The 72,089-nt window shown below is 44.8% G+C and overlaps 1 protein-coding gene across 1 annotated transcript; it reads right to left on the bottom strand.

Moving 5' to 3' along the window:
- Nucleotides 1-22,277: 22,277 nt before the first annotated feature.
- Nucleotides 22,278-67,447, bottom strand: LOC141099996 (nicotinamide N-methyltransferase-like). Its single transcript, XM_073588154.1, has 3 exons — nt 67,220-67,447; nt 37,139-37,346; nt 22,278-24,468 (listed from the first exon to the last, which is right to left on the bottom strand). Exons 1-3 carry the CDS (start codon nt 67,365-67,367, stop codon nt 24,033-24,035), a joined length of 792 nt encoding a protein of 263 aa, XP_073444255.1. The 5' UTR covers nt 67,368-67,447; the 3' UTR covers nt 22,278-24,032.
- Between the last annotated feature and the right edge of the window lie 4,642 nt (nt 67,448-72,089).

Below are 72,089 nucleotides of genomic sequence, written 5' to 3'. Positions count from 1 at the left end.
ACAGGGTCCATACCTGTAGCATCGGGTGTCTGGAAGCGCAGTCCATGGGTCCTCCTGGGGCTTGGTGTTCGTGCGGGCGCGGGCAGCATCTTCATTAGGGCCTGAAGGAAATCCGCCGTGCCTCGCGCCCCCCGAGCCGGCTCTCACTGATTCAGCATGGAGGAGCGGCCGGGGTGACTTCCGGTTGTCAGGGACGACTTCCGGGTGCTGCTGATGTCATGGGCGCCGCAAAGAATTGTGGGAGTGCACCCTGCTGACGTCAGAAAGGCGGCGAGAAAATGGAGCCCAGTGCGATGCTTGACGGCTTTTTTCTGATTGAAGGAGTGCGGTCTGGCCAATGGTCGCTGGGGGGAGGGGCATATCTCATTGAGCCAGATTGAGGCGGCCTATTTTAAGGCGGACGCTAGGGAATCAGGCTGCTGGAAAATCAGAGCAACAGCAGTCGCTATCGCCACCGCCACTACCTCCAGCACAGTCTATGGCTCATCAACAGCAGGATCGCAAAGGTGACGGTCGGTCAAGTACCAGAAGCAGCAGTCACCCCAGCCACAAATCTGGGGACTCCTTGGTGTCCAGGGAAGACGCGTTACGTGTCCCTCCACAGCCTCTGAGTTTGTTACCCTTGGTTTTCAGCGGGTGGTGAGTGATCTTCGTGAATGTTAGCTAGGTGATTAATAGGCCCCTATTGTCTGCTTGAATCTGTAGGAAAGGCCTAAGAAATCTGGGGCAAAGAAGAATAACAGAGTCTGTGTAAAATTCCCCTAGCAAGGGATTGGCAGAAGTGTTCCAACTACATCCAGAGAACTATCGCAGAGGAGACCCACAAATTTTGCAGCTAGTCTTAGGTCAGCTATTAGGTCGGAAGTGGAAGGCTCCCTTAAAACCCTACTAAAAGGGAAATAGAGGTTTGAAGACTTTCCATTTAACACAGACTCTTCCTCGGTCTCGTCTCTTGGTCAAGTGCACGCTGAATCCACTTCCTCCTCTTCCTGAGATAGTGACACATGAGGTAAACCATGTTTTCCCATAGAAAACACAGACGGTCTCCTTAAAGCCATCATGGTAACGATAGGTCTAAAGGAAGAAAAAATGGCTATGTCCCTGTAACATTTTATGTTTGGGGGATTGCAGGAGAGGAGAAAGCGAACCTTCTCAGTTAATGACAAGGTCCAAGCGCTCATTAATAAAGAGTGGAAGAAACCGGAAAAGTCAGGAGACCTGCCCTCCTCCTCTAAAAGGAGGTATCCTTTTGAGGAAAAGGATACGGAGATGTGGGACAAGGTCCCAAAAATTGATGCGGCAGTGTCCAGGTCATCCAAGAAAACGGCGTTGCCCTTAAAGGACTCAGGGGTACTCAGGGACCCACTGGATAAAAAAGCAGATTCTTACCATACATGGAAAGCTGCAGCGAGGGAATTATAACCTGCAATAGTTGGAACTTGCACGGTACGTTCCTTAATGATCTGGCTCCAGCAGCTTGAGGAACAACTCGCTTCGAAGGTGCCAAGGGAGACGATCCTGTCTGATATGCATCATTTACATGGGGCGGCAGCTTTTTTGGCAGACACATCTGCTGATTCCATGAGGCGAGCAGCTGGGTTATCGAACACCGCAAGACGCGCCTTATGGCTTAAAGGCTGTCCCAGTGATCTACAGTCCAAGGTCAAGCTGTGCTCTCTGTTGTGTGATGGCCACTTTCTGTTCGGGAAGAATCTGGATGACATCCTAGAGAAAGTGAGTAATAGGAAGAAAGACTTTCCCAGGTTCCCAGCGGATCAGAGAAGGCCGTCTTTACGGAGGAAAAAATTCAGCAGGGGCCGTCCTCCAGGAGAAAAGAGGAAATGGGAGGATAGGAGAAAAAAGGACTCCGGATTCATGTTCGGCGGGTCCGCCTCTACATTCAAGAAATCCCCGCAATGATGTCAGAATCCCGATAGGGGGGGCTATCACTTTTTTCTCAGGCTTGGTTAAACATCTCTTTCAACAGCTGGATCCTAAACATAGTGAAGGAAGGCCTGAAGATACAATTTCATCATCAGCCAAGAGCAACGTTTGTAATAACCCCCCCCCCCAATCAGGAGGGGGATAGGAGAACAATTGGCCCTACAAACAGAATTCTTGAGCCTGCTAGACAAACAGGTCTTGTCCGAGGTCCCGAACGGACAGAAGGGGAGGGGGCTCTACTCGCCCCTCTTCATAATAAAAAAAACGGACGGTTCTTTCAGGACAATCATAAATCTCAGAGGTCTCAGTCGATGGGTGGAAAATCATACCTTAAAAATGGAGTCAGTGACTACAGCCATAAAACTTCTACATCACAACTGTGTTATGGCGGTAATCGATTTAAAGGATGCCTATTATCATATTTCCATCCATCCAGCCTATCAAAAATATTTGAGGGTGGCCCTATATATCCAGGAGGGCAATCTCAGGCATTTTCAATTAAGGGCCCTTCCGTTTGGACTATCAATAGCCCCGAGGGTGTTCACCAAAGTCATAGCAGAAATGACAGCCTTCTTCCGAATCCAGAACACAATTATAGTCCTCTGTCTGGACAACTTCCTGATAGTGGGGGACTCGGAAGACCATTGTGCTATGCAGTTGGGACAGGCGACCAAAACACTGCAAGAATTGGGGTGGATGGTAAATACCCAAAAATCAAGATTGCAACCCCTGAGGTCACAGGCCTTCTTAGGGTTTATCCTGGACTCTGAACTACAAGCCTGTCTTCTACCCGAGGACAAGATAGAAAAGGTAGTGAACCTGACCTCAGCAGCTATAGAACAACCCCATACGACCCTGAGAAACGCGATGTCCCTGTAGGGGACCCTAACATCCTGTATCCCAGCAGTCAGGTGGGTCCAATTCCACACTTGACATCTACAGTTGGATATCCTATCAGCACAAAAACTGTTAAGAGGGCATTTAGAAGGAAAGGTGGAGCTTTCCTTATGGGTCATGAACTTTTTCATTTGAAGGTCAAACAGGTCAAACTTGACATAGGGGATACCTTGGAAAACACCAGTAAGCGATGTGATCCTGACAGATGCAAGTTCTCCAGGGTGGGGGGCGCACCTAAGAGGTCAGGCAATACAGGGGTCCTCGGCGCCTCAGGAGCAAGTCCCTGGAACACTTTATTCCCCTCCTTCGGGGCCGCAATGTCTGTATTATTATCAGACAACAGGGCCACAGTAGCATACATCAACCATCGGGGGGGAGACGAGATCTTTCCCCCTAATGGAGGCAACCAACAGTATTTTTCTCATAGCAGAACATTTTCTGGCCCTGTTGGCACTACACATAAAGGAGGCGAAAAACATCGAAGCAGATTTCCTGAGCCGCAACAAACTAAAACAGGGGGAATGGGCCTTAAACTGCAGAATTTTTCAGCAGATAGTACACCTGTGGGGAAAACCAGAAATAGATTTGTTTGCCAACAAGAGCAACAGGTAGGTGGAAAAGTTTTGCTCGTTAAACCCAAGAGAAATGCCATTTGCAGTAGACTCCCTGCATATTCCTTGGGACTTCAAGATGGCATACGCATTCCCTCCAGTAACTCTGATTCCGGCAGTGGTGAGGAAAGTCAGAAGGGAGCAAGCGAGAGTGATTTTGATTGCCCCATTCTGGCCAAAAAGACCTTGGTTTTCCCTGTTGCAAATAATGTTGCTATCAGAACCATGGATCCTGCCAGAGATCCCGGACCTTCTCAGTCAGGGTCCAATATTCCATGCGCAAGTGAAGGGCTTCCATCTTTCGGCATGGAATTTGAGAGGTCGCTTCTGAGTAGCAGAGGGTTCTCTCCAGTGCTAATTTCTACCTTGCTAGGGAGCAGGAAACCCATAACTACAAGAATCTATGGCAGAACATGGAGTAAATTCCTACAATTCTTAGGGAAACCGTTAGACCAAAAACCTCTGATTGGTCCCATCTTAGAGTTCCTCCAATCAGGGTTGCAATTGTGTCTGGCTGTGAATACCCTTAAAGTTCAGGTATCGGCATTAGGAGCATTATACAACTGTAATCTGGCAGCAAATAGATGGGTAGCAAGGTTTATAAAATCTTGCCATAGGTCCAAACCTATCCCAACACTGAAAAACACTCTAAGCTCCTCAGCTGACTTGACCTTTTGTAGAACGGTGCTGCAAGCGGTGGTCCCTCCCTAAGGTGTTTCGAAGTCTCCAAAAGTCTCTCAGGTGTGCAGTCATGGGTTAAGGGAAAACCACCAAGGTTACTTACCGGCAGCCGGTTTTTCCGGAACCCATGACAGCACCCGTATACTCCCTCCCCTTTTTCACCATATGGGTTTGCACGATAGTTGGGTGTATTTTTAATGTGGTGTTGGATAAATATGTGATTTACCGTGAAGTCCTCTCATACTCTGTAACCAACTGAAGCGGGGGAGAGGTACCGCCCGTTATATTTCGGTAGGTTCCTGTCCTGACAGGGCAGATCCCTCTCGGGTATGCTGTGAAGTGTTCCGGAAAAAACGGCTACCGGTAAGTAACCTTGGTGGTTTCTTCTGTATTTGTACTGCCCTGTTTTCTTTTAATAACCCCCCATAACAGCACACAGGAGGATGTCATCTCATCCTAATAGGGACAGGAAACACAACAGAGGTCAAATAGCCCCTCCTACATCCATACCCCAATGTTGTTATAAAGGACCACAATAGTATGAATGCTTAACAATATTTATTACTACTAGATCCAATAATTGAGTATAGGGGAGGATATTACCCATGCTGTTGTGGTAGGTTATTAGAAACCCAATTACCGGTCAGTCTAATTCTATTTTTACATATTTTTTATGATCTTTTTGTCATTTTTTATTAAGAATTAAAATAAAGATGTTTTTAGCCTTTTCCGAAAAGCCTGTCTTCTTTAAGTGGTTGACTTTGATGTGCTTTTATGGCTTAATAATCTAGGATTGAGGATATTGGTGTATTTATAGTTAAATAAATGGTGTCATACAAAACTACTTATCCTTATCCTGTGTCGATGCAAAAATAAAAACTTTGATGGTTTTTGGAAGAAGGAAAAAAAATGCTCATATGAGGAAGTGGTTAAAAAGGTATCATTATTTTGTTAAGCAATATGCTTGCTGATAATAAATGCCTCATAACTACCATCAATCAGTGATAAAGGAAGTTGATCTATAGTTATTACTTTTATTTTGCATGTAACAATGATCGTGTAGAGATTCGAGCAAATAATCATTCGATATCCTTTATTATAATAGTCAACTTTTGTCAAGCAATGTGCTACCAACCAACAACAGTTTTTACGCTCTGCATTTGCTTAACAATCCAGCATTTTATTGTTGGCTATGTTTACCTGTCGCAATGATTGGGATTGACTGTTTCTAAGGAAGATCATTGTTCCGTGTAAAGTTTGAATTTCGGCCTGTTTTGTATTGACTTGATGTTTATCCCCTTCCTGATATTTGACACACTGATACTTCCTATTTTGCAGTGCGTTCCCACAAACGGACATACCAGTACGTCCTAGTGGTCATGTGGGCACAGAAGCTGCGTCTGCACGATCACCGCTGGAAGCTCGGCTTAAAAGATTGCCGAGCCTCAGTTAATACTCTAAATGCTGTGCTCAACAGCGATTGCAGCATTTAGAAGGCGGGGAGAAGGAGGGGGCTCCCTCTCCTTCCGGATGGGCACCCCCTGCGACATGTATGTACAGTCACATACGGGGTGTTGCCATGTTAAGCAGAAATTGTGACATTTTGGTGACATTTTTACCTATTTTCCTGTGTGAAAATGTAATATCTGGGGCTAAAACAAAATTTTTGTGATAAAAATTATTTTTTATTCACCACCCAATGGTATAAAATTCTGTGATGCACATTTGGTGTCAACATGATAACTACACCCTTAGATGAATTCATTGAGAGGTGTAGTTTGTAAAATGGGGTCACTTTTGGTGGGTTCTGCTGTTCTGGCACCTTATGGGCTCTCCCCTGGGGGTCATGACACCTGCAAACCATAACAGCAAAGTTGGCACTGTAATATGGCTCTCTTTTCCTTCTCAGCTTTTCACTGTGCCTGAAAAGTGGTTCCTGATTACAGGCAGGGAATTGGCGCACTCAGGAGAAATTAAATGACGAGATGTAAGGTCCATTGTTTCCTATTAGCACCTATAATAATTAAAAACTTGGGGCTAAAACAATATTTTAGTGGTGAAAATGTAATTATTCTTTTTTCATCACCCAATGGTATAAAATTCTGTGAGGTACATGTGGCGTCAATATGCTGGTTGGGGATGTAGTTTGTAAAATGGGGTCACTTATGGAGAAGTTCTGTTGTTCTGGCACCCCTAGGGATCTGCCTATGTGACATGGCATCCTCAAATCATTCCAGCAAAATCTGCATTACAGTATGGCGTGTCTTCTCTTCTGAGCTTTGCACTGTGCCTCAAAAGTAGTTTTTTCAGCCACATGTAGGGTATTGGTAATTGTAACTTTTATTTTTTCCTATTATCCTTTTTGAAAATTAAAAACTTGAAGCCAAAGCAACATTTAGGCTGTGTGCCCACGTAGCGTTTTTTTAAGCGTTTTTGATGCGTTTTTGATGCGTTTTTCGGGGTCAAACCGCACCAAAAATGCTAAAAAGCAGCATCCCTTTCATTTAAATGCATTTTGGCCATTTTGTGCCAATGGATGCGTTTTTTACCGCTAAGGAAACGCTTAGCGGTAAAAAAACGCAGCATGTTCATTAATTTCTGCTTAGGTCCGCGTTTTTGGCTATTTCCTATAGTCCAAAAGACGCGCGGAACAAAACGCATCAAAAATGCGCGTTTTTTGCGCAAAAAAAACGCGGCAAAAATGCGCGTTTTCTGGGAAGGAGAACCCGTTTTCTGAGCGTTTAAAAAACGCTACGTGGGCACATAGCCTTAAAGGAGAAATTGTAATATTTATTTTACTCATCCCAATGTTATACAGTTTTGTCAATCGCCTGAGGGATAAAAATGCTCACTACACATCTAAATGAATTCCTCAAGAGGTGTAGTTTCCAAACTGGCATCACTTATATCACTTTTATCATGTTGTGGGCTCTTCAAATGTGACTGACATGGCACTTGTAAGCTATTCCAGCCAAATTGAGCTGCAGAATTCAAATGGCACTCTTTCCCTTCAGGGCACTGCCGTGTGCCCAAACGGTAGATTTCTGCCACATATGGGGTACCTGTGTACTCAGGAGAATTTGCACAACAAATTGTACTATCCATTTTCTCCTGTTAAATTTGTGAAAATTAAAAATTTGTGGAAAAAATGTATTTTTCCATTTTCATGACTCAATATTATAAAATTCTGTGTAGCACCTGCAGGTTCAAGGTGCTCACCAAGCCTCTAAATAAATTCCTTCAGAGGTGTAGCTTCTACAATTGAGTCCCTTGTGGAGGGTTTCCACTGTTTAGGCAAATCAGGGGCACTGTAAACGCAACATGATGTCCACTTTCTATTCCAGCCAATATTGCCCTCCAAAAGTCAATGGCACTCCTTCCCTTCCGATCCCCACTGTACTCCCAAACAGTAGTTTTCCACCACATGTGAGGTAGCAGTGTACTCAGGAGAATTGCAGAACAAATTCTACTGGTCATTTTCTCCCATTTACCTTGTAAACATGAAACATCTGGGGCTAAAGCAACCTTTTAGTAGGAATAATTACATTTTTCATTTTCATTTTTTTTACTTCTACATTGTTTTAATTCCTGTGAAGCACCTAAAGGGTTAATAAACTTCTTAAGTGTGGTTTTGAGCGCGTACAGGTTAAAAAAGGGAAATTGCTGATAATCTTTTACTTTCTAGCAAAAAAAATTGTTTAAAAAATAATGCTGAAGTAACGTAAACATGTGCTAAATGTTACTTATTAGCAGACAAAATTTAACACGAGCAGGAAGTACAGTACAATGTGTCGCAAAAACAATGTCCAAATCACTGTTATACAGTATGTTTAAGCATTCCAGAGTTGTTACCACATAAAATTTGGCTTGGTTTGGAAAATTTAATCAGGCTTGGAGGTTAAGGGGTTATAGGTAATCTGTGTCCACGTTTCTGATACCTCATCTCATAACTCTGCCCACACCAGGCTCTGTATATGCATTGTCTATAGACTGTTAGCTACTTATCACAGAAGGGGGCGTTGTCAGTCTAGCAAGCCCGTGCCAGCTAGTCAGGGCAACAATAATCACCAAGTGATATCTTTCTGTCATGATACCAGTGCTGGGTGACCGGCACTGCTGGGGTTAATGTTCTGACCTCAGTGCAGACTCTCACCTGCACACCTGGGACCTATTATGGTGTCCTCTCCTTGGTTCTGGGGAGGCTTCTTAAAGCCTCAGGAAGCTCCCATCCCCCGTCAGTTATACTTTCGCCCTTGCATTGTGTGGTGACCCCTGAGTGTGTTAGTGCTGTCTTCTGGTTGCATGATTCTCTGTGTATGACTCGATCTGTTCTCTGGATTTTGCTTTGGATTCTGCCTGGTACCTTCTACGTCTGTTTGGCTTTGATCTCTGCTTGGCCCTGACTATTCGTTCTGTCTCATCCCTGGTACTTTACTGATATCTTTTGTATAACCTTTGGCTTTGTCTGACCTCCCGTCTGTTTATCCCTCCTGTACCTCGCTTGCCTGTACTGTGCATGACCCCCGCTTTGGCCGACTTTGAGTTTTCTACCTTCTTTGAATGCAGGATGCTAAGCCCCGCCCCCTTGCAGTCACATGACCGTTCATATGACCATAGGTCCTGTGCCGGCTTGCTAAACTTCTACATTCAAGTCCTGTGCATCTTTATTTTCCGGCTGTTCTTGTCCCCAGGGGTCCCTACGGTGCGGGTGAGTCCCTGCTTAGCGGAGGCTGTACTCCAGCGCTGTCAGGACCCTGACATTATAACTGACCATTAAGTTTTTTTGGGGTTTTTTATGCAGAGAGTTATGGATCCCATACAGTCTCTGGCTGACCAGATGAAAAGTCTGAGTCAGATGTTTCAGGGTTTATCTCTGGAGCAGCAAGCTCTGGCTTGTTCTCAACAGCAGGTTTCTGAGACAGTGTGGGGAGCTCTAGCTGCTGGGTCTCTGGGGGCTGGGGCGAGTGATGTTGTTTTGGTGTCCCCAGAACCACCTGTTAAACTGCCTGACTTTTTTTCTGGAAACAAAAAGGAGTTCAGGGTCTTCATGGAGGGGTGCAAACTTTTTTTTAGTTTGAGACCACGTTCCTCTGGGGATGAAAGTCAGAAGGTTGGGTTCATTATGTCTCTGTTAAGAGGGTCCCCACAAGCTTGGGCTTTCTCTCTTCCTCTCACTGCCCCTGAGAGAGTGTCTGTGAATGCATTCTTTGAGGCTCTCGGGCACATTTATGATGAGCCTGACCAAGTGCGATTGGCAGAGGACATGGTGATGAGCGTTTGTCAGGGGAAACACTCAGCTGAGTGGTTTTGTACTGAATTCCACCGCTGGGCTGCAGAGGTCTCTTGGAACGACGCCGCACTCCAAGGACTCTTTCGCAGAGGCTTGTCCGAGTGGCTGCAGGATGCCTTGGCATTACATCCCCCACCTAACTCTCTCGAGGACGCCATGACCCAGGCCGTCCGGATGGACCGCAGGCTGCGGGCCAGAGGGGTGATGCAGGTGGAAACTCCATTGTTCCCCAGTGGAAAAGAGACTGCCCCCGAGCTCACGGATGTAGGCGCCCTCTCCCTGAAGGATACGGAGAGGAAACGCCGGATGGACAAGCAGTTATGCTTTTACTGTGGTAAAACGGGACATTGGAAAAGGGAGTGTCCTGATTGCCCGTCTTCAACCCGGTCGGCGGGAAACGACTAGGTCTGGGTAGTCAACGGGGAGACTACTCAGACCCTCAGGTACCCTTTTCCTCGTTTTCTAAAGTGTTACTGCATGTGGAACTGTTTGTGGACTGTAGTTCTTTTTCTTCTACAGCCTTCGTGGACTGCGGATCATCGATTAACCTCATTGACTCCCAATTGGTCACACACTGTAAGATAGGGACAGTTAGGCTCAAGGTTCCGATCAAGGTGATGGCCATTGACTCCTCTCCCCTCCCTAAGGAGGGAATTCTCTTTATGTCTGACTTGTTTTCGCTCAGAGTGGGCGCTACTCATGTGGAAAACCTAAGTTGTTTTGTTCTGGACAATCTACCTGCAGGGTTGTTGTTGGGCATGCCCTGGTTACAATGTCATAACCCAGTTATTAACTGGAAAACGGGGGAGATTGTCCAATGGGGGTTTAATGATTTTAAGTTATGTGATAAATCCGCACTGCTGGTTGAACCTGTTAAATCTGTGTCTGTATCATCTGTCCAGCTGGAAGGTATTCCGGAATGCCTAAAGGACTTCGAAGATGTATTCTCCGAAAGTGAGGTCGAGACGTTACCTCCACATAGACCCTTTGACTGCGCTATTGAGCTGGTCCCGTGGGCTAAATTACCTAAAGCACGTCTGTTTAATTTGTCCGGTCCTGAGCGCTTGGCTATGAAGGAGTACATTGCTGAAAGTCTGCGCAAAGGACACATACGTCTTCAGTCTCACCTGTAGTGGCAGGTTTCTTTTTTGTAAAGAAAAAAGATGGGTTACGTCCCTGTCTCGATTTTCGGGAGCTTAATTAGATTACGGTACGGAATACATACCCTCTTCCGTTGATTCCCGATTTGTGTAACCAACTATCAGGGGCAAAGTGGTTTTCTAAACTGGATCTTCGGGGGGCATATAATTTGATAAGGGTCCGAGAGGGGGATGAATGGAAAACCGCGTTCCTCACGACCGAGGGACTGTTTGAAAATTTAGTCATGCCGTTTGGTCTTACCAACGCCCCCGCCATATTTCAGAATTTCATCAACGTGGTATTCTCTGATCTCATTGGTCGTTTTGTCGTTATCTACTTAGATGATATTTTGATATACTCCTCCGACAAGCATTCTCATTTGGAATATGTACGAACTGTTCTCCAAAGACTGAGAGAAAATCATCTGTATGCCAAATTGGAGAAATGTGTATTCTGTGTGCAAGAATTGTCTTTTTTGGGATTAATTGTATCCGGTGAGGGTTTTCGCATGGACCCCAAGAAGGTGCAAGCCATTGCGGATTGGGTGCAACCCCGAGATCTTAAGGGTCTTCAGCGCTTCTTGGGGTTCGCCAATTATTACCGCAAATTTATCCGGGGGTTTTCGCAAGTGGTCAAACCTCTCACGGATCTAACAAGCAAAGGTGCGGATGTGAGAAATTGGTCATCACTCGCAAAAGAGGCCTTTGCGACGCTGAAAAAATGTTTTATTTCTGCTCCTGTCTTGGTACAGCCAGATCCTTCCAAACCATTTGTGGTGGAGGTGGATGCCTCCGAGGTGGGGGTGGGGGCAGTGTTATCCCAAGGGTCTGCCACTCTAACCAACCTCAGGCCATGTGCTTTGTTTTCCAGGAAGTTCTCTGCTGCTGAAAGAAATTATGATGTAGGTCAAGTTGGCGTTTGAGGAATGAAGGCACTTTTTGGAGGGGGCCAGTCACCCGGTTACTGTGATCACTGATCGCAAAAATTTGTCATACATTGAGTCTGCTAAAAGATTAATGCCCAGACAGGCCCGTTGGTCACTTTTTTTTTCTCGTTTCCAGTTTAATATTACATTTCGTCCAGGGTCAAAGAATGTCAAGGCTGACGCCTTATCTCGTAGTTTTCACCCTGTGTCTGCCCCTGAGCCACCGTCCTCCATCCTGCACCCTGGGGTTGTGTTAGCAGGGATCTCATCTGAATTGGAACGGGAAATTGAGGGGGCCCAGTCGCTGGCTCCTGCGGCCAAGCCAGGGGGCAAGTTGTTTGTCCCAGAGCAACTTCGCCTTAAACTCTTGCAAGAGTTCCACGAATCCAAGTTGTGTGCTCACCCTGGTATATCAGCCACGTGACTGGCGGTGGCTAGGATCTTCTGGTGGCCTACTCTTGGTTCTGATATAAAGAAGATCATTTCTGGTTGTGGGGTCTGCGCTTGTTCTAAAAGCTCCCATAGCCGGCCGGCGGGGGAGCTGATGCCCTTGGAAGTTCCCAAAAGACCGTGGACCCATCTGTCCATGGATTTTATTACCAATCTTCCCTCTTCCAGGGGTAATACGGTGGTATGGGTAGTGGTGGACAGATTTTCAAAGCAGGCTCATTTTGTACCCCTGTCCGCATTACCTTCTGCTGAGACCTTATCCAGATTGTTTGTGCAGCATGTGGTCCGCTTGCATGGGGTACCCCTGAATGTGGTGTCTGATCGCGGTGTGCAGTTTGTGGCTAAGTTTTGCCTTGCTTTCTGCAAAAAATTAGGGATATCTCTGACCTTTTCGTCTGCATACCATTCTGAGAGTAATGGTCAGACGGAACGCACTAATCAGTCTCTGGAACAGATCCTCAGATGTCTGACTTCTGCTAGACAGAATGACTGGTATGATATACTGCCGTTGGCTGAATTTGCATTCAATAGTCGGGTGAGTCAATCCACTGGTATGTCCCCTTTCTTGATCAACTATGGGTTCAGTCCTCATTTTGGTGAGTTTTCTCATCTGGATACGGGGTGCCCCGGGGCTGAGGACTCTGTTCAGCGGTTAAAAGATACATGGGCAGAAGTCCAGCGGCGTATATCTAGGTCTCAAGGCAGGTATAAGTTTTTCGCGGACAGGAAATCAACACCTGGTCCCATGTTTCAGGTTGGAGAGAAAGTTTGGCTCTCCACGCGAAACATTAAGTTAAAGATTCCATCAGCCAAGTTGGGCCCCAAATTCATTGTCCCGTACAAGATTGTGGAAAAAATCAACCCAGTAGCGTACAGGCTGTGCCTTCCACCCTCTTTCAAGATCCCTAACGTCTTCCATAGATCTCTACTGAAACCGTTTGAAGCAGTCCGGGGAGAATCCGAGTCCGCTGCTCCTCCGGTTTCGGTTGAGGGACATGTGGAATATGAGATTGGTCACATCGTAGATTCTAGGTTGGTATGGCGGTCAGTACAGTACCTAGTTCATTGGAAGGGGTATGGGCCGGAGGACAGGTCCTGGGTGCCGGCCCGGTTGATGCATGCGGATCATCTGGTTCGGGCTTTCCATGCTAGATACCCGGGCAAGCCTGGGGGTCTAGAGGCCCCCCACTGAGAGGGGGGTACTGTCATGATACCAGTGCTGGGTGACCGGCACTGCTGGGGTTAATGTTCTGACCTCAGTGCAGACTCTCACCTGCACACCTGGGACCTATTATGGTGGCCTCTCCTTGGTTCTGGGGAGGCTTCTTATAGCCTCAGGAAGCTCCCATCCCCCGTCAGTTATACTTTCGCCCTTGGCATTGTGTGGTGACCCCTGAGTGTGTTAGTGCTGTGTTCTGGTTGCATGATTCTCTGTGTATGACTCGGTCTGTTCTCTGGATTTTGTTTTGGATTCTGCCTGGTACCTTCTACGTCTGTTTGGTTTTGATCTCTGCTTGGCCCTGACTATCCGTTTTGTCTCATCTCTGGTACTTTACTGATATCTTGTGTATGACCTTTGACTTTGTCTGACCTCCCGTCTGTTCATCCCTCCTGTACCTCGCTTGCCTGTACTGTGCATGACCCCCGCTTTGCCCGACTTTGAGTTTTCTACCTTCTTTGAAAGCAGGATGCTAAGCCCCGCCCCCTTGCAGTCACATGATCGTTCACATGACCGTAGGTCCTGTGCCGGCTTGCTAAACTTCTACACTCAGGTCCTGTGCATCTTTATTTTCCGGCTGTTCTTGTCCCCAGGGGTCCCTACGGTGCGGGTGAGTCCCTGCTTAACGGAGGCTGTACGCCGGCGATGTCAGGACCCTGACACTTTCAATGTAAGTAAACAACAGCACAGAGTTTGATAAGTGACACATTGCTGAAATATGTGCAGTCTTCAGATTACATAGCCAAAATCTGCTGACAGATTCCCTTTAACCACTTCATAAAACATAACTAAACTTTACTTCATTCAGTGGTTGCTCAATTTTTTTTTGTAAAAGTAGCAGTTGACAAATCAGTCAATACCATTTGGATATCCAAAAGCAATGGCAGACATAAGAATAAATATAAAACAGAAGCATAAGGCACATGGAAGGGTTTTTTAAACAAAAATCCCATTAAATACAATGGCTAATCGGGCCACCAAAATACAGCATTTGTAGAAATACCCTTCTAGTTTCCATCATTTATATTTGATGATTTCCACATTCTGACTCTTTAGCATGTTACTTTTTGCCTTATTATTCTATTCATAGATCAGATCCATAATATGCCATGTGGGTGGAAAAAAGGCCATCAAATTATTTTTTGAAGGTCACCTGCCAAAGGGCTTGTCCACTATTACATAACCGCCGGGTATGTCTGCACCAACATCACTAGAACAGTGGTGCTGCGGGAGGTGAGTATCAATTATAATTATTATTATCAATTAAAAAAGACTATATGGTCTGATCTAGTCAGTCAATATTATTTCCTTTTTATTATATTAAGATAGACTGGGCCAGGCTTTGCATAAATCTGAATCCAATTGCTGTTGACTTTGAAAGCATCACAGCTTGTAAACGCTGTTTATAGCCAGCCAAGGGTCTTTCAATTCTTGTTTGAGGCATTTTCATCCATTCTTCCTTTGAAAATTCTTCCAGTTCTGTGAGATTCCTAGGTCGTCTTGCATGCACTGCTATTTTGAGGTCTAGCCATAGATTTTCAGTGATGTTCAGACCAGAGGACTGTGAGGGCCATTGTAAAGCCTTCAGCTTGTACCTTTTGAGGTAGTCTATTGTGGATTTTAACATGTGTTTAAGATCACTATGCATTTGTAGAAGCCGCCCTCTTTTTAATTTCAACTTTTTAACAAATGGTGTTATGTTTGCAGCAAGAATTTGTTGAAGTTTCATTAAGTGCATTCTTCCCTCTTCCCGTGAAATGTTCCCCATGCTATTGGCTGCAACACAACCCCAAATCATGATTTATCCATCCCTATGCTGAATGGTTAAGGAGATGTTCTTTTCCTGAAATTCTGTTCCCTTTTTTATCCACACATATGAACCTTTGATCATTATGGCCAAAGAGTTCTATTTTAACCTCATTGGTCCACAGGACTTGTTTCCAAAATGCATCAGAATGGTTTTATATGTTCTTTTGCATACATATGATGCAGAATTTCATGGTAAGGATGCAGGAGAGCTTTTCCTCTGATGACTCCTTCATGAAGGCCATATTTGTGCAGGTGTCTCTAAATAGTAGAACAATGTACCACAACTCCAGAGTCTGCTAAATCTTTCTGAATGTCTTTCGCAGTCAAGCTGGCATTCTGATTTGCCTCTAGCAATCCTACGAGCAGCTCTCACTGAAATTTTGCTTGATCTTATAGACCTTATCTCAACCTCCACTGTTCCTGTTAACTGTCATTCATTAATTACATTTTGAAACTGAGGAAAGAGCATCTTAAAATGCTTTTCTATCTTCTTATAGCCTTCTCCTGCTTTGTGGGTCTCCACCATTTTCATTTTCAGAGTGCTAGGCAGTTGCTTAGAAGAACCCATAGCTGCTGTTTTTGGCACAAGGTTACAGGAGGCTGGGTTTTTATAAAGCTGGGAAATTTGCATCACCTGGCCTTTCCTAACGATGATAGTGAACAAGTAACCCTAACAGATTAATTAAGGTCTGAAAACTTGGTCAAAGTTGTCTGAGCACACAAATCTCCAAGGGTGCCCAAACTTTAGCATCGGCCTAATTTCCTTTTTGTAGTTTTTAAAATGTAAAAAAATGAAAATATATATTTCCAGGATGTGCCTCCTCACAGCACCATCAGGAGGTCGTCAGTCATATCCTTGATAGGGACAGGAACACACAAGAGGTTTAAAGGCCCCTCCATCAACCAACCAGAAGTGTCAGGGACAGGCGCATAGAAGATATGCTCTTAGCACTGAAAATCTTACCTGTCAGTTGCACAGGAGTTCCTGACTGCCAACACAGGGTCCGGAGGCTGACACCTCACGGAACAAGGGGTCCCTCAGTCTAGGCAGTAGAGCAGAGGATCCAGGATTGACCGCTTCCCCCTAAGGGGGCTCTCCCTGCACGTGACGAGTATGTATGCTGAAGACACCGGTATGCAGAAGCATTTCTGGTTTACTAAGAGGGATGAAGCACAGACATCTAGTACCAGATGGCCATTCCAGTGTGGACCGCTCTTCCAGGATTTGGAAAAAAAGCACCAAACCTAATTAAAGGGGAAGCACCTATTGACAATTCTGCTGCAAGACATGTGAGATGGTACTATTTATTGTGCTACAACAGGGGAGCTGAGTTACTAGTGAATTTATACAGCCAGCAATGGAGTGACAAAATACTGGCCGTTCTGATACCCTACTGAATCCCTGGTACAAGTGAGTAATCTGTGCCCTTGACGTTGGGTTGCTAGCTAATCTGCTTTGGCCAAAATAGTAACTAATACCCCATATCTTTTTATGTTTTTGCACTTTTTATCATTTTTTCAGGATGCAGCTAGGCCTCTAGGTTTTTTCTGTGTGATACATGTATATAGTGCTGAGCAGCCTGCCTGCTAATACTATGGGCGTCATTAATAGGCTGCTCAGACACTTTGCACCACACTTATCTGTGTGACTGATGTCCTATGCAAGCCCTATTTGTGTGCATTCTTTCCACTAGGCGGCCAGACCCTCTTGGGTTACTGGCTGTTCTCATCAGTGGTTTGCACCTGTGCTGCCCCAGCCTTTATCAATGGAGGTCTGCTGCATCCTGCTAGTGCATTATTCAGGGTTTGGTGAGTCCACTTTTCAAATGTGTTTTTTTGCATTTTTGGGAATTTTTTCCTATTTTCTTATGTGCGCTGTTCAGATTTAGTGTTAGGGACTCACAAAATTTCGGGACCCTTGACCCTGGGTTGCGAGCTAATCTGCTTTGGCCAAAATAGTAACTAATACCCCATGTCTTTTTATCTTTTTGCAGGATGCAGCTAGGCCTCTTCATGTTGGCTTGTTTTTTTCTGTGTGATGCATGTATATAGTGCTGAGCAGCTAATACTATGGGCATCATTAATAGGCTGCTCAGACACTTTCCACCACACTTACCTGTGTGACTGATGTCCTATGCAAGCCTATTTGTGTGCATTCTTTCCACTAGGCAGACAGACCCTCTTGGGTTACTGGCTGATTTCATCAGTGGTTTGCACCTGTGCTGCCCCAGCCTTTATCAATGGAGGTCTGCTGCATCCTGCTAGTGCATTAGTCAGGCTTTGGTAAGTCCACCTTTCAAATAGGTTTTCACATGGACTAAGGTTTATGCCACCTGGCATCAATATTATATTATTGTCAGGACTCTGAATATTTTTGGTTACCTTTTGGGCATGCCTACCCTTTTTCAACTTTTGTTTCATGTGCCACTTGTCATCCTGCCTTAGAACTCCACCCCATACTCTAGTCTGTGGTAGAGTATTCTGCCTGTGCTCTGTTCCTGGTGGTTTCCTGGCTTCCTGGCTGCTCCTGCAAACCTGTGTGAATTTCCTGCTCCTTGCTCTCTGGGGTCCTGCTGTATTCATCTGTGCCAGTGTACCTCCTGCTCGTGCTGCTTCCTCGGTGCCACCGACCTTCACCTGCAAATGCTAAACAGCTGGTAGCTGCTCAGATTCTGAATTCGTTTAATTAGCTGCAAAGCTCGGGACTACTCTGCTTAATCTGATACTTCTACCCAGGCCTCCCTGGATAATCTAACGCCTTGTTTGGATATGCTTATCCGTGCATGGACTAGTCACGAACCTTTTTGTTTCCAGCAATATCAAGCATAGACTACGTTTCACAGACTGTTTCGCTGATTGCATTTCTCTCTGAGGTTTCCAAGACACTTGTTAAGTTGTATTCAGTAGTTATCCTAAAAAGATGGACAACACCGGGTCACAGGTTCTATGGCAACCACAGTGCCTCCATCTGCCTCATTATAGGAAATCTTCCGCTGGGAGTTTTGGCTGAATCACGTATTTCAGAGATTTACATAAAAACACCGGTGTAAGCTCCCAGCGCAGAGCGCAGGATAAATGTGTGCCGAGCCTTACTGGATCTTTGGGAGGTAGAATGAAAAAATCAACAGTAGGTGAAGAATTGGTTTTGTTTATTTTTTACGCCATTCCTTGTGCGGTGTAAGTGATTAGACGACTTTGTTCTTTGGATCGGTGCAATTACAGCGATACCAGATTTATATTGGGTTTTTATGTTTGGCTGCTGTCACAAACTAAAAGATGCTTTTTATTGCGAAAGATAGTTTTTGTATCACCATATTTTGAGAGCTATAATTTTTCCATATTTCGGCAGAATTATGGAAAGTCATATTATGGCTTGTTTTTTGCGAGACGAGTTGACGGTTTTACTGGTACCATTTTCGGGCACATGACATTTTTTGATCGCTTTCTTTTCTGATTTTTGAGAAACAGAATGAACAAAAACCAGCAATTCAGGAATTGCTTTTTGTTTTTGTATACCATTCCGCATGTGGTAAAATTGGTAAGGCAGTTTTATTCTTTGGGTCAGTACGATTACAGTGATACCCAATTTATACCTTTTTTTAAATTTTGGCACTTTTGCACAATAAAAAACTATTTTATAGAAAAAATAATTATTTTTGCATCCCTTTATTCTGAAAGTTATAACTTTTTCATTTTTCTGCTGATGGAGCTATATGATGGCTTGTTTTTTAGCGGGACAAGATGATGTTTTCAGTGGTACCATTTTTATTTACAATCGTCTTTTTGATTGCGTTTTTTTACACTTTTGTTCGCCGGTATGATGTTAAAGCATTGTTTTCTGCCTGTTTTTTTTTACAGCGTTCACTGATGGGGTTAACTAGTAGGATAGTTTTCTAGAGCGAGTCGTCAAGGATGCGGCGATACCAAATATGTGTACTTTTATTGCTTATTTTTTATTTACATAAATAAATGTATTTATTGGAAAAATATTTTCTTGAGATTTAAAGAAAAATATTTTTACACTTTTGAATATTTTTTTCTTAATTTTTTTTACATTTTCCCCATTGGGTACATTACTGTACATCATCATATCGCCGATCTGATGTTCTGCAATGCATCTGCACTGCAGGTCATCAGATCAGGGAATGAGGCGTCTCAGGTCCTGCTCTGAGCCGGCACTGACACGTCACCTTCCCTGAAGGACTCAGCAGCCATCTTGCGGCCGGGGGTCTCCATGGAGAGACGCGCAGGGAATGAGTTCTCCTCTATGTCGCTTTTACTACTGACAGCGGCATTGGAGGGGTTAAATGCCTGTGATCGGTGCTAGCACCGATTGTGGGCATTGCTGCGGGGTATGAGCTCTCACACAAAGCTGACACCTGCACCTGATTGCAGCAGCACTTAGCGTGGGTCGCGCGATCATGTACGGCTGTTTGCAGGTACGTAGCTCCCGTAGAGCAGTTCATGTTCGGCGCATGTCTCCATAAAAGAAGTTACATTTGTGTCAGTGTATTTTCTAAAGGGGGAGTCATGTTCATTGGATTTATGTTTTCGTATAAACAGTCATCATAGTCCTTAGTTGTATACAGTTCAATTTTGGTTACAGTTTGGAAAATCTACCAAATGGGTCTATAAACGTGCATGTGTACAATGTAAATGCTGTTGTATTAATGTTTATTAGTGTAAGATAATACACACCAATGTTACTGGCAGGGCCGGTTTTAGGCAAAGTGGGGCCCCAGGCAAAGTTTAAAATGGGGCCCCAAATGCTAACAAACTGCACATCACACAGAAGCATTTTGATTGTAGTTGCATGCGCTAAGTTCAGGCCGCTAAATAAGTGTGATCGACAATATTGAAATCGTTCAACACTTGTTTCCCGGCCTCTTTCCACCTCCTGAGAAAGAATGATGGGGACAGATCAATCACTAATGGATCACTCATATAGTATAATGCAGCCCCCATAGAATATAATGTAGCCCCCATAGAATATGATGCAGCCCCCTATAGAATAAAATGTAGCCTCCTCATATAGTATAAAGTAGCCCCCACATAGAGTATGATGCAACCACCCCCATAGAACATAATAAATATAATACAGCCCCCCCATAGAATATAATGTAGCCCCAAATAGAATATAATACAGCCCACCTCCCCATAGAATATAATGTACCCCCCATATTATATAACATAGTCTCCCCCATAGAATATAATGTAAAATGTAACCCCTATGGTATATAACAGCCACACAGTATATAACCCAGCCCCACATGGTATACAGCCCAGCACCATGGTATATGTAGCCCAGCACCACATGTTATATACCCCAGCCACACATGGTATATAGCACCCAGCACCACATGGTATATAGCCCAGCCACACTTGGTATATAGCGCCCAGCCACACATGGCATATAGCGCCCAGCACCACATGGTGTATAGCGCCCAGCTACACATGGTATATAGCGCCCAGCCACACATGGTATATACAGCCCAGCACCACATGGTATATATAGCCCAGTGCCACATGGTATATATAGCCAAGCGCCACATGGTATATAGCGCCCAGCATCACATGGTATATAGCGCCCAGCACTACATGGTATATATAGCCCATCCACACATGGTGTATATAGCCCTGCCACACATGGTATATAGCGCCCATCACCACATGGTATATAGCCCAGCCACACATGGTATATAGCACCCAGCACCACATGGTATATAGCCCTGCCACACATGGTATATAGCGCCCAGCACCACATGGTATATATAGCCCAGCCACACATGGTATATAGCGCCCATCACCATATGGTATAAAGCCCAGCCACACATGGTATATAGCACCCAGCACCACATGGTATATAGCCCAGCCAAACATGGTGTACATATAGCCCAGCCCCACTTGGTGTATATATAGCCCAGCCCCACATGGTATATATAGCCCAGCCACACATAGTATATAGCACCCATCACCACATGGTATATAGCCCAGCCACACATGGTATATATAGCCTAGCACCACATGGTATATAGCCCCCCCCCGCCGAGAGTGGCCCCACAGTCCAGCACACACAATGATATATTAATTAAAAAAAACATTATCTTCACCTTCTCCTCTTGCCCGCACTGCTACCGGCTCCTGTCTCCTGCCCTGCCTGGCACACAGTGAGAGCATGATGATGTCATCGCGCACCCGCTGTGTCAGAGGCAGAGCGGGGAATGATGGGAGAGGGAGCGTCAGCTGACGCTCTCTCCTCCATCATTGCTTTGAACTGTACCGGCGTCTGCCGATATAGTTCAATGCGGCGGCAGTGGGCGCTGGGGGGGCAGGCGGCAGTGGGGGGAGTCGGCGCTGGGGGCTGGCGGACCCCCCTGCCTCACAGGGGCCCCATAGTGGTGGCATGATATGCCGCTAGTTGGGGGCCCCTGGGGGAGCGGGGGCCCTAGGCAGCAGCCTGGTCTGCCTGCTCCTAACCCTGGCCCTGGTTACTGGAAAAAGTTTTGAAATAAGTTACCGTATGGACTGTGAAAAAATCCAGCATCCAGATCTTCATAAATTAATCTTTATTGCATCATATGTAATGATTAAGGACAGCCGTCTGAAACGCGTTTGCTTCTACTCCAGTTGGTTACTGACCTTTTAATTTTTTTCTACAACAAAGAGTGATTTTATGAAGATTTGAATACTGGAATTTTACCTATTTCTACTTTCTGGAGCACTGCAAGTTTTCGCTGCATTGATCTTTCTTTGCTATATTGGTGAGCTGACCTCTCTTTATATTTTTGTATACCATGTGGGCTGCTTCACACAGTTTGTTTCTTCCTACTGAATTGTAGTTTTACCCATAATCTTTTTTTCTGAAGCCAAAGATGTGTGAGGGCTCATTTTCTGCAGTTTTTATTAGCACCTCATTTTGGGATACATATGACTTTTTGATCACTTTTTGCTCCATTATTCTGTGAGGCTGGATGAACAAACACCAGGAATTGTAACATTATTTTCTCTATTTTTCTCTTACGATGTTCACTGTGCAGGATAATAAATGACATCGTTTTTTGGGATGGGTCCATGCAATTACTGTGATACCCAATTTTTATATTATGTTACATTATAAATCGATAACCAGATACAGACAGTACAAGGGCCAATACAAGTAAAAGGACTAGTTTACATGCATCTTTTACACATGGACTGATGATCTCAGCTATAATAAGTTGATAGGTGCATAAAAACCGGGTCACATAAAGGTTAACATCCGTATGTCAGGCATTTTTCGTGGATACATTACAAATAGGATAGAAAACTGTATATGTCTTGCATTATTTATTAAATTGTTAACGTAAAAGCAGATGACATACAGATGTACAAAATTAACACATGGTTTGCATCAAGACGTAGGAAACCGACACACAGATGGAATACGGATGGCATAAAGTATGGATGATGATTGTAATTTTTTTTCTTGACATAAAATGGATGATTTTGTATTCACTGAAACCCAGCTCAAGACTGACAATTAGAGTATAAGATCTTAAGTGGACTCTGTCGACACAGAACGCAGCTCTACAGAAGCTGTACTGTGCAATCAGCATGACATATACATCAGTATGTATATGGAGCACAAAATGCCAAGTACGTGTAAGGGTCAGGGCCTAGCCCTTTAAATGTTGATGTTGCTATCAATGTGTACATAATTGCCATATTTGAATGTGTAGTATTTACGTATCTTTGTATTACATTTAAGCTGTATATACGTGTTTATTGCTATATGTAAGCTAGGGACAGTGCAGTTAGGGAAAAGGCCACTAGATGGGGGCACTGAGTACACTGCATAGTTGTAGTACACTTTAGAGGCTAATTGTAGTAGTGTTAGCTGGGGAATAAGGTAGACAGATTTCCTGAATATAGTCAGATGGGGGTAGACCCCTCGTGTGCTCAGGTGGCCTTGGGGCCTGAGCTGCTCAGCTATCACACAATGTTCCCAAGTAGAGAAACCCAGCCATCCATAGAAAGTGGAAGTACTCAGGAAGAAGAGAAGCGCACAGTGCATGGTATCTGCAGCAGTGTAGTGAAGAAGTCAGTGAAGATGTCACAGATGAAGTTACTGAAGAAGTTTGGGTGCTGAAGTAGTAGAGTGGGCCACCAGCGAGTACATGGGCAGGATAACCCAAAGGGGGTGGACGACCTAGTAGATGATTATTTCCGTGTCTGGGCTGAAGTCGGTTCCAGGGAGATAGGTTGAAGTGCCGTTTTCACCGGGCTCCTCATCCCGTTGTAACTTTGTGGCCTATTCCAGTGAAGTAGAAAATAGAAGTAAGGGAAAGACGAAGAATAATGCATTGCTGGTACTGTGACAAGTGTACTGGAAGTGTTATGGATGTGCTGTGTACTGAAGAGAATAAATCCGTTATGTTTAAAGTTGCTTTGGACTCTGCCTCCTGTTCTTTAAGTGAACAGAAGAATGGGGAACACAGCAGGGAAGAAGCAACTGACAACACATTGAGTATGGATTGTGCTGACCGGTCGACCACTCGCCCGTGGTTTTACATACACATGATGGGAAAATACGTCAAATAGCATTAAGGGGTTAAACTGTCAGGATCAGCGTTATCTTCAATCTCATAACTTGAAACAGGAAGACTCTGCAGTCCAACAAGCTGTTGCTGTTGATTTTGTATGACACCAGAGGTCCACCTTACCAAAGTGTACGTCATGATGCTAGAACCAGAACCCTAATGTAATTTTCATTTTCATCATAGATTAGGTATATTGACCAAAGAAGAGGTCTTCCACCTACATTGTCATTAATTCTCAATTCTATAACTGTAAACTGTAAAAACTAAAAAAATAAGTGTGGTTCCTGTGTTGTCACTTTCTCTACTTGCTGATCAGTGCCAATTCACTTTTCAGATGAAGATCGGAAAATGTAAATGACTTAGAGTCATAACCATACTGGAACTGAGGCGACTGAAAAGAATGAAAAAAAACCCAGCCTCCTTCCAACCTGTGCTAATAATCAGATTAAGAAATACTTTTAAGTGGAAGCCCCTCCAAATACGCTGCTTACATATTTATTTTTTTCTGAGCAGCAATAATGTAATGACCTGCGAGATCTGCTTTGTCCTGCAAAGAATCTTCCTTCTTCAAAAACACTTGAAATTTTTCAATAATGTATCCAGCACCAGTAATCGCTTCCCTGAGAAATTCTTCATTAAGTGTTAGGCCTGAGAACCTCACTTCTCCGACCATGTAATAGGAGTTTCCTAGATCACCTGTGAGCACTAAGTATCCACCCATTTTTAATAATGTAGTTATGTTTTTAAGAGCAGTTACATATGATTCAAAATCTTTGCACGCTCCCTCCAGACACAGGCAACTCAAGACACAATCGACTTGGGGAATAATAACCGGATCTATGGGATTGGCATTGAAGACATCACACTTTAGGACTTGTCTTATGGCTTTTCTTAGTTTTTCTTCCTTTTCTTGGCAAGTTATTCTGTAACAGAAGAAAAATTGTTGCATAAAAATATTTTACCCATTGTTTAACCTAGAATTTAGAAACTTATTGTGTAATTCTTCAAATTGTCAATGCTAGAAAACGTGTAAATTTTGTCATTTTCACACCAATTTGAACCAACTTCGCTAAAATGGATGGAGCTGGAGAGGAGGAGAGATGGGATATGGCTACCACATGCCATCAAATTCTACAAAAAATCTGGCTTGGTGTACTACACCAGAAATGCTACGAGCCTCAGGCTGGAGTAGCATTTCTAGTGAGGTGTACGGAGGTGCACGCCACTGAGAAGTTGAGCCAAATTTATTTAGGTAGTAGGACAACAAAACACAAGGACCTTTTATTCTTAGAATTTTTATTTCACCAGATTTTCCAAATGTGCAAAATCATCATTATCAATACCATTAGTACACAAACAATGTAAATTACACCCAATTCAGTCACTCAATGAGGGGCGGACATATCATTGGTACAACATGTGCAGCTGCACAGGGGTCCAAGAGTTAAGGGGGCCCATTTTCACCCCCAAAACTGGTGGATTTGCACATTAACACAAGCCATTGGACTGCAAAGGGCCCATAAGTTGTCCTTGCAGAGGGGTCCTTTTCTGACTGTGTCCACCAGTGCACTCAACCGTTCATCCAGGGGTGGACACACCAGTGGTGCAACCTGTGCAGCCGCACAGGGGTGCGCAGAATAAGTTGGCCAAATTCCACTTCTACGGCAGCAAGCAGCTTACATCACATTATTTAACTGCAAAGGGCCCATGTACTTTTCTTGCACAGGGGCCCAATTCTGTCTGTGTCTGCCATTGAGTTCATCAAAAGCCGAATTTGGGTAGAAAACTCTCAAATGTTCAAGTGTTGGAACAGAAGTACTCAGGATATGTAAGAAGTCTTAGAATTTTAAGATGCACACTTATAGAGCGAATGAAGGTATAATACGGGTGTTCAAATAGCCCATTGGGGTTGAGAAGAAGTTCAGCGGCTACTGACAGTGATAATAGGAGGAAACAGAAAAGAGCCAAAGAATGACAAGTCTAAATATTGAGTGTGGAAATGAGTGTTAGATATGTGAATGAGATAACGCAAAAATGTGTACGAGTGAATGACAGGGCGTGTGGTTTAAAATAGTCTGGCTAGGAGTTCAAGCAATATTGATTAAAAAAAAACATGAAACGTGAAACTAGCTAAAAGAAATCAGACAGAAGTCTGTCTCAATTCACAAAAAAAATAAATTAGAGTTCATGCATGCACCACATTTAAAACAGTTGTTATATCTCAGATAGGCTTTGCTCAGAGGAGGGGAATCTTTTTCTGCCAAGGGCCATTAGGATATTTATACCATCCTTTGCGGGCCGTACAAATTGCAGGCTAACTCCGCCCACAAGTACATCCTGACACTGACACTGGTGACAGGACGGAATCAATCATTGCACGCGCCTCAGCGTTCTGTAGTGAATCGCTGCCAGCCGAAGCATTGTGGTCCCTGGGAATATGCCAGGGGCTGGACAAACAGCCTGTGGAACTGCCGGCGGCAGTGCCGGGTATTAAGACGCGAGACTTGTCCTAGTTTCTTGCATGTGTGATCCCGGCCTTAGCGGCAAATTGGTCCCCATTAATTTTTTTAACTAGCTGAGGAAAAGCCAACAGCTGGGGGCTGATGTTGATATTCAGCTGGTTATAAAAATGCTTCATTTCATTCTATACGTGTCAAACTGACAGTGCACTGACACAGACCACAGATCTTATTAGTACTGGTTTTCCGGTACAGGAATCACCAGGACGTGTGAAGGGGTCCTTATGGTGAGCCCTTGACACTCTAGTCCAACACTGTTTAGCAGGAAGGATAGGTTAAGAAAAAACATTGTGTGCCTAATTGCATCAACATTTGGGTATAAAGGAAGCCAACCAATGTTAAAATAGAATGTGTCTAAATCTGTATCAATTTTATCATTCAGAATGGACAGTGTATTGAATTTCAGGCATTTTTAGCTATGTTCACATTGAGTTTTTCAAACGTTCAGTTTCCACTTGGGGTTTCCGCTCAATTTCTGCTCAGTGTCTCTTCTACAAAAACTCCCCCAAAAATTCCGCATGCATGTAGCCACTGAGGAGAATCTGAGAGGATACTCACCCAAGTCCTCCTCCAAATTGCAAAACACCTCAAAAGCCTTCAGTTTCTGTTCAGTGGGTTTTTAGGAGGTTTTAGTGTAGAAACTGTGCGAAAAGTCGTCAAATTCTTCTAATTCTTCTAAAAAATGAAAAATTCCTGAAAAACTTGGAGGTTCTACTAAGTTTCCGCTCCAAAAACTCAGCAAAATTAATTTATGTGCGCATAGCTAGCTTCTGCTTCATAAACTTCTCAAAATAGTCATGTGCACGTAGCCAGTCTTTGCTCTGAAAACTCAGCAAAACTTTTCAAAGGGTTTTTGGAGCAGAAAATGGTTATTTGCACTTGGCAGATATTAGACGACAGCGCAGCCACCGGAGTATTCGCTTACAAATAGAGAGTGAAACCATCCCAAGAGTGAACATGTTACTTCTTTTAATAGCTTCAAGGTTTTCACACTAAGAAGTGGTTAAAAGAGGCAGCAAAAGACAAATGTCCACAGCAAAGTAAAAATTACATTGTTGTGCATTATGTTCATTTATTGCAGTGGCTTTTCGGCGCTTTTTCAGGCAGAATCGACCTGAAAAAAACATAGAATGTACGTGCATCATGTTAGGGACTGTCCAATCAAAAGGCTGCAAAAAAAAATTCTTCAGGAAAAAAAATGCATGAGGAAAAGAAAAACTCCCCAAAACAAGAGAGTTCCTTGAAGTGGTTTCTATTTATAAGGTTGTGTGCCAATGATGAGTTTTTTGGTGAGTTCTTGACACTGCATACTTTTTCTGAGCAAAACAGGCAGTGCCATACAGTTCCAGTAAAGTGGATGGGATTCCTAGAAATCTCATGCCAACTGTGCTTTTATTTTATTTTACTTAGTGTAAGCTAACCTGCGGTGTGTGTTTCCAATCTGCAATTTGTTAATTTCTCTTGCAGGTATGTTGAGTTTTATATGCAGATTTTTCCCATAGACTTGCATTAGATGCAGAATATCCGCAGGTAAAAAAATGCATATGGGTTTTTAGTGCATTTCCACTGCAGAAACACACTAAAAACGCATGTAAACCACGCATGATTTTTTTGTCAAAGCTAAATGCCAGGAAGTATAAAAAAGCAAAGCATCTTTAATTAAATCATGATATACAAAAAAAGGCATAAATCCTAGTGTCAAAAACGTGCTAAAAAGGCATGTAAAAATAAGAACTCAAAAACGCAATGAGAAAACACAGGCAACTTAATTTACATAACAGGTGCAGAAATGCTGGAGAAAATCTGCAACATCAAAAACTCAAATACTCATCAGGCCTAAAACTCATGATTTTTGGCCACCTCAAAAAAACTAAGTGTATACATTCCTTTTGTTAGGCGTTGGATTTTTTTTTCGCTGCACAGCAAGAATCCCAAGCCTTACTTCCGGCGGTCTCCCATTCTTCTCCAGCCACAGAGGAGCTCTGCCCAGACCAGCTCTGTGGGTTTGCTTGCTGCTGCCACCTCTGGCACAGCTATGGCAATACATGCTGCTCAGCAGCGAGATTCTCCAGGGACTAAGTCCTCATGTCGGGCCACTGAGCATGCCCGTGGTGTGATCTCCCATTGGAGATCGAAGGTCACGTGCTCAGGTCCTGCTCGTGTTCGGATTGGCCCATCCGAGAAGCCAGGAAGGTCCCGGACACTCGCGGCTATAAAACGTTCGCATGGCCGCTTGGCCATGCGCTAGGATAGCCAGTATTTTCTGACTATAAGGAGTGAGTGATGGATGCACGTATGAATGTCTCTGGTGACTGACTCATTATGAAACCCCTACCCTTGGTATGCATGTGTTGTGCAGCCTAGCCTGCTAGAGTCCAGGCTTAGGCGTAGGTAGGACAGAGTTGAATCAGATATTAGTCACTATCAGTGACTCGGCACGCCTCAGAGCAAGTGCTCCGCACTCCTTAGCCAGCGTCTATAGCGGCATTCGTGGCAGCGACGCCACGCACTCGGTGGCCTAGATGGACTGTAACCCCATGCCTTGGGGTGGAGTTCTGTGGCTGTTTGCTGTGCACTCTGTGGCCGTGCTCTGTGAACTAAACAGGCTCAAGCATTCACTTTCAAGCGGCTGTGCGGTTCTGTGAAGTAACAGAATCCGCTCCTGTTCACACTGGGTGACGAAACGCACGTGTGACTGTTTTCACGCCGCTCTTCCCTTCCGCCATTACCTAGCAGCAGTGTACCACCTCTGCACGGTGGACCCCGGGCTGCGAACGCACTCTCTACTATTTTATAATCTGGTGCGTTCCGCCAGCCCTAACACCTTTGAGGTGTGCTCACACTGAGTTTTTTTCCTGAGTTTTTGGAGTGTAAGGCTATGTTCCCATGATGAGCTTTTTGGTGAATTTTTGATGTGGCTCATTTTCTGCACAATTTCTGAATCCAGTAAATAAAATAAGTTACTTGCATTTAAAAAAAAAAAAAAAATCTGCAACATCAAAAACTCACCAAAAGATCACCATGGGAATGTAGCCTAAGTGCTCATACTCAAATGAAAGAAACTCGGTCGAGTCTCGCACGTCAATAACCGGCACTGCCGCCGGCAATCGGATTGGAGCATTCAGCTGCATAGAAATACATGGAGCTGAACGCTCTGATCCAAGTGCCGGGTATTGACGTGCGAGACTCGTCTGAGTTTCTCGCATGTGAGTATGAACACTTAGGCTTTGTCCCTACAATGAGTTTTTGGTGAGTTTTTGAAACTGCAAATTTTGCTTAAAGGGAATCTGTCACCCCATTTTTTGAGTATCAGCTGCCGACACAGCCATCAGTGTGAATTCGCTATCTGGCCTACCTCTGGTTACTACTGAAGGTAGTGGAGCTGGTCATATTCACAGAGGGATTGCGAGTTCTCTTTCTGGGCTTCCTTTGGTGGTGACTGGCGATAATGGAGCTGATCTGATTAACAGAGGCTTGCCACCTGATAATGAGGAGGATGATTGGAGATCTGAGGTTTCAGACTGGATTTAAGACAGCCGACTCCCTCTATCCCTGCTGGTGATTTTTTCCTGCGTCCTGAGGTCTTGGTTTCCAGCTCAGTCCCTGCATGCTCAGCTAAGTGTTCTTTTGCTATTGTTCACATTTGATCTGGTTTGTCTATTTCAGTTTTGTGTGGGTCAGCCAGCTCCGGCTGGGGCTGTGCTGAATCACCATCCATATGTTACTGCTTGTGCCAGTTTGTTTTTGTCCCTTATTAGATTGGCCTCTTTTTGCTCTGCTTTCAGAATATACCAGAGTGCTGATATAGTGGGCGAAGTCGTGCGACTTCAGTATTTTTTCTATCAGACGTGTTAGACCTTTTTGCAGGGTTTTTTGCGTGATTGCAGACAGTGTCTTTCCTTTCCTGTCTAGTCAGTGTGGGCCCCATCGTTTGCTCAGTCTATTTTCCTACCTGTGTTTGTGTTTTCATCTTTCATCTTGTCTCACCGACAATATATGTTTGGGGGCTATCTATTCCTTTGGGGTCTGCTCTGGGGCAGTTTAGATTTCCCCTTTCTTGCTTTAGGCTTATTTATCTCTCCGGCTGTGCCGAGGGGTCTAGGATCATCGTAGGCACGCTCCATGGCTACTGCTAGTTGTGTGGATAGGATCAGGGGTCTGCAATCCGCTTAGTTACCAACCTCTCTGGTTTTCTGTGGCTTGCTTGGTCTTGCTCTCCTCCTCGGTGACCCAATCATAACAGAATCACCAGCCTAAACCGCAGACTCTAGGGTACTCAAAAGAAGGAAAGAATTGTATAAAAAAAAAAGTCAGAATTTTTTAAATATTTTTTCCTCTTTTTCTCTGGTCCCATAGGAGGATTTTTTCTTTAATGGAGATTAAGCAATTGTCTGATTGTGTTGAGCAGCTCGCTGCTGAAGTGTGGGGAATTTCCGCCTATCTCGCTCAATCATCTGCTGTTGAACCAAAAATCCCTACTCCGGATGTGTTTTCTGGGGATCGGTCTAAATTTTTGAATTTTAAGAATAATTGTAAACTATTTCTTGCCTTGAAACCTAACTCATCGCGGAGCTCTGTGCAGCAGGTTAAAATTGTCATCTCCTTGCTGCGCGGCGATCCCCAGGATTGGGCTTTTTCTCTGACACGTGGAGATCCTATTCTGACTAATGTGGACGCATTTTTTCAAGCCTTGGGGTTGTTGTATGATGAACCTAATGCTATTGATCAAGCTGAGAAAACCTTATTGGCATTGAACCAGGGTCAGGATTCTGCAGAGTTATACTGTCAAAAATTCCAAAAGTGGGCGGTCCTTACTAAATGGAATGATGATGCCCTAGCAGCTCTCTTTCGGAAGGGTTTGGTAGAAACCGTAAAAGATGTTATGGTGGGATTTCCTGTTCCCTCTGGTCTTGACGATTCTATGTCATTAGCCATTCAAGTTGATCGGCGCTTACGTGAATGTAATACTACAAGAGAGGCGTTTCCGCCTTTTGAACGAACGTCTGAACTCATGCAATGTGATAGGGTTTTGTCTAGGGTGCAAAGTCAGGAGTTTAGAAGGCGTAATAAGCTGTGTATTTTCTGTGGAGACGCCTTTCATACTATTTCTGTCTGCCCTAAACGAGAAAAACGTTTTGCTCACACATTTGCCGTGGGCATTGTACAGCCTAAGTTTCTTTTGGCAATTACTCTGATCTGCTCCTTGTCTGCATTTTCCGCTAAGGCTTTAGTAGATTCAGGAGCAGCTTTGAATCTGATGGATTTAGACTTTGCTAAACATTGTGGTTTTCCTATGATACCCCTGTGGACTCCTATCCCTTTGAGGAGTATTGATGCTACTCCTTTGGCGGAGAATAAACCCCAGTTTTGGACCCAGGTGATAATGCGGGTCACCCCGGACCACCAAGAAAACTGTAAATTTTTGGTGTTGCACAGTTTGCATGATACTATTGTTCTGGGTTTTCCTTGGTTGCAAACTCATAATCCTGTTTTGGATTGGAAATCTGTGTCTGTGGTGAGTTGGGGTTGTCAGTGTGATCTTAGTGACACTCCTGTTTTATCCACCTCTCCCCAGTCTCATGATATTTCTGACTATTTGGCTGATTTTTCTGATGTATTTAGTGAGAGTAACTCTGTGTCTTTGCCTCCTCATAGGAGTTATGACTGTGCAATTGAGTTAATGCGCGGGTGTAAATTTCCCAAGGGTCGGCTTTTCAACTTATCGGTACCCGAACATGATGCTATGCTATCTTATATCAAGGAGTCGTTGGAGAAGGGTCATATTAGACCATCCTCTTCACCTTTAGGTGCTGTTTTTTTTGTGGCCAAGAAAGATGGTTCACTAAGGCCTTGTATTGACTATCGTTCCCTTAACAAAATCACTGTTAAATATCAGTACCCATTACCCCTGATTTCTGATTTATTTTCCAGAGTTAAAAATTCCTGTTGGTTTACCAAGCTTGACCTCAGGGGGGCGTATAATCTTATTCGCATCAAGCACGGGGATGAATGGAAGACGGCATTTAATAAACTATATTTTCCGGGACTTTGTGGATAAGTTTTCGATCATTTATCTGGATGATATTTTGATCTTTTCCACTGATTGGGATTCTCATGTGGAACATGTCCAGACTGTGTTCCGGATTTTGAGGGAAAATTCCCTGTATGTTAAGGTATCGAAGTGCCTCTTTGGTGTACAGAGGATTTAATTTTTGGGATTCATTTTGTCCCCGTCGGCTATTGAAATGGACTCGGCCAAGGTACAGGCCATTTATGATTGGGTTCAGCCCACTTCGTTGAAGGCTCTCCAGAAGTTTTTGGGTTTTGCTAATTTCTACCATAAATTTACAAGTAATTTTTCTGGTATTGTCAAACCACTGACTGATCTGACCAAAAAGGGTGCTAAAGTGGTGAATTGGTCTCCAGAGGCAGTCTCGGCATTTCAGGAGCTTAAGCGGAGATTCACTTCTGCTCCGGTTCTACGGCAACCTGATGTCTCACTCCCATTTCAGGTGAAGGTAGATGCTTCTGAGATTGGTGCAGGAGCCGTTTTGTCCCAAAAAGATCCGGTGACTTCTAAAATGAATCCCTGTGCCTTCTTTTCTCGAAAATTCTCCCAATCTGAATGTAACTATGACGTGGGGAATTGGGAATTGTTGGCCATGAAATGGGCATTTGAAGAGTGGAGACATTGGTTGGAGGGAGCTAGACATCAAGTTGTGGTCCTCACCGACCACAAGAATTTGATTTATCTTGAATCAGCCAAACGCTTGAATACTAGACAGGCTAGGTGGGCCTTGTTTTTCACGTGTTTTAATTTTTTGGTCTCTTTTCGTCCAGACACTAAGAATGTTAAGGCAGACGCCCTTTCTAGGAGTTTCTTTGCGGATTCTCTTATTGTGACCGAGCCTACTACCATTCTAAATGAGGGTGTAGTTCTTCCCGCCATCTCACCCGATTTGAGACGTGCCCTTGAGGAATTTCAGGAGGACAAACCTGAACGTTGCCCTATGGGAAAATTGTATGTTCCTGACCAGTGGAGGAAGAGAGTAATGTCTGAAATTCATTGCTCCGCATTGGCTGATCATCCAGGTATTTTTGGTACCAGAGATTTGGTGAGTTGGTCTTTTTGGTGGCCTGCCTTATCTCGGGATGTCAGGAATTTTGTGCAGTCCTGTGGCACTTGTTCTCGGTTCAAACCCTGTTCTTGTTCTAGTGGGTTGTTGATGCCCCTGCCGGTGCCCAAGAGGCCATGGACCCATATCTCAATGGATTTTGTTTCCGATCTTCCTGTCTCTCAGAGAATGACTGTTATCTGGGTGGTTGGTGATAGATTTTCTAAGATGATCCATCTTGTACCACTCCCAAAGTTGCCATCTTCTTCAGAGTTGGTGCCCTTGTTTTTACAACAGGTGGTTCGGTTGCACGGGATTTCTGAGAACATTGTGATGGACAGAGGAGTCCAGTTTGTTTCCAGATTTTGGAGAGCTTTTTGTTCCAAACTGGAAATTCAGTTATCTTTCTCCTCTGCATTTCATCCTCAGACCAATGGGCAGACTGAGAGAACAAACCAGACTTTGGAGTCCTATTTGGGATGTTTTGTATCTGCTGATCGGGATGACTGGGTCTCATTTTTTCCCTTGGCCGAATTCGCGCTAAACAATAGAGCTAGTTCTGCCACTTTGATGTCGCCCTTTTTCTGTAACTTTGGGTTTCATCCTCGATTTTCTTCAGGGCAAGTGGAATCTTTGACCTGCCCAAGTGTGGACACTATGGTAGAGAGAATGCAGCAGATTTGTGACCAAGTGGTGGATAAGTTGTCCCTCTCTCAGGAAAACCCCCAATGGTTTTCCAACCGGCATAGGACCATTGGTCCCCGGTTTAAAGTGGGTGATATGGTTTGGTTGTTGTCAAAGAATATTCCTATGAAGGTTGCGTCTCCAAAGTTCAAGCCAAGATTCATTGGACCTTATAAGATTTTGGAGATTCTTAATCCTGTTTCTTTTCGATTGGCTCTTCCAATTACGTTTAAGATCCATAACGTGTTTCATAAATCTCTGTTGAAGAGGTTTGTGGAGCCAGTAGTTCCTATGGCGGAGCCTCCTGACCCTGTATTGGTTAAAGGCAATGTGGAATATGAGGTAGAGAAAATATTGGATTCTCGTTTGGCTAGACGGAGACTCCAGTACTTGGTCAAATGGAAGGGTTATGGCCAGGAGGATAATTCTTGGGACTCTGCTTCAAACATTCATGCCGATAGATTGGTTTGTGCTTTTCACCGGGACCATCCTGATCAGCCTGGTGGCGTGGATGAGGGTTCGGTGACCCCTCCTCAAAGGGGGGGTACTGTTGTGAATTCGCTTTCTGTCCTATCTCTGGTTACTACTGAAGGTAGTGGAGCTGGTCATATTGACAGAGGGATTGCGAGTTCTCTTTCTGTGCTCCCTCTGGTGGTGACTGGAGATAATGGAGCTGATCTGATTAACAGAGGCTTGCCACCTGTTAATGAGGAGGACGATTGGAGATCTGGGGTTTCAGACTGAATTTAAGACAGCCGACTCCCTCTATCCCTGCTGGTGATTTTTTTTCTGCCTCCTGAGGTCTCAGTTTCCAGCTCAGTCCCTGCATGCTCAGCTAAGTGTTCTTTTGCTATTGTTCACATTTGATCTGGTTTGTCTATTTCAGTTTTGTGTGGGTCAGCCAGCTCCGGCTGGGGCTGTGCTGAATCACCATCCATATGTTACTGCTTGTGCCAGTTTGTTTTTGTCCCTTATTAGATTGGCCTCTTTTTGCTCTGCTTTCAGAATATACCAGAGTGCTGATATAGTGGGCGAAGTCGTGTGCCTTCAGTATTTTTTCTTTCAGACGTGTTGGACCTTTTGCATGGTTTTTTGCATGATTGCAGACATTGTCTTTCCTTTCCTGTCTTGTCTAGTCAATGTTGGCCCCATCGTTTGCTCAGTCTATTTTCCTACCTGCGTTTGTGTTTTCATCTTGTCTCACCGACAATATATGTTTGGGGGCTATCTATTCCTTTGGGGTCTGCTCTGGGGCAGTTTAGATGTCCCCTTTCTTGCTTTAGGCTTATTTATCTCTCCGGCTGGGGATAGGATCAGGGGTCTGCAATCTGCTTAGTTACTAACCTCTCTGGTTTTCTGTGGCTGGCTTGGTCTTGCTCTCCTCCTCGGTGACCCAATCATTACACATCAGGGGCTTATCTACAGTATTTTGTAATGCTGTAGATAAGCCCCCGCTTGTAATATGTGCAGGAGCAACGACAGGCAGCAAAGAAGAGGATGTCACTGTTAGAAGATGGGAGGCGCCGGACCGGACCGCAACACCCATTGGACCAAAACCGGACCCTGACCGCACCTGGGTGAGTATAATCTAACTCATTTTTCTTATTTTTCAGGTTACATCAGGGGCTTATCTACAGCATTACAGAATACTGTAGATAAGCCCCTGATGGCTGTGCCGGCAGCTGATACTCGAAAAATGGGGTGACAGATTCCCTTTAAAAAATGCAGCATCTTACTGTACCAGCAAAATGGATGGGAGTTAAAGAAGTCTCATGCTTACTGTGCCTTTTTTTTACTCAGCATAAACTGACCTGCAGTGCGTGTTTCAAATCTGCAACATGTCAATTTCTTTTGCGGGTTTACGGAGTTTTCTGTGCAGATTTTTCCCATAGACTAGATGCAGCAGAAACGCATCAAAAACGCATGTAATATGCACATGACTGTATCAATAAAGCTTTGTCAAAGCCAAATTCCAGAAAGTATCAAAAACAAAGCAGCTTTATTCAAAGCATGACACACCAACAGGAAACAAAAAAGCAGTGGCAAAGCGCGATAAAAATGCATGTAAAAACAACAGACTCAAAAATGCAATGAAAAAACGCAAGTAACCTAATTTAGATAATAGGTGTAGAAATGGTCCAGAAATTCTGCAACGTAAAAAAACTCACCAAAGTGTCAATGTAGCCTAAGGTCATGTGCACTCGTTCAGTATTTGGTCAGTATCTGTAAGCCAAAACCAGGAGTGGGTGATAAATACAGAAGTGGTGACGTGTTTCTCTTAGACTTTTTCTTTTATTGTTCCACTCCTGATTTTGGATTACAAATATTGACCAAATCGTAAAGTGAGAACATGGCATAAATTCTCCAAAATGTGACTGAAAACTTGGAGTTTCCACTCTGTCATGTGCTCATATCTAGTTTCTCCTCTAAAAACTCAGCAAAAAGACTCAGTTTTCACATAGTCTTTGGGTATAAGAAGATGATTTCTTTTTCAGATGGATTCCACATTGGAAAACACCTGCAAAACCTATCACAAAATGCTCTATATGCTCCAGAGAAAGAACATATACATTTTTATGGAAAATGATTTGAAGTTCATCTATGCAGTTTTTTAATGTCTTTTAACAATGAGATTTCCACACTTGCCAAGTGGTTAAAAGAAATGACATATCCGTTCTTCTGGTATTTTCCGCTCTGAAGATGCAATGTACTTTACAATACGAGTCAATGGGAAAGCCCACAAGGCACTTCGGCACCTTTTTATCTTTTTGAGCATTTTGCCAGACTTTTAGCTTTAAAGACCACTAGCAGTTTCTATAGAGTGAAAATAACAACAAGCGGAAAATGATAGTAATAAAGACTCACGAAAAACCACGAGAAAATCTTCCAAAAATTCATCAGCTGCCAAAATCGTCGCTAATACGCTCAGAAAACAAGTGACAAATTTATACAAAAAGACACTTTGGGGAAAAAAATGGCAGGAATTTATTGAAGTTTTTTCTTTTGAAAAACTCAGCGGGTTCTCCTGAGTTTAAAAGACATCATGTGCACAACACTTTATAGAAAAGGTATTTCAAGCATTTTTTGTGCAAGTCTTCAGGTGTTTTTTGGAGAAGACCATTTTTAGGACTGAGTATAATGCCTTTACCAGCATATCTGTCTACAAACTTTTTTTTAGAAACTTATCTTATTGTTCTCATTTCTGAGGGCTTACTCCACCTCAGCAATGTAATTTTTAAAATATATGACTTGGCATGGTATTTTTTTTTACCTACCTGTCACCTTCCAGATGGCATATATGTTTAACCGTTAGGCTCCAGTCAAATGCTTCAGGCTGATTCTTAAGCCATAAATTAAATTCCTCCCTGTTTTTGTCTGTAAAATCCGAGACAATGATGTTTTTGAAGGCTTCACAAGCTGATAAAAGCTGGTATATGCAGGGCCCCGTTCCAATGTCAATCAGCGTTTCACCTTTCACTTTTCCTTGTATGAGAGAAAAAAACATTATTACAAAGTTTGTTAATCTGAAGCTTAATATTTTACAACTGTCACATATCTGTCAACATTTGCAACACCATTCATGAGAATGTGTCATCAAAAGATAAGCTATTGTTCAAATCATATTTTTATGATAAATGTATTTTTTTTTTAAATTTGACTTTTTAATGTTGCATATTATTATTATTATTATTATTGTAGTGCTGACGAAAACTATGTCAGAGAGTGGACCCTCTGGATCGCGGATCCGGAGCCCCCGGGTCGAGCACGCCAGGTGAAGACCGACCCCTATACAGGGACCGTTTGGGGCAGGACCACAGAGGACGGAGGCGCGACAGCCGGAACCAAGAGGGACGGCTCCACAAACAAAAGGCCTAGAGAAGCAGCGGACAAATATACTAGCAGGGACAGGTGGCTCAGGGAAGGGCTAAATACGGAATGGCCAGAGGAGGAAACAAGGCGAACTGGAGACAGGGGACGGGACGTGGAATGGAGGAACCGGAGGGCCTGGACCGACTGGGGAGAGCGGGGAGGACGACACAGAGACAGGCAGGAAGAATGGGCAGAGATAGGACTAACTACACAAGAACTGTAGGGGCCAGATTGCTACACAATCATCAGGCGTCCTCCTAACAGCGAGGACGCCTGAAATATACCAGCCCCCGGAAGTGCGTGTGCCAGGCCGACCCCTCAGCGCCGCCCACCGCTGGAGACAGAGGAGGGGAGGGGGCGCGCGCGTGACAGAGAGAGGAAGCCAGGAGCCGCCGTGAGGGAGCGTGGACGACGGGCGCGAGGCCGGACGGGGGCGCGCAGGTAGAGAAACGCTGCGGTGCGCGCTGCTCTGGAAGGGACATCGGCGGGCATAGCCGCCGATGTCACAGTACCCCTCTCCTTACGTCCCTTCTTACTGAGATTAGCAAAAAACCTTTTCAGAATCCGGGGAGCATTGACATTCTCCCGGGGTTCCCAGGACCGTTCCTCGGGACCAAAACCCACCCAATCGATAAGAAAAAGGGTCTTACCCCGGACTCTTTTCATAGCCAGGATGTCTTTGACCTCGAAGACGTTGTCCGAGATAACAGGTGAAGGAGGGACGATGGAAACTGGTTGGAACCGATTCAGGACTACGGGTATCAAGAGCGAGACATGGAAGGCGTTGGGAACCCGGAGCGAAGCAGGCAACCTCAGTTTGTAAGCCACCTCATTAATGCGTCCAATTACTTCAAACGGCCCAATGTACCGAGGACTCAGCTTATAAGAGGGAACTCTCAGACGGATATGTCGAGTTGAAAGCCAGACTTTGTCACCTGGATGGTACGGAGGCACGTCCCTCCGTCTTTTGTCTGCATGCTTCTTGATTCGGTTGTTGGCACCCTTGAGCGCGTCCCTGGTCTCTCTCCAAATCTGCGAGAATTCTTTAGCAAGAGAATCGGCTGCGGGTACTCCTGTAGACGTGGAGAAAGGTAACGGAATACCTGGGTTTTGACCGGTTACCACGAAAAAAGGTGACTTGGTGGTAGATTCGCTGGGATGATTGTTGTGTGAGAATTCAGCCCAAGGTAAGAGCGCGACCCAATTGTCCTGATGGGTGTTGGCGAAATGACGTAGGTAGGTGGTTAACACCTGATTAATTAGCTCCACTTGCCCGTTGGTCTGAGGATGGTATGCGGAGGAGAAGTCGAGAGATGTTCCCATAAGCCGGCAGAGAGCCCTCCAGAAGCGGGAGGTGAACTGGACCCCCCGATCAGACAGAATCCGCTGAGGAAGACCATGCAGCCTGAAGATCTGGTGGATGAAGATCTCGGCCAACTTCGGAGCGGATGGTAGTCCCGGTAAGGGAATGAAGTGGGCCATTTTGGAAAAACGATCTGCTACGACTAAGATGGTGGTACATCCGGCTGAGCGGGGTAAATCAGTTACAAAATCCATGGCGATCTGCTGCCAGGGGGCCTCAGGAACTGGCAATGGGTGAAGAAGACCGGCGGGCAAGGTCCTAGCCACCTTGTTCTGGGCACAGGTTGTGCACGAGGCAACATAGTCCATCACATCCTGGCGAAGCGTGGACCACCAGTAATACCGAGACAGCAGTAGGAGAGTCTTTTTAGACCCAACGTGCCCTGCAATTTTGGAGGAATGCCCCCAGCCCAACACCTCCGTACGTCTGTTTTGAGGGACGAAAGTCTTACCGGGCGGAGGAATAGCAAAATTCACAGGGGCCACGGTGATCATTTTGGTGGGCTCGATAATATGGGATGGGACTTCTTCCTTCTCCGATGACTGTAATGACCTGGAAAGGGCATCGGCCTTGATGTTCCTATTACCAGGACGAAAATGAAGTTGGAAGTCAAAGCGGGAGAAGTACAGGGCCCATCTGGCCTGCCGGGCATTGAGTCTTTGGGCAGACTGCAGGTACGCCAGGTTCTTGTGGTCAGTGAGGATGGTAAAGGGATGTACAGCCCCCTCGAGTAAATACCGCCATTCAGCCAAAGCCATCTTAATGGCCAGTAATTCTCGGTCTCCAATGGAGTAGTTGCACTCCGCAGGTGAGAAGACTTTAGAAAAGAAGCCGCAAGGAACCAACCGTCCGGATGAAGCCTGCTGGGACAGGACTGCTCCAGCTCCAGTGGAGGAGGCATCCACTTCCAGGACGAAGGGCCTGCTGGTCACAGGCCGATGCAAAATGGGTGCTGACGCAAAGGAACGTTTCAAGGCTTGGAAAGCGTTTTCAGCTTCAGGGGACCAGCTGTTGGGCTTCACACCCTTGCGGGTCAAGGCCGTGATGGGTTTGGTAACCGTAGAAAAGTGAGGCACAAACTGACGGTAATAATTTGCGAACCCAAGAAATCGCTAGATGGCCTTAATCCCCACTGGACGGGGCCACTTGAGTACCGCACTGAGTTTTTCGGGATCCATCTTTAGGCCGGAATCGGTGACGACATATCCCAAGAAGGGCAGTGACGACTGCTCAAAAAGGCATTTCTCAATCTTGGCGTAGAGTTGGTTCTGTCGAAGGCGGTGCAAGACCAAGCGTACGCTTTTGCGATGGGAGGACAAGTCGGGCGAAAAAACGAGAATGTCGTCAAGATAGATGACCACACAGGAGTAGAGTAGATCCCGGAATACCTCGTTGATAAATTCTTGAAATACAGCGGGAGCGTTGCAGAGGCCGAAGGGCATAACCAGGTATTCATAATGCCCGTCACGGGTATTGAAGGCCGTTTTCCACTCATCCCCTGCACGGATCCGGACCAAATTGTAGGCTCCCCGCAGATCCAACTTCGTGAAGATCCGGGCTCCTCTCAGACGGTCAAAGAGCTCAGGAATCAACGGAAGGGGGTAACGATTTTTTACGGTGATATTGTTTAGACCCCGGTAATCAATGCAAGGCCGCAGTGATCCGTCTTTCTTCCGGACGAAGAAGAAACCTGCGCCCGCAGGAGAGGAGGATTTCCGGATAAACCCCTTGGACAGATTTTCTTGGATATATTCCGTCATGGCAGAGGTTTCGGCAGGAGAAAGAGGGTAAGTTCTACCTCTGGGGGGAACCGCTCCAGGAATCAGGTCGATGGGGCAGTCGTAGGACCGGTGCGGAGGCAGGGAATCCGCCTCCTTTTTGCAGAAAACATCAGCGTAGGCGTGGTATGGAGCAGGAAGGCCGGGGAGGTCCGTTGGCCTAAGCTGAGGATGGGAACGAACCAGGGTACGTAAACAGCTGGCATGGCAGGGGTGCCCCCAACGAAGGATCTCTCCGGAGCGCCAGTCGATGACTGGCTCATGCCGCCTAAGCCACGGAAGTCCTAAGAGAATGGCATGGGATAATTGAGGCAGGACATAGAAGGCAATCTTCTCAGAATGAAGTGCGCCAATTTGTAGCTTTACTTCAATGGTAACCGTGGTAATGAGCCCAGGAAGAGGTTTGCCATCGACGGAGGTGATTGCTCGAGGGTTACTTAGGACGACCACGGGAATCTGGAGTTTGTCAACCTCCTCCTGGCGGATGAAGTTGCCTGCTGCGCCCGAGTCCACATACGCCTCCACAGAGCCACGCCCCCGACCTGCAATAAGCAGAGCTGAAAGAGTAAGTGGGAGAGAGGGGGTCAGATTACCTAGGGGGCCCTCTCCTACCTGGCCTAGGCGGATGCGTTTCCCGGTCTCTCAGGACAAGTGCGGACGAAGTGATTGGCCCCTCCACAATATAGGCAGAGTCCCTTAGTCATCCTCTCCTTACGGCGTTGTTCGGACAGCTTGATGCGATCCACCTGCATAGGCTCGGGAACAGTGTTACTAGGAAGGGCAACGGTGCGCGGAATGGGAGCTTGGTATAACCTAAAGGACCTCCTCTCCCTGGCTGACTCTCTAGCGCGTTCCTGAAAACGCAGGTCAATACGGGTAGCCAGGGAGATGAGATCCTCCAGGGTGGTAGGAAGGTCACGCCCGGCCAACTCGTCTTTGATTTTACAAGAAAGGCCTCTCCAAAAAGCACCAACCAGGGCCTCGTTATTCCACCCCAACTCCGAGGACAGGGTCCGGAAACGGATGGCGTATTGCCCTACAGTAAGGGACCCCTGGCAGAGGTTAAAAAGGGCCTCTGTAGAGGAAGCAAGGCGTCCGGGTTCATCAAAAACCTTACGGAAAGTTTCCAAAAAACTCTGGATGTTAGTCACCACCGGGTCATCCCTCTCCCACAACGGATTCACCCAAGCCAGCGCCTCCCCCTCTAGATGGGAGATAATAAAGGCCACCTTGGCACGGTCCGTGGGGTATTGTTGGGGTAGAAGATCAAAGTGCAATCTGCACTGATTTAAAAATCCCCTACATAATTTTGGGTCCCCACAGTACCTAGGCGGCTTACCAAGACGGGGAGGAGGGAAAGAGGCAGCGTCCCGGGCTTGGTTAGAAGCGGCCGCTGAGGACTGCAAAGAAAGCAGCCGATCATCCACGGACGCCATATACCCCAAAATGTGAGATTGCGCATCGCGCTGCTGTGCGAGCTCCTGCTGGAGACTGACTAAGAGGGGTGCATGCGCTGGGTCAGCGGTTTGCAAGGCGGAGAGCCGGGTGTCCATGGACTTCATGAATGACATGATACGGGTCTGATTTTCCCTTAGGAAAAGCAGTTCCTTTTGAGTGGCCGCCGCGGCACCGGCGGGGTCCATGGCCTGATGATACTGTAGTGCTGACGAAAACTATGTCAGAGAGTGGACCCTCTGGATCGCGGATCCGGAGCCCCCGGGTCGAGCACGCCAGGTGAAGACCGACTCCTATACAGGGACCGTTTGGGGCAGGACCACAGAGGACGGAGGCGCGACAGCCGGAACCAAGAGGGACGGCTCCACAAACAAAAGGCCTAGAGAAGCAGCGGACAAATATACTAGCAGGGACAGGTGGCTCAGGGAAGGGCTAAATACGGAATGGCCAGAGGAGGAAACAAGGCGAACTGGAGACAGGGGACGGGACGTGGAATGGAGGAACCGGAGGGCCTGGACCGACTGGGGAGAGCGGGGAGGACGACACAGAGACAGGCAGGAAGAATGGGCAGAGATAGGACTAACTACAGAAGAACTGTAGGGGCCAGATTGCTACACAATCATCAGGCGTCCTCCTAACAGCGAGGACGCCTGAAATATACCAGCCCCCGGAAGTGCGTGTGCCAGGCCGACCCCTCAGCGCCGCCCACCGCTGGAGACAGAGGAGGGGAGGGGGCGCGCGCGTGACAGAGAGAGGAAGCCAGGAGCCGCCGTGAGGGAGCGTGGACGACGGGCGCGAGGCCGGACGGGGGCGCGCAGGTAGGGAAACGCTGCGGTGCGCGCTGCTCTGGAAGGGACATCGGCGGGCATAGCCGCCGATGTCACAATTATTATTATTATTATTATTATTATTTATTTTTAGTGCACTATTGATTCATTGGTGCTGTAAATGAGAAAGGATTACATACTAAATACAAATATACAGTTGTGCTCAAAAGTTTACATACCCTGGCATAATTTTTGCTTTCTTGGCCTTTTTTTCAGATAATATGTATGATAACACCAAAACTTTTTCTCCACTCATGGTTAGTGGTTGGGTGAAGCCATTTATTGTCAAACTACTGTGTTTTCTCTTTTTAAATCCTAATGACAACCCAAAACATCCAAATGACCATGATCAAAAATTTATATACCCCATTTCTTAATACCATCTATTGCTCCCTCTAACATCAATGACAGCTTGAAGTCTTTTATGGTAGTTATGAATGAGGTTCTTTACTTTCTCAGATGGTAAAGCTGCCCATTCTTCTTGGCAAAAAGCCTCTAGTTTCTGTAAATTCTTGGGCTGTCTAGCATGAACTGCTAGCTTGACATCTCCCTAGAGTGACTCAATGATATTGAGGTCAGGAGACTGAGATGGCAACTCAGAACCTTCGCTTTGTTCTGCTGTAGCCAATGACAGGTCGACTTGGCCTTGTGTTTTGGATCGCTGTCATGTTGGAACATCCAAGTACGTCCCATGCTCAGCTTCCAGGCTGATGATTGCAAAGTTGCCTCCAGTATTTGCTGATAACATGCTGCATTCATGTTTCCTTCAACTTTGACCAAGTTTCCTGTGCCTTTGTAGCTCACACATCCCCAAACATCAGTGATCCACCTCCATGCTTTACAGTAGTTACAGTGTTCCTTTTATCATAGGCCTTGTTGACCTCTCTCCAAATGTAACATTTATGGTTGTGGCCAAAAAGTTCAATTTTGGTCTCATCACTCCAAATTACCTTGTTCCAAAAGTTTTGAAGCTTGTCTCTGTGCTGTTTTGAGTTTTATAGGCGAGATACTTTGTGGCATTTGCACAGTAAAGGCTTTCTTCTGGTGACTCGACCATCCAGCCCATTTTTCCTCAAGTGCCTCCTTATTGTGCATCTTGAAACAGCCACACAGCTAGTTTTCAGAGAGTCCAGTATTTCATTTCATGTTATTTGTGGGTTTGTCTTTGCATACCGAACAATTTTCCTGGCAGTTGTGGATGAAATTTTTGTTGGTCTACCTGACTGTGGTTTTGTTTTTACAGAGCCCCTGATTTTCCAATTGTTAATTACAGTTTGAACGCTGCTGACTGGCATTATGAATTCCTGGGATATATTTTTGTATCCCTTTCCTGTGTTATACAGTTCAACTACCTTTTCCCGTAGATCCATTGACAATTCTTTTGCTTTACCCATGACTCACAATCCAGAAACGTCTGGATGCCAGAAATTCACTCAGTTTTTATGCACACACACACTGATTACAAGCAAACAGGTCACATGTGAGGATATTACCTTTAGTAGCCATTCAAACCCATTTGTATCAACTGCTGTGCATGTTATCAGGCCAAAATCACCAGGGTTTGTGAACTTTTGATCAGGGCCATTTTAATGTTTTGGGTTGTCATTATGATTTAAAAAGAGAAAACACAGTAGTTTGACAATAAATGGTTTCACCCAACCACTAACAATGAGTGGAGAAAATTTTTTGGCATTATCATTCATATTCTCTGAAAAAAAGACCAAGAAAGCAAATATTCTGCCGGGGTATGTAAGCTTTTGAGCACAACTGTAAATTATGGTGAACAAACTAACAATGATAGACTGAAACAGAAGGGAGAAGGCCCTGCCCCTGCGGGCTTAAATTCTACAGGATAATGGGGAAGGAGACAGTAGGTTAGGGGATTGTGGCAGCTTTGGTGGTGGTGAGGTGGGTTATTGCAGAGTGTAAACTTTCTTGAAGAGATGCTTTTTCATGTTCCGTCTGAAATTTCCGAATGTAATGGATAATCAGACATGCTGGGGCACAGAATTCCAGAGGATGGGAGATAATCTGGAGAAGTTTTGGAGGCAATTGGATAAGGAACACGTAAGTGTGGAGGAGAGAAGGAGGTCCTAGTAGAACCGGAGATTACATGTTGGAAGATATCGGGGGGGGGGGGATTAGTCTGGAGGTATACGAAAGAGAGAAATTATGGACTGCTTTGTAGGTCAATATTAGTAGTTTGACCTGTATACGTTGGGGAATGGGGAGTCAATGAAGGGATTTGAGGTGAAGCGGAGTAGTAGTGAGGAGAAAGGTTGATTAGTAGGGCAGCAAAGTGAAGGACAGACTTGAGAAGTGTGAGCGTGTTAGTAAGGAAGCTACAGAGGTGGATTTTGCAATAGTCGAGGGAGGAGATTATGAGGGCATGCACTAACATTTTAGTAGATTCAGGGATGAGGAAAGGATGGATTCTGGAAATATTTTTAGTTGGAGATGTTGGGAGGAAAGTTCAACTTGGACATGCTGTTCGAGGAGTTTCAAGGCAAACAGGAGCAGGGAGATTGGATGATAACTGGATGTAGAGGTTAGACTGAGGGATGGTTTCTTTGGATGGGTATGATTGTGGCATGTTTGAAAGCAGAATGGAAGGTACCAGAAGTTAATGATAGGTTGTGATGACGAGGGTTGTGAAGTAGTCTTGTTTAGCAAAGGTGAGGGTTGACTTGAATGTGAAAGTTGCTTGTTTGAATGCCGTGAACTCATCTTGTGTGTTTTCTTTCAGCACCCCTTTGCAACCCTGGACTACCACTGATGAAGTTACACTTGTTAGCAACTCGCATTGAGTCAAAGCTTCATATTGGATATACTTTTGTATATGTATGCATGTCTCTACACTTTTGGCTATTTGGATGGCATCTTTCAGGACAATGATATAATTTTCCTTACCTACTAAGGGCGTAACACTCATAGATGCATTGTCATTTCAGCTGCCTTAACCCCTTCACGACTTGCGCCGTACATGTACTGTTCATGTCATGTCCCTCCCTTTGATGTTGGTTCTGTCCCTGAGCCCACATCATTCCCAGCACATGTCAGCTGTTTTGAACAGCTGACATGTGCCTCTAACAGCCAAATGTGGAATCGCGATCCACCCGTGTCTGTTAACCCGTTAAATGCCACTGTCAATCTCTTACAGCGGCATTTAATGTGATCATGCCGGAAGCGCGTCACTAATCCCGCCCATCGGCTCCCACGTCACATGACCGTGGGTCACTGATGAGTTGGCATGACAACTTGGGATCTGCAGGAGACCCCTGTGGTTGTCATTGCTGGATTGCTATGAGCGTCGCCCAACAGTCAGCACTCATAATAAGTGAGCATTTCTGCTACACACAGGCGATCTGATCTTCGCCTGTGTGTAGCAGAGGCGGTCAGACAATTGCAGCTTCTAGTCTCCCATGGAGACTATTGAAGCAAGCAAAAAGTAAGAACAAAATGGTTTTAAAACTATAAAAAAATATAAAAGTTCAAATCACCCCCCCCCCATTCGCACCAATCAAAATAAAACAATAAAAAATACACATATTTGGCAACGCCACATTCAGAATCGCCCTATCTGCCAATCTATAAAAAGAATTAATCCAATCCGTAAACGGCGCAGCAAAAAAAAAAGTCTAACGCCAGAATGACCTTTTTTGGTCTCCGCAACATTGCATTAAAATGCAATAACTGACGATCAAAAGATTGCATCCACATCAAAATGGTATCATTAAAACTGACAGCTCGGCACGCAATAAATAAGCCCTCACCCAGCCCCAGATTACGAAAAATGGAGACGTTACGGGTCTCGGAAAATGATGCCATTTTTTTTTAACAAACTTTGGATTTTTTTTTTCACCATTTAAATAAAAAGCAACCTATACATGTTTGGTATCTACGAACTCATAATGACCTGGAGAATCATAGTGGCAGGTCCGTTTTAGTATTTGGTGAACATGGTAAAAAAAAAAATGATAAAACAGTTGTGGAATTGTACTTATTTTGAAATTTCACCCCACTTGGAATATTTTTCCCGTTTTCGAGTAGGCGATATGGTAAAACCAATGATTTCATTCAAAAGTACAACTTGTCCCACAGAAAACATGCTCTCACATGGTCATATTGATGGAAAAATAACAAAGTTATGGCTCTAGGAAGAAGGAGAGCGAAAAACAGAAGCACAAAAACAAAAAAGGGCTGAGGCGTGAAGGGGTTAATATAAATAAATTATCTTTGGGCTGCAGGGTTGATTAATAATATGAAATAATCTTCTGCATCAATAATTCTTATTGAGTGGGTATATTATGTTCATATTCTTATGGATGCCAGTTTCAACATAAATATATGATCTCTGGTCTCAAGGGTTGATTATGCACAATTGAGTATACATACCGTATATACTCGAATATAAGCCGAGATTTTCAGCCCATTTTTTTGGGCTGAAAATCCCCCTCTCGGCTTATATTCATGTCATATACGCCAGGGGTCGGAGGGGGAGGGGGGTGTCAGGTCATACTTACCCCACCGGCGCGGTCTCTGCAGCCCCCCTTCTTGTTCCACGGTCTCCCTTCCTTCCTTCAGCGGTCACATGGTACCGCTCATTAAACTCATGAATATGTGCATATTCATGAGTTTAATGAGCAGTACTATGTGACCGCTGAAGGCAGGAAGGGAGACAGTGGGAGAACAGAGCTGCAGAGACTGCGCCAGAATGGGTTAAGCATCAGCTATATTCACTTGTCCCCCGCTCCATCGCTGCTTGCTGCTGTCTGGTGTGTCCTCTGTCAGTGACATTTAGACAGCAGAGGGCGCGGTGACGTGGTTAGTGCGCACTGCGCTCTCTGCTGCCTGAACGTCACTGACAGATGATGTGACAGATGATGTGGCAGATAGCGGTGAGCAGGGATGGACGCAGGACAGGTGAATATCTCAGGTGCCAGGTCCTGAGCCAGCAGCGACACCGGCACCTGAGACCCAGCGACGGAGAGGTGAGTATATCATTTTTTTTTTATTTGCAGCAGCAGTGGCAGCATATGGGGGCATAATCTATGGAGCAGCATATGGGGGCATAATCTATGAGGCAGCATATGGGGGTATAATGTATGGAGCATCTTATGGGGGCAGCATATGGGGGCATAATCTATGGAGCAGCTTATGGGGGCATAATCCATGGAGCAGCATATGGGGGCATAATCTATGGATCATCATATGGGGGCATAATCTATGAAGCATCTTATGGGGGCAAAACCTTTATGGAGCATTATATGGGGTATATTATTCCATGGAGCATCTTATGGGGGCATTATTAACGCAGCATTATATGGGGTGCATTTTGTATGGAGCATCTTATGGGGCCCATCATGAACTGTATGGAGCATTATATGGGGCTCCTGATTCAATATGGCTATTCAAAAACATTTATCCTACTGATGTCTCAATTAATTTTACTTTTATTGGTATCTATTTTTATTTTTGAAATTCACCAGTAGCTGCTGCTTTTTCCACCTTAGGCTTATATTCGAGTCAATAAGTTTTCCCAGTTTTTTGTGGCAAAATTAGGGGGGTCGACTTATACTCGGGTCGGCTTACACTCGAGTATATATGGTAATTTATTTTAGCAATATTTTGTTGAGTAGGTATATTTATATTATTATATTTGTATTCTTCACAGTACATGTGACATTTGATATTTCCAAAGTTTATTGTATTGTCATCAAACCACTTTCCCTGCAGTATCCATTTGAGACTGCATATGCATTAATTATTGAATTGTCATATACCTGAATGATGGGATGTGTGTGTATATATATACATATATATATATATATATATATATATGCATTCCATCACTCAGATTTAGAATATCATCAAAAAGTTAATTTAGTTAAGGCCTTCAATACACAAAGTGAAACTCATATATTATATAGAGTCATTACAGAGTGTTCTATTTCAAGTGTTTATTTCTGCTAACGTTGATTATTATGGTCTACAGTCAATGAAAACCCAAAAGTCATTATCTCAGTAAATTAACAAAAAACACCTGTAAAGGCTTCCTAAGCATTTAAAAAGGTCCCTTAGTCTGTTTCAGTAGGCTCCACAATCATGGGGAAGACTGCTGACTTGACAGAAGTCCAGAAGGTTGTCACTGACGCACTCCACAAGGAGGGTAAGCAACAAAAGGTCATTGTTAAAGAAGCTGGCTGTACACAGAGTGTTGTATCCAAGCATATTAATGGAAAGTTGACTGGAAGGAAATAGTGTGGTAGAAAAAGTTGCACAAGCAACCAGGAAAACCACAGCCTTGAAAGGATTGTTAAGAAAAGGTCATTCAAAAATTTGGGGGAAATTCACAAGGACTGGACTGTTGCTGGAGACATTGCTTCAAGAGCCACCACACACAGACGTATCCAGGACATGGGCTACAAGTGTCGCATTCCTTGTGTCAAGCCACTCATGACCAATAGACAACGCCAGAAGCGTCTTACCTATGTGAAGGAGAAAACGAACTGGACTATTGCTCAGTGGTCCAAGGTGTTGTTTTCAGATGAATGTAAATTTTGCATTTCATTTGGAAATCAAGGTCCCAGAGTCTGGAGGAAGATTGGAGAGGCCACAATCCAAGCTGCTTGAGGCCTAGTGTGAAGTTTCCACAGTCAGTGATGGTTTGGAAAGCCATGTCATCTGCTGGTGTAGGTCCACTGTGTTTTATCAAGACCAAAGTCAGCGTACCTGTCTACCAGGACATTTTAGAGCACTTCATGCTTCCCTCTGCTGACAAAAAGTACCAATACCTGGTTTAAATGCAACAGTATCACCGTACTTGATTGGCCAGCAAACTCGCCTGGCCTTAACCCCATAGAGGTATTGTCAAGAGGAAGATGAGAGACACCAGACCAAACAATGCAGACAAGCTGAAGGCTGCTGTCAAGGCAACCTGGGCTTCCATAACACCTCAGCAGTGCCACAAGCTGATCGCCTCCATGCCACGCCGCATTGATGCAGTAACTGATGCAAAAGGAGCCTTGACCAAGTACTGAGTGCAATTACTAAGCATACATTTCAGTAGGCCAACATTTTGGATTGTAAAATAATTTTTCAAGCTGGTGTTATAAATAGTGATGGGCGAGCACTAAAATGCTTGGGTGCTCGTTACTTGGGTCGAGCATATTGGAATGCTCGGGTGCTCAACCCGAGCAATGAGCCCAATGTAAGTCTATGGGAAACTCAAGCATTTTTCCAGCGCCCCCCCGGCAGTCTTCAGAGGGACTAGAAATTGCGGAAATCTATGGATACGGTGCTAAAATGATATGGGAACAGCATGGGAAGACCCCTGGAAGCATTTCTGACTCCCAGGTGACTGCTGTGAACAGTGTTGTCAGAGTCTTACACTACTTTTACAGACTCACAATAAAACATACAAAAACTAAACCGAAATGGATTTTCCTGGGAAATATGTTAAGGAACATCTGCCATGTCCCATGTTTTAGAATCATACAGACAGTATTGCATTTTATTATATTGTTGTTCTCATTGCTGTGTATAGATCTATCCCTTTTAGAGGTTGTCTCCTCCCCCCTCGCATGTGTCTCTCATTTCTGTAACCCCTCCCTTCTTCTCCATCTTTGAGTCTATCTCCATCTTGGAGACACACGTTTTATACCACTCTGTACAAGGAAAGTCTCTTTTAACCTACTGTAACTGTGCATTATGCAAGGATTCAGCTGAGAATAAACCTTCACTGGACTCTTCAAACGTGCTCTTTTCCAGTCGAATTAACCTATCTGCGGACATCAATAAACTTGAGTAATGGTAAGCAGATGCCATGGGATGGCAGTCTAAGCGCCCAACACTTGCAGTTTAGCCATGGAGGCAGAATAGTAAAAAGAGACTCCTGCAGTTACATCTGTAAAGTCAGTCTTCAGCTTCTACATGTCTGAACAGACATTCAGTAGATCTGCTTACATCATATAGATACCATCAGCTTGTATCAGCCTGTGTGCAGCATAGCCTCTCCCCTAGCCTTCACCCTGCAGAGACTGTAGCAGCTCATATTACACAGATATCATCTGTCTGTGAGTTAGGGTACTGTCACACTTAGCGATGTACCAGCGATCCCGACCAGCGATATGACGCTGTCAGGATCGCTGGTACATCGCTAAGTGGTCGCTAGTGAGCTGCCACACAGGCAGATCTCACCAGCGACATCGCTGGGGACGGGGGTCGCTACTTACCTGTCACACTAGCCGATCCTGCGTCCTCCCGCCCGGCTCCACGCTCGTCGCTCGTCTCTCCACAGGAAGCGCCGCAGGAAGCAGACGACGAGAAACAGTCCAGCCTGTTCTCGCGCGATCAGCGATAACCAGCGGGGGAGCGGGTTGTAAGTAAGTATCAGACACAGCGATATCGCTAGCAATATCGCTATAACGTCACTAGTTATAGCGATATTGCTAGCGATATCTCTTAGTGTGACATGCCCTTTACAATGGCTGAAGGAAAGTCTGCAATATCCTTACAAGAGTACACAGCCACTGACAGACCCAAGCGCTCTGCTAAACCTTCAAGTAAAGCTGTAGAGAACCTTGAAATCATTAAACATGAACTTTCTTGTAATATATCTGTCTTATGGCAAAGACTAGAGAGTCACATTAACAGCATCTCGCAGTATGCCTTTCACGAGTTACCACCAAAGGGAGCCCTTGAACGTACTCTGCATACCAGTCTTACAAAGACACTTGCAAAAAATACATCTCTACTCTACTGAAATTAAATAAGTCAGTCTTTAAAGAAATACCAGGACGTCCAACAGCTCAATGCCGAACAAGATAGCCCCGTGCGCAACATCATGAACAAGACAGAAGCAAAAATTCCACAAATGTCAGAAGTGACATCACTCAGATCCAGGTCCGCTAGGAGCTCAAAGCACTCAATCAAGTCAAGCTCATCAAGGTACTCAACCCTCAGTGAGCAGTTCATAAGAACGCGTGCCAAAGGAGAATCTGAAATGCAAGCCATTTTCGCCCAAAAGAAAGCAGAGAGGGAAACGGAATCTGCATGCAAGAAAGCAGAGATGGAAGCTGAATCTGCATGTGAGAAGGCGGAAATAGAAGCCTTGCAGAAGGAATATGAACATGCAGCAGCCGTGGCAAAGCTAAAGGTCTTAGAGCAAGCTCTAGGTGGGAGCCAAGGAGGCAGCCTCAATTTGTACGAACTCGACACGAAAGACCTACTTAAGCGCACAAGAAATTACTTGCTGAGCCAAACCAATGAACCCCTGACCACCAACAACATTCCCGTCAGCACCGACCTCTCTCTAGAGCATCAGGACGTCAATCCGCCTGCAGCTCTCAGCTTTCAAGGTCAGTCCAATGTGCCACAAACATTCAAACCCGAACCTCCTTCATGCATCAATACACAGCCTGACCCTACAGCTCAGCAAATGCCATATGCCAACGTCTACATGCAACCTAATATGCCAACAAGGCACTACGCTCGTGACAACTGTGTGGTTCCAGCCCTGCATACAACAGAGACCATATGCCACAAACCGGTTGCTGGTCTAAACGCCTACGCCACTCCGTATCTTCCCATGTTCTTGAACCAAGAAGCTACGACCCACGCTAACAGCATCACTCAGCCAGCAAATGTTTCTCCAAAGTCAGAAAGAACAGACATGTCCGACTTTGCAAAGTACATGATACGCCGAGAACTCACCAACACCAGTCTCACAAGGTTCGATGACCAGCCTCAGAATTACAGAGGTTGGAAATGTGCCTTTAAAGCCGCAATTAGTGACCTTGACATCATTGCTGCTGAAGAGCTGGATCTGCTAATCAGGTGGCTCGGACCTCAATCCACAGAGCAGGTGAATAGGCTCAGATCCGTCCACATCAGTAATCCAGCAGCTGATCTCATGGCTGAATGGGAAAGACTAGAACATAGCTTTGGCAGTACTGAAGCCATAGAGAATGCATTGTTTAAGCGTCTACACAATTTCCCCAAAATATCCGGCAAGGACAGTTCAAAATTCCTAGAGCTCAGCGACCTGCTCCTAGAGCTCCAGTTAGCCAAGGCAGACACGCACCTACCTGGTCTCAGCTACCTGGACACCGCTCGGGGCTTTAACACAATAGTTTCTAAGCTGCCATACAATATACAAGAGAAGTGGACCACTATTGGGTCAAAATACAAAAGAGCCAATCAAGCCTCTATTCCTCCATTTTCCTACTTCTGTGATTTTATCAAGGATATCGCAGAGCATAAGACCGACCCAAGCTTTTCCTATGTAGAACCCAGCAGACCCGGTCCAACCCCTCCTAAGTATGAGGGCCCACGTTCTAACCTGAAATGCCAAGTATGCCCAGTGTCGGCGAAAAAGACCGACATCCTTCCCACACCTACATCAGCTCAGGGGAAAAGGTTGAAGATCCTAATCGTATGTGTCCCATTCATAAGAAGTCACATTCCCTAAAGAAGTGCATTAGCTTCAGAATGAAGCCGCTCCAGGAGCGCAAGGAACTTTTAAAGACGTTTGGTGTATGTTACAGATGTTGTGCTTCTACTGAACACTTTGCTAAGGACTGTAAAATTCCTATTACCATACAGTATATACTCGTGTATAAGCCAAGATTTTCAGCCCATTTTTTGGGGGCTGAAAGTCCCCCTCTCGGCTTATACACGAGTCATATACCTGGGGGTCGGCGGGGGAGTTGGAGTGGGGGTGTCAGAGATCATACTTACACCCCCTGGTGCGGTCTCTGCAGCCCCCCTGCTTCTCCCACGGTCTCCCTTCCTGCCTTCAGCGGTCACGTGGTACCGCTCATTAACCTCATGAATATGGGGGCATAATCTATGGAGCATTTTATGGAGCATCTTATGGGGGAATAATCTATGGAGCATCTAATGGGGGCATAATCTATGGAGCATCTTATGGGGCCATAAACTTTATGGAGCATTATATGGGGAATATTATTCTATGGAGCATCTTATGGGGGCATTATTAACCTTTGTGCAGCATTATATGAGGTGTATTTTGTATGGGGCATCTTATGGGGCCATCATGAACTGTATGGAGCATTATATGGGGCACCTGGTTCAATATGGATATTCAAAAACATTTAACCTACTGATGTCTCAATTAATTTTACTTTTATTGGTATCTATTTTTATTTTTGAAATTTACCAGTAGCTGCTGCATTTTACACCCTAGGCTTACACGCAAGTCAATACGTTTTCCCAGTTTTTTGTGGCAAAATTAGGGGGGGTCGGCTTATACTCGGGTCGGCTTATACATAAGTATATACGGTAAGTGTTTGGAGTGTGACAGTGAGGACCACATGCAAGCACTCCATCCATCGCAACCTACCTCTGGTCAGCTCACACCTTCCGTACCCACCACAAGCTATGGCTGGGAGGAAACAGAACAAGCAAGTCCTACCAAGATATCATCTTCATGCACAGAAGTTTGCTGAGAAGTCCTCTGGGACAAGTCATGCTCAAAGATATGCCTGGTGAACGTATATACCAAGGGTCATCCTGAAAAGAGCACAAAGGTCTATGCCATCCTGGACGATCAAAGCAACTGATCACTTGCAAGGTCAGAGCTCTTTGATTTGTTTGATTTAGAAGGAAATGCTTAACTCTACACCTTGGGCACTTGCAGTAATGTTACAGAGGTCTCTTGGAGAAGAGCCAGTGGACTTATAGTATCTTCACTTGAGAACAACGTAGAGATACCTCTGCCCACACTCATCGAGTGCAACCAGATACCATTCAATAGAGAGGAGCTTCCAACGCCAGAGGCTGCTATTCACTACCCTCATCTAATGACTATAGCCAACAAGATACCAGCTCTTGACAACAGTGCAGATATCCTGATCCTGCTCGGTAGAGACATTCTCTGACTGCACAAGGTACGTCAGCAGATCAATGGACCGCATGATGCTCCATTTGCTCAACACTTTCATCTAGGCTGTGTTATCATAGGCAACATCTGTATAGATAACATGAAGAGGCCTACAAAGATTTACTCATGTAAGACTCATGACTTGCCAAATGGTCGCAATACGTACTGTCAACCATCAAAACACATAGAGAAAAACAGAAGAACGGCACCAAGAACAGTCTACTCACTGGTGGAGGTGATAGGTTCTGAATTCCGGACACCTGGGTGATTTCAAAACGGTTGATGCGGTGCTTGCGCGAAACCCCATGTAGTAGCAGACCAATATCCAAAGTAAAAAGATGCAGCACTCTTCATTTCCGTTAAAAACCAAAGTCCTTTATTTAGTTAGCTGGACAAGGTTAGCATCGGCTAGGTACATGATACATGCAGTGAAAAAGACAGGGCTACGGCCGTTTCGCGTTATCCATGCTTCAATGGGTCCATCTGGCCGTAGTCCTGTCTTTTTCACTGCATACATTCATCTACCTAGCCCGATGCTAACTTTGTCCAACTAACTAAATAAAGGACTTTGGTTTTTTATCGGTAATGAAGAGTGCTGCATCTTCTTCCTTTGGATATTGGTCTGCTAATACTATCAACCATGCCCACATTACTACTGGGCGAAAGAAACGCTGAGTGACAGTAAGCAGCAGCGAGAAACCAATGACAACATGAACATGTTTTTGTCCAGTGACGACAACCTCGGGTCAACGGTGTTTGATTCTACAAATGAAGATAAACAAGTTGGCACCAGCAAGAGAGGACAAAGAATTCATTAAGGTCATGGACAAGGAATCCACCCAGGATGACTTCAACAGCTGGACAGCACCCTTACCCTTTCGTTGTCCAAGGACAAGATTGCCAAACAATCTGCAGCAAGCAACTGCAAGACTTGTATCTTTAAAACGCACTTTAAAGAAGAAACCAGAGATGGAAAAACATTTCATCGACATCTTGCAGAATATCTTTGATAGAGATCATGCGGAGCCTGCTCCACAACTAAAGGAAGTATTTGCGCCTGCGTTCCAAGGACTGGGGTATGGACAACTGAACGCTGTGCTGGGACAAGGACGTGGACGTGCTTCATGATGGTGCTAGATGAGTGTGTGCAATGATAGGTGAAGAGCAGGAGGCATCTTCGCATGCACAATGGACAGGGGATTGGCTTGCACACACAGCAGCAGAAGAAGCAGTGGTGTCACCCGCAGACACTGTTCCTGTACACTGGTTTTTGGCCCACAAAGTTAGGTGCTTTGCTGCCATGTGCCTGATCATGCTGGTGGTGGTCAGGCTGGTAGTTTTTCTACTCCTGCTGATGCTGGCCTGGCAAATGGCCTTTTTGGGGTTATCAGCAGAGTCTTTAGAAAACAACCAGACTTGGGAAAACCTAACAGTTGCACCAGCAACAATCGTGTTGGTGTTATGGGGAACGGTTGCCCGCCTTCTGTCTGCAGCCACCACACTACTTCTTCCTGCCTGTTGGGGTGCTATGCCTCCCTTCCTGTGTGTGCTGCTGTCCTCGCTCTGCATGTCCTCCTGCCAGGTTGGGTCAGTTACTATATCATTCACCACCTCATCTTCCACTTCTGCACTCTGGTACTCCTCCTGACTTTCTGGCAATTGTGTCTCATCATCTTTCACCTCTTGTGACACTTTCCCACTGTCGTCTTCATGTGACCATGGCTGCTTAAATATTTGGGCATCATTACATGCGATCTCTTCCCCCGCTTCAAGTGGACCGGGCAAGAGGCCCAAATCTATAAATGGAAAAGTGAACAGCTCTTCGGAGTGTCCAATTGTGGAATCAGTTGTCTCGGGGCATTGGGCATGGTGGGAGGAAGGAGGGTCATGGTGAGGAATATGGGGTCCAGACTTACGGCTACTGAGACTTGACCGTGTGGAAAACAGGGTGGTGGTGGCAAAGTGACTGGAAGCATTATTCGCTATCCAACCAACAACCTTTGACACTGCTCTATGTTCAATAGTGGTGTGCTGCAGTCCCCTAGTAATTGGGACAGGAAGGTCGAGCGAGAAGATGTGGGTGTTTGTTGTGGCACAATTTCATCTTGCCCACGGCCTCAGCCTCTGCACCATCATCATCACCATCACATTCAGTTCCCAGCCCCTTGCCACATGCTTTGCCCATTTTAAATGGAGGACAATATTTTCCACGTTCACTACAAATGGCTGAATTTGGAGCGAACTTATATGTGATCTGTGTGACAGAAAACCACTGTTTTAAATAGCTGGCCTGTAGGTAACTATTTTTTACAGCAAACTGGTGTGAATAACTTCGCTAACACACTGCAACAAAATTTAAATGGAGGCCAGAAATGGCAGAATTTTGAGCGTCCTTATATGTGATCCTTGTGACGGACACACCACAGTTTTAAATAGCTGGCCTGTAGGTAACTATTTTTACAGCAAACTGGTGTCAATAACTTTGCTAACACACTGAAACAAAATTTAAATGGAGGCCAGAAATGGCAGAATTTTGAACGCCCTTATATGTGATCCATGTGATGGACAAACCAGTGTTTAAAATACAGTAGCTGGATTTTTAACGCTGTAATATGGAAAGGATCTGGCTCTATTCTGCAGTGCCAACAAGCAAATGGAGCAGAAAAACAGTGTTCTCTGGATTGCTTTTTAAGCAAATAATGAGGATTAAGATGAAAAGAAAATATTCCTGGGCCCTGATACCTGTGGTTATGTCTAGAAATATCTGTAAAAGCAGCAGCAGACAGAACTGGAATGGACCCTCTTGCTATATACACTGCCTAGCACTGATATCTATGCAGTTTTATTAGTCCTCAGAAGGACTGTTAGTTGAGATCGATATGTGTAGAATATATTGTGGTATACCTACACTAACTAATAAACAAGCAAATCTCTCCCTCCCTAGCTCAGCAGCAGCTCTCCCTACACTGCCTGATTCCGGAGTAGACCGTGACGAGCATGGAGGTGCCAGGTCTGATATAGACCTGATGACGCTGTGCGGCCAGCCAATCACTGTAATGCCACAACCAACATGGCTGCGGCATTACAGTATGTGGCAGACAATCCCTACATGTTCATTGGCATGTAGGGAAGGTGACCTGACGGACGGACTTGTCTGTAGGGAGAAGGGATGGTTGGTGCACTGTAGACGGATGTTTGTAGTAACAGAAGGGAAACAGCTGGGGAAAATGGAAAAGGAGTGCAGTACCTAAGTTTGACCAGAAGATGGCAGGGGGGAACGTGAGAACAGGACTCGACAGCAGCCTAAGGCTACGAAAACGCTTAGTTATGGGGGGCGGAGAGATAGGAACCAAGGAGGGGATTTCCCGGGAAGGGAGATAAATAGGACAGGAGTGGGTTCCAGAGGGTTCCAATCCCAGGAGGAGCTCAGGAGGAGAAGAGACAGGAGAATGGAGCAGTGGAGATCTTGACCAAGGGACTGAGAAGAAGAGACAGTCAGGGGGGTGGTCCCGACACAAAGAACCGCAGAACAGGCAAGGCCCCGGGGGTACCAAACTTTTGGTTTTTCAATGGTTGTAAGCTATAATCATCAACATTAACAGAAATAAACCCTTGAAATAGATCAACCTGTTTATTGACCCTATATAATATGAGTTTCACTTTTTGTATTGAGGAACTGAAATAAATTAACTTTTTAATGATATTCTAATTTTATACCATATCACCCCTTGGCTATTATCATGGTGGCTTTGCATGTGTTTTTTTTTTATTGTTGTTCCCAAATTGTGTTAGCACTTGTATTTTCAAATAAAACCATCTTTTATTTCTCTATCTTGCTTGGGTGCACACTGTTATTCTGGACAGCTTCTCTCTACAATTTAATACTTACCTTCTGTTAGGTGCCTGGTTCCTGCCTCTGCACAGGAGGAATCCCGAGCCTTGCTTTCTGCGGTCTCCCATTCCTCTCCGGCCACAGAGAAGCCTGATCAGCAAAGACGTCGTTCCTGGCGTCTTGCTCAGTCTACTACTGTTGGCTTGTTACTGCTGCTAATCAGGGTTCAGCTATAGTAATCTGCAATAGCCAGCAGCGAGCAGCTCTTGTGACGAAGTCCTTCTTTTGGCCCACTGAGCATGCCCGTCGGAAGTCCTCTCATTGGAGGTCTGAGGTCACATGCTCAGGTCCTATTGCTGCTCCCATTGGACCACTAGGAAGGTCCTGGAAGGACGCTGCTATAAGAGTCGCATGGCGGCAAGGCCATCTAGTATAGATTAGAAAAATGGCAAATGTGGTTTAACACAGATAAGTGTAAGGTTATGCTCATGGGAAGGAGAAACAGATGCTACAATTACTTACTAAATGGGAAACTGCTGGGGAAATCAGACATGGAAAAAGACTTAGGCATCTTAGTCAATAAGAAGCTAAATTGGAGTGCCCAGTGTCAGGCAGCTGCCACCAAAGCAAATAGGGTCATGGGATGCATTAGAAGAGATCTGGGGACACGAGATGAAAACATAATTCTTCCTCTGTACAAATCACTCGTCAGACCACACTTGGAGTATTGTGTGCAATTTTGGACGCCGGCGCTCAAGAAAGACATTACTGAACTTGAAAGAGTTCAAAGGCGGGCTACTAAAATGATAAATGGAGTTGGTTCACTACAATACCCAGAAAGGTTATCAAAATTAGGTCTATTTACTCTAGAAAAGAGAAGACTTAGGGGAGACCTAATATATATGTACAAGTATATCAGAGGGCAATACAGAGATTTCTCCAATGAACTGTTTGTACCAAGGACTGTGACAAGAACAGGGGGCATCCTCTTTGTTTGGAGGAAAGACAATTTCTGCACCAGCATAGAAGAGGGTTCTTCACGGTAAGAGCAGTGAGGCTCTGGAATTCTCTTCCTGAGGAAGTGGTGATGGCCAACTCACTGAATGAATTTAAGAAAGGAATGGATGCTTTTCTTGTGAGTAACAGTATAGAAGGTTACGAATAACATAATATTATAGGTAGATGGTTGACCCAGCTTAGGGGAAGGAATTTTTTTCCCTATGGAGAAAATTGGCTTCTACTCTGTGGGTTTTTTGCCTTCCCCAGGATCAACAATGCAGAACAGCTGCACTAAAAATAGGCTGAACTAGATGGACATAAGGTCTTCCTTCAGCCTTCAAAACTATGTTACTGTGTTACTCTTATGTTTAGTTGTGTGTGTGATGATGGATGCATGAAACTGGTGACTGACGCATTATAACTCCCCTCCCTTGGATACGCATTGTATAGGGCAATCAGAGTTAGAGTCAGCACCTGCTAGTGGCATTGTCTTGAGCCACTGTGCTACCCAGTCTCAGAACCACACCTAGCGCCATACTGTGCCATCCAGCACGAGGCACAATTGTACTCCGTTGACAGCAGCGTCCATCAGTAGCGGCACCGTGCGCAAAATAGTGCGCTTTCCTACCCTAAGCTTAGGGTTGTTAGTGGCGTCCGCCTGGACTGCGCTGTATGCACTTCAAGTGCTTTATCTTTAGTGAGGTTACTCAGGCACCGCTGTAGCAGTGCCGAATGCTAGGGGGTCTAGAAGAACTCTAACCCCATGCCATTGGAGTAGACTCCTGTAACCAAACCCTATCGTTCATCCTGCGGTATTGCGGCCCTGTGAAGAAACAGGGTTCGCCTTCTAGTTCACCGGGTGAAGTTAACCTGTGTGTATTTGCTATACCGCCAGTCAGTGTCCGCCATTACCGAGCAGCAGTTCAACATTTCTGCACGATGGACCCCAGGCTGTGAACACACCTCATTGTCATCTTTATTATTTGGTGCGTTCCGCCAGTCGAACACCTTCTTACACGGTCAGTTGTTGCATCCCTAGCTCACATTCATCATATATGATCTGTGGTGCCCACTAAACTTTCTCTTTGTTTCAAAACCCTGGACACCTGCCAAAGCTTTCTAGTGAGGTTGCTGTGCCAGGATTGTTTATTGGTTCGTCACACTCACCATGAACATGAGCGGCAACAGAGTCAATAGCTGATGCCAGTGTGGCATTGTAGAAAATGGTGGCACGGTCTGTGCCATGGAGTCAGAGAATAGAGACATACAGCGTGTGAATGTCTGTGCAAAGTTTCTGCGAGGATGTGCTAGTTTTTGGACATGGAGGGTAGGTGAGGAGGACAGAGATGAGAAAGTGAATAGATGTTAGTCAGATAGGGGAGAGGGGAGGTTAGATAGGTAGCAGAGGTGTGTTAAGATAAGGTAGAATGTATGTTCTTCTGTATGGGTGGCTGCGGAAGACCACTGAGTAAGACTAAAGGAAAGCGAGTGACAGGAGTTTGGAGGCTGCCGTCTAGTGGGTGTCAGTGGGGATGTTGAAGTCACCCTTGATAATGGTGGTGTAGAAGTGGTCAATAAAGGCAGTGGCCCGGGGGTTGGTATATGATGGCCACTTGTAGGTTAGAGGGAGAGTAGATACAGACAAAGTGCACTTCAAAAAAAGGAAGGATAAGGGAGGGTAGAGGTGGGATTTGGTTGAAGGTGCAGTTATTGTAAAGCAGAAGAGCCACTTCTCCACCATGTCTATTGACATTGCGAGAAATGTGGGTGAAATGAAGGCCACCTTAACAGATCGCAGCAGGTGAGGTCGTGTTGGAGGTGTCCGCTATGTTTCGGTGAGGCCCTGGAAGGATAGATTGCGAGAGGTAAAGAGGTACGCCCATACACCCATTCCGTATGCTATTGCATACGGAATGGGCGTTCTAAAGAAAGGACGTAGCAGAGAGTGGGTTGAGGTTATGGGTTTTATGGTGGAGATATTGCAGTAGTTTCTAGAAGGTAGGAAGTGATAGGAGGAAGCTGTAGAGGTCCAGGATTGGGAGATACAGTGGGGAAAAAAAGTATTTAGTCAGTCAGCAATAGTGCAAGTTCCACCACTTAAAAAGATGAGAGGCGTCTGTAATTTACATCATAGGTAGACCTCAACTATTGGAGACAAACTGAGAAAAAAAAATCCAGAAAATCACATTGTCTGTTTTTTTTTCATTTTATTTGCATATTATGGTGGAAAATAAGTATTTGGTCAGAAACAAGCAATCAAGATTTCTGGCTCTCACAGACCTGTAACTTCTTCTTTAAGAGTCTCCTCTTTCCTCCACTCATTACCTGTAGTAATGGCACCTGTTTAAACTTATCAGTATAAAAAGACACCTGTGCACACCCTCAAACAGTCTGACTCCAAACTCCACTATGGTGAAGACCAAAGAGCTGTCAAAGGACACCAGAAACAAAATTGTAGCCCTGCACCAGGCTGGGAAGACTGAATCTGCAATAGCCAACCAGCTTGGAGTGAAGAAATCAACTGTGGGAGCAATAATTAGAAAATGGAAGACATACAAAACCACTGATAATCTCCCTCGATCTGGTGCTCCACGCAAAAATCCCACCCCGTGGGGTCAGAATGATCACAAGAACGGTGAGCAAAAGTCCCAGAACCACGTGGGGGGACCTAGTGAATGAACTGCAGAGAGCTGGGACCAATGTAACAAGGCCTACCATAAGAAACACACTACGCCACCATGGACTCAGATCCTGCAGTGCCAGACGTGTCCCACTGCTTAAGCCTGTACATGTCCGGGCCCGTCTGAAGTTTGCTAGAGAGCATTTGGATGATCCAGAGGAGTTTTGGGAGAATGTCCTATGGTCTGATGAAACCAAACTGGAACTGTTTGGTAGAAACACAACTTGTCGTGTTTGGAGGAAAAAGAATACTGAGTTGCATCCATCAAACACCATACCTACTGTAAAGCATGGTGGTGGAAACATCATGCTTTGGGGCTGTTTCTCTGCAAAGGGGCCAGGACGACTGATCCGGGTACATGAAAGAATGAATGGGGCCATGTATCGTGAGATTTTGAGTGCAAACCTCCTTCCATCAGCAAGGGCATTGATGATGAAACGTGGCTGGGTCTTTCAACATGACAATGATCCAAAGCACACCGCCAGGGCAACGAAGGAGTGGCTTCGTAAGAAGCATATCAAGGTCCTGGAGTGGCCTAGCCAGTCTCCAGATCTCAACCCTATAGAAAACCTTTGGAGGGAGTTGAAAGTCCGTGTTGCCAAGCGAAAAGCCAAAAACATCACTGCTCTAGAGGAGATCTGCATGGAGGAATGGGCCAACATACCAACAACAGTGTGTGGCAACCTTGTGAAGACTTACAGAAAACGTTTGACCTCTGTCATTGCCAACAAAGGATATATCACAAAGTATTGAGATGAAATTTTGTTTCTGACCAAATACTTATTTTCCACCATAATATGCAAATAAAATGAAAAAAAAACAGACAATGTGATTTTCTGGATTTTTTTTTCTCAGTTTGTCTCCCATAGTTGAGGTCTACCTATGATGTAAATTACAGACGCCTCTCGTCTTTTTAAGTGGTGGAACTTGCACTATTGCTAACTGACTAAATACTTTTTTGCCCCACTGTATATCGCCAATAGGGATGAGCGAGTATACTCGTTAGGATTCGGTACTCGGCAAGTAATGCGGTAATCTACTCTTCATTTAATTTGTCTTAAATGAAAAAGCACAAAAAGAATTGTCCTAAAGCCAAATTGGATATAATTCCACACCAAACATAAAAAGAGGGTGGACAAAAGTATTGGCACTGTTCGAAAAATCATGTGATGTTTCTCTAATTTGTGTAATTAACAGCACCTGTAACTTACCTGTGGCACCTAACAGGTGTTGGCAATAACTAAATCACACTTGCAGCCAGTTGACATGGATTAAAGTTGACTCAACCCCTGTCCTTTGTCCTTGTGTGTACCACATTGAGCATGGAGAAAAGAAAGAAGACCAAAGAACTGCCTGAGGACTTGAGAAACCAAATTGTGAGGAAGCATGAGCAATCTCAAGGCTACAAGTCCATCTCCAAAGACCAGAATGTTCCTGTGTCTACCGTGCGCAGTGTCATCAAGAAGTTTAAAGCCCATGGCACTGTGGCTAACCTCCCTATATGTGGACGGAAAAGAAAAATTGACAAGAGATTTCAACACAAGATTGTGCGGATGTTGGATAAAGAACCTCGACTAACATCCAAACAAGTTCAAGCTGCCCTGCAGTCCGAGGGTACAACAGTGTCAACCCGTACTATCAGTCGGTGTCTGAATGAAAAGGGACTGTATGGTAGGAGACCCAGGAAGACCCCACTTCTTACCACGAGACATAAAAAAGCCAGGCTGGAGTTTGCCAAAACTTACCTGAAAAAGCCTAAAACGTTTTGGAAGAATGTTCTCTGGTCAGATGAGACAAAAGTAGAGCTTTTTGGGCAAAGGCATCAACATAGAGTTTACAGTAGAAAAAAAGAGGCATTCAAAGAAAAGAACACGGTCCCTAGAGTCAAACATGGTGGAGGTTCCCTGATGGTTTGGGGTTGCTTTGCTGCCTCTGGCACTGGACTGCTTGACCATGTGCATGGCATTATGAAGTCTGAAGACTACCAACAAATTTTGCAGCATAATGTAGGGCCCAGTGTGAGAAAGCTGGGTCTCCCTCAAAGGTCATGGGTCTTCCAGCAGGACAATGACCCAAAACACACTTCAAAAAGCACTAGGAAATGGTTTGAGATAAAGCACTGGAGACTTCTAAGGTGGCCAGCAATGAGTCCAGACCTGAATCCCATAGAACACCTGTGGAGAGATCTAAAAATGGCAGTTTGGAGAAGGCACCCTTCAAATATCAGGGACCTGGAGCAGTTTGCCAAAGAAGAATGGGCTAAAATTCCAGCAGAGCATTGTAAGAAACTCATTGATGGTTACCGGAAGCGGTTGGTCGCAGTTATTTTGGCTAAAGGTTGTGCAACCAAGTATTTGGCTGAGGGTGCCAATACTTTTGTCTGGCCCATTTTTGGAGTTTTGTGTGAAATGATCAATGTTTTCCTTTTTGCTTCATTCGCTTTTGTATTTTTTCATTTAAGACAAATTAAATGAAGATAATAATACCAAAGAATTTGTGTTTGCAATCATTTTCAGGAAGAAACTGAGTATTATCTGACAGAATTGCAGGGGTGTCAATACTTTTGGCCACAACTGTATGTTTCCACAGGAAGAGAATGAAGACAGCAACAGGTCAGGTGACATCTGTGTCAAGGTTACTCATTATAAAAGGCCTTGCCTGGCCAAGACAGGGCAGTTGGTGCCAGAACTTTTACCAGGGTCCGTACCTGAACCCCTGGTACTTGTGTGGCCAGAACCTGAACCTCTGGTCCTTGTGTGGCCAGGGACAGAATCTGAACCCCTGGACCTTCGCCCCCCAAAGAAGCAAGTAGCGAAACACGCATTGGGGTCCCGCAGTCCACCACACAGAAAGGTTGGTTTTGGCATCACGTTTTTTAATAATTTTTTTGCATATAATTCGATTTTGCACAATCTCTTTGGATACTTAGCCCTAGGACCATCTCTACTTTTTATAGTAGTGGATACATTTATGGCAGCAGTCACTCTTGATATCGGGCTATGCACTTTTTGCATATTTTGCACTTTATATGAATACTGAGAAGGAATTGTGCCTTCCTGCATAGAGGGTATACCGGTAGATATATATATATATATATATATATATATATATATATATATATATATATATATATATATACACATACCTCTTTGCATCTTTGTACCTTTTTTTCCTTCCTATTTGTGGCTATTATTTATCTGTATATCTATTTGTCATTATTATTCATTTGTAGGTCCTATTTCGATCACATTACTATGCACTTTTGCACTTTTTCTGAATATTGACAAAAAATTATGCCTTTTTAAGGAAAAAATATATATATAATTCCTTTGGTACCTCTTTCCCTCCTGAAGTGTGGTGGGTAACAAAATCTGAGTACCATTTATATCCTTCTGTGCATTCTACTGGGTTATAAATATTATATGCATTTGTTTATGTATTGCCACTTTTACCTTCTTTTATCTGTGTGTGGTACCTGGATGTTGCTGATTCCCTTATATTTTTTATTCTGCGATTTATTCATTATATATTTGTATTTTATTAATTTTTGGATAACAATAAAATCAGATATTTGTTCTAATTGCTCTTGGCTCCATTTTTTCTTTTTTGGTATGCTTGTGTGGCCAGAGCCTGAACCATGAAACCGCACCAGCAGTATGTGAACCCGGAACTGTGCCAACGGTATCCGAACGTGAAACCATTTAATTAGTACTAGAAGCTTTCAGAGCCAGTTCCAGGATCTGAATCCAGCCCTGTCTTCGTGTCAGTATCCATTTTGTGTGAGGATCCAGAACCTCTGCAGTCTGAACAGAGTCCTAATCCTGTCTTGCCAAGTCCGTGTCACTGTACCTGATTCTTGGGGTCAGCAACTGCAGTACCAGGGACTGCATAGGAGTGGTACCTGCTGGTCAAGTCTGACTCCACTATGAGGAGACCCAGTGAACACCAGGTAGGCAATTAGCCAGCCCCTTCCTAGGTAAGCCCAGACCTGTGGCACAGTGGGTCCACGAACCATGTGCGCTACCTGAGAGCGTGACATCCTGAACTAGAGTAATGTAGCTTGTATGTAATTAGCATGAAGTATTGTGCATAGTTCATTAAATGAGAGAACCAATAGACCTAAATTAACCATAGCTTGCATGCACATTCTGTAGATCTACAGATCTACCATTGTCCTTGTTTGACTAGCTACTAAAGCTGTTAACAGACTTTAGATAGTTGTAGATATTTAACAGTTATTATTTATCCCAATTCCCCCTACCCGTCATACTTCTACACATTTGACTAAGACAAGCATGCATCTGTTTTCACTAGGGATATGGGAAAAAGCCACTGACAGACACCTCTGGAACAACTGATCTTACTTAACATATTTCTATGGCGATCTTACGTTTACAAAATGATCCAATTTGAGTATAATACCTTATAATACTTGTCAATAATATCAAGCAATACAGAACATTCTAATGAATGATCATTTCACCAAGCAGTATATTTGTAACCATCCCACCAATAAACATTCAAGTTCAGTTTAGCATAGATCAATATTTCATTACCTGGGGCACAACGACCATGATCAGTACAATTTTTTTTACTCTTACTGACCAAATCAACTTCGGAGAAAAAATGAATACAATTCTGACCTACCTGAATTAAATATTTCCGCCAGTTGCTTGAGTACAAATTGTAAATATTCATCTCCCATAGACCCTGCACCCAGTGTGAAAAATGAATCTAAATATGCCCTCGGGTTGAATAATTCCTGGTATTCTTTTTTCCCTGTAAAATCAGACATTTTTTCCTCTGTAGATCCTTGCTGTAGTAAGCGCACTGAATAACTGCTGGAAATGTCCTCAGTGCACTGATTGTCTTCTTTATGAATTGCCTGAAAACAAGTTGTTCTGCCAGGGGAATGTCGGTGGGGAGCCAAATCAAAGTCCTAGATAAAAAGCTCCACTGACCGCACACTGATCACTTGGAAAACAAGATTTTTGGCACAATATCTGGGTTGTATACAGTAGCATAGCTGTAAGCACGTTGCGTCATGCAGTGACAGACAGAAGGCAGAGCAAGGGTTAACAAATTTCACAGTTTTAATTTAATAGGGGTTAACTCCTCGCAGGGAGATAAACGGTTAAATGAGGGTTAAACAGTTCAATGGCAAGCAATTGGCAAAGTTAATGAGATAACTCAGTTCTTTAAATCACTTATCTTGTCAGAGGCTTCCCAGTCTACAACTGAAGCTTTGGAGGCAGTCGCGCCAACAACGGCTGGCACGATGCTGTTCCAGTGGGGTCCTGCAAACAACAGTCCATCTTCTGGCGGCAGCGGTCGGTCTCCAGCACCTTCCGCTGAGCCCCTAGTCCATAAGTTGGTGCGGCCAAAGCAAACAGGGTCGCAGCACTGATAGAGTCCAACAGAGACTGGCAAGTGTCAACTGGCAAGGTAGGCCGCAAATGTCTGTCCAGTACTCGGCTTTCTCTATGCGGCACGTGCGCTGTACTCACAGTCACGAAGCGCAGTCTCTGAGCAGCTGCCGTCACCTGAATGGCTGCTCTGCACGGCTGTGCTCGGTTTGCGCTGCTCTGCACGACCACCGATACCAGTAAATCTCTCACGCAGTAAATCTCGAACACAGCTGTCTCAGATCTGTGCTCTGCAGCCAGGAGCTTTTCCAAACCAACTCTCGCTTGGAGTACTCTGCCCATCACGGGTTCTGCTGCGCGTCTATCAGTCTTAGGGAACACATCTCAGGATCCTGCATCCGGCCCACGCTCCTCCACACGAGCACCGCACTCTGCACAGCCGGGCACACTGCACTCTGCACACACACTGTCTCACCAGAGCGCCCACTGAGGTCCTGCTCGAGCACGGCTCCACACTGCCTCTCTCGCTGCGGAGCGCGCCGCACACCTGCCTCCGCTCTCACTGTCGGCAGGGAACTGACTCTTTCTTCGCGCACTTTCTCCTCACTGCCTGGCTTAGCCACACCCCCTCTTCCTGGGTCATGGAGCCTGTCCTGTCCCCTATTCTTTCCCCCAGGCAACATGGGACACAGCCTCAGCAGTTCCAGACCCAGCATGATGCAGGCACCTGCAGCCTGGTCTTCCTCCTTACATAGCTACTGGGGAGGCAGAAGGGGTGGTGGCCCCGAGCGCCGCGCTCTGAGGGGGCCCACCCAGAGCTACGCTATGTAACTATCTGCGAGCACATCATTCCAATACAGTTACACACTGCGGCAGAGCAGGGAGAATCGATCTCCCTACTCTGCCACCCAGCCACTATGGGACCCCTGAGGAGGCATTGGGGGGCCCTGTGCCAACAGTGGGCCTCCCGCTCGTCATCGCAGGGTCAACTGTATCGGCTGGATGCCGATACAGCTGACCGCATTGATGAGAGGAGCGTTACGCTCCCTCTCCCATCATCCCCCTCTCTGCGTCTGATGTCACCGATGCCGACACTGAGAGGGGTCGCGATGATGTCAGTACTCGGCGCCTGGTGTCTAGAGATGTGCGGGCACTCATAGCACTGCGGGAACAACAAGGAGGAGAGGAGAAGTGAGTATTGGATTTATGTTTTTATAGGGGTGCAATATACTGTACTGGCTGCCTATGAGGGTGCATTATACTGTACTGGCTGCCTATGAGGGTGCATTATACTATAGAGTCTGCCTACGGGGGTGCATTATACTATACTGCCTGCCTATGGGGGTGCATTATACTATACTGGCTGCCTATGGTGGTGCATTATACTATACAGGCTGCCTACGTGGCTGCATTGTAATATACTGCCTGCCTGCCTATGGGGGTGCATTATACTATACTGGCTGCCTATGGTGGTGCATTATACTATACAGGCTGCCTACGTGGCTGCATTGTAATATACTGCCTGCCTATGAGGGTGCATTATACTATACAGGCCTATGGGGAATGCATTATACTATACAGGCCTATGGGGAATGCATTATACTATACTGGCTGCCTATGGCGGTGCATTATACTATAGAGGCTGCCTATTGGGAATGCATTACAATATACAGGCTGCCCAAGGCGGAGCATTATACTATACAGGCCTATGGGGAGTGCATTATACTATATTGAGGACTATCTGGTACATTATACTATATGGAGGCTATCTAGTGGCCCATCATACAGTGTGGGGATTACAGTGAAGGGGCCATCACACAGTGTTGGGGCCATCAAGCAGTTTGGGGGTTACTAAGGGGTCAGTATACATTACAGTGAGGAGGCATCATATTATGTATAAGAGAGCATCACACTATGTATAGTGGAGCTGTACAGTGGGGAGACTAGGGACATTTTTCAATGTTAAGTGGGCACATATTGTTATAGGTGAACTCAGGTTACTGTGACTAGAAAATGTGAACAATTCCATGAGAAAGAACGTCAGCTGTAAGTCACCATCTGTAACTGTACTTTGATCTGTTATATGTTCTGTAGGACTGGTATCTACCACTGACCATATGGTGGTAATATCAATGTTGGTCTTTGTATAGAGATTATTTTCAGCAACAGCGCAGTCATCTGCTGAGGTTCTCCTCCACTTTTAGGGTGTGTCACCCAGTTGCAATCAAGGTTACCTGGTTAGGGACCCACTCAGAAGCTTCGCTCCCCTTGAACCAAAACCCTAGCTACGCCTCTGGTTGGATATGAAGCTAAATTGGAGTGCCCAGTGTCAGGCAGCTGCCACCAAAGCAAATAGGGTCATGGGATGCATTAGAAGAGCTCTGGGGACATGAGATGAAAACATAATTCTCCCTCTGTACAAATCACTCGTCAGACCACACTTGGAGTATTGTGTGCAATTTTGGACGCCGGTGCTCACTACAATACCCAGAAAGGTTATCAAAATTAGGTCTATTTACTCTAGAAAAGAGAAGACTTAGGGGAGACCTAATATATATGTACAAGTATATCAGAGGGCAATACAGAGATCTCTCCAATGAACTGTTTGTACCAAGGACTGTGACAAGAACAAGGGGGCATTCTCTTTGTTTGGAGGAAAGACAATTTCTGCACCAGCATAGAAGAGGGTTCTTCACGGTAAGAGCAGTGAGGCTCTGGAATTCTCTTCCTGTGGAACTGGTGATGGCCAACTCACTGAATGAATTTAAGAAAGGAATGGATGCTTTTCTTGTGAGTAACAGTATAGAAGGTTACGAATAACATAATATTATAGGTAGATGGTTGACCCAGCTTAGGGGAAGGAATTTTTTTTCCCTATGGAGAAAATTGGCTTCTACTCTGTGGGTTTTTTGCCTTCCCCAGGATCAACAATGCAGAACAGCTGCACTAAAAATAGGCTGAACTAGATGGACATAAGGTCTTCCTTCAGCCTTCAAAACTATGTTACTATGTTACTATATCTGCTTTAATTTTTTTATTTCTATTTTCAATCACTATATGTACTGTATATGTGAAAATGTTTCTGGCAGCTGTGGGAAAAATTCTGCAAAGTAAGAATGCTTTGAAAAATAGGTATTAACAGTTAATTTTTTTATCAATTATAAAAAAGTGCAAAGTGAATGAACAAAAGAAAACTCTAAATCAAATCAATATTTAGTGTGACCAATCTTTAAATAGCCTTCCAAATAGCATCAAAGCATCAGTTCATTCTGGTGAAGGGACTCATCAGGGAGGTTGTTCCAACATCTTGGAGAAATAACCTCAGATCTTCTGTGGATGTAGGCTTGTGGAAATCTCTCTGTCTCTTCATGTAATCCTAGACAGACTCAATGATGTTGAGAGCAGGTCTTTGTAAAGGCAATAGCATCACTTCCATGACAAAAGGTATTATCGAGTCATACGTTATTTTACCCCTGTCCTACCACACTCCCCTTTTTATTTTCCCAAAATAAATAGGCCGAACTCAAGGGTGGATTAAATTGGCCACAGCAGCCATTTATTATAACAAACAAATGTATCATATTAATCTTATTTACATTGGAAAATGGTCCTTGAAGTCCCTGACCTGCAACAGACAGTATATATTTTATTTATTTATTTTTACTCATTTAACTGCTGAATGTTGACATTTACCTATAGCCATTTTATCACCAGCTCAGAGGCACCTGGTAAACAACCTGGCTTTCCGAACCATAGCCTACTAACGCGGGACATTCCACCCTTAACACCGAAGTTCCACTACCTGCCACCACTTAATTGAGTCCACTTGGGGTGGTCCAGAACCTTATGTGTTCCCCTCACTGTTCTGCCACCAACCACAACCACCAACTTTGAGAAACTTCCCCTTTTTGCCATGCAGCTATGAGAAACTTTTTATTAATGTAAAATTATAACAAAAACAATACGATCAGCCAAACGAATACTGCCCCACACATACTCGATTCCTGTTGTAAAAGTACCCCATGTAAAAAAAGAGAGGGTGGATGGGAGATGGCTTCTTTCTTCAGGGATACCTAAAATGGCTGTCTTCAACTCATGTACAGCACCTTATAAAATCTCCTTATTCTCTCCTCCCCACTAAATCCATCTTT

Source organism: Dendrobates tinctorius, unplaced genomic scaffold (assembly GCF_039654945.1).
Source record: "Dendrobates tinctorius isolate UK_male_01 unplaced genomic scaffold, ASM3965494v1 ptg000103l, whole genome shotgun sequence".
NCBI classification, from domain to species: Eukaryota; Metazoa; Chordata; class Amphibia; order Anura; family Dendrobatidae; genus Dendrobates; species Dendrobates tinctorius.
This window is presented reverse-complemented; position numbering and strand designations above follow the sequence as displayed.

Bases quoted from the DNA above. Each gene is read 5' to 3' on its own strand.
- LOC141099996 (XM_073588154.1), bottom strand. From the start codon at position 67,367: ATGTCTGATTTTACAGGGAAAAAAGAATACCAGGAATTATTCAACCCG. The intron at 37,347-67,219 runs GTAGGTCAGAAT...CTCTCATACAAG, and splicing joins GGCGGAAATATTTAATTCAG to GAAAAGTGAAAGGTGAAACG. The intron at 24,469-37,138 runs GTAGGTAAAAAA...CTTCTGTTACAG, and splicing joins TGCCATCTGGAAGGTGACAG to AATAACTTGCCAAGAAAAGG.